At 39.0% G+C, this 60,948-nt stretch overlaps 4 protein-coding genes across 6 annotated transcripts; 2 read left to right on the top strand and 2 right to left on the bottom strand.

Moving 5' to 3' along the window:
* Window positions 1-320: 320 nt before the first annotated feature.
* tcfl5 (transcription factor like 5) lies at window positions 321-6,810 on the top strand. 2 transcript variants are annotated; one of them, XM_020704351.2, is made up of 7 exons: window positions 321-545; window positions 2,221-2,803; window positions 2,886-3,021; window positions 3,106-3,250; window positions 3,337-3,517; window positions 4,295-4,436; window positions 5,490-6,810. In XM_020704351.2, the coding sequence occupies exons 2-7, from the start codon at window positions 2,229-2,231 to the stop codon at window positions 5,613-5,615; spliced, it is 1,305 nt and encodes a 434-aa protein (XP_020560010.1). In that variant the 5' UTR covers window positions 321-545; window positions 2,221-2,228; the 3' UTR covers window positions 5,616-6,810. The 2 variants fall into 2 exon arrangements, with proteins under 2 accessions (XP_020560010.1, XP_004070954.1); XM_004070906.4 differs by having other exon boundaries at window positions 327-491.
* col9a3 (collagen type IX alpha 3 chain) lies at window positions 6,204-20,357 on the bottom strand. Its single transcript, XM_004070801.4, has 32 exons — window positions 20,105-20,357; window positions 19,408-19,476; window positions 18,285-18,320; window positions 16,782-16,853; window positions 16,558-16,611; window positions 15,157-15,192; window positions 14,993-15,016; window positions 14,805-14,858; window positions 13,913-13,966; window positions 13,779-13,820; window positions 13,646-13,702; window positions 13,504-13,557; window positions 13,373-13,426; window positions 13,233-13,286; window positions 13,096-13,149; window positions 12,924-12,977; window positions 12,791-12,844; window positions 12,653-12,706; window positions 11,444-11,497; window positions 10,531-10,575; window positions 10,394-10,447; window positions 10,239-10,292; window positions 10,031-10,084; window positions 9,870-9,941; window positions 9,470-9,505; window positions 9,288-9,332; window positions 8,958-8,990; window positions 8,244-8,390; window positions 8,079-8,133; window positions 7,812-7,994; window positions 7,143-7,220; window positions 6,204-7,063 (listed from the first exon to the last, which is right to left on the bottom strand). Exons 1-32 carry the CDS (start codon window positions 20,168-20,170, stop codon window positions 6,882-6,884), a joined length of 2,034 nt encoding a protein of 677 aa, XP_004070849.1. The 5' UTR covers window positions 20,171-20,357; the 3' UTR covers window positions 6,204-6,881.
* Window positions 20,358-23,458: 3,101 nt separating this feature from the next.
* LOC101160557 (opioid growth factor receptor) lies at window positions 23,459-38,709 on the bottom strand. Of its 2 annotated transcripts, none has more exons than XM_023957140.1 (7): window positions 38,597-38,709; window positions 29,348-29,413; window positions 29,172-29,253; window positions 29,018-29,096; window positions 27,587-27,653; window positions 25,666-25,814; window positions 23,459-25,585 (listed from the first exon to the last, which is right to left on the bottom strand). In XM_023957140.1, the coding sequence occupies exons 2-7, from the start codon at window positions 29,390-29,392 to the stop codon at window positions 24,559-24,561; spliced, it is 1,449 nt and encodes a 482-aa protein (XP_023812908.1). In that variant the 5' UTR covers window positions 29,393-29,413; window positions 38,597-38,709; the 3' UTR covers window positions 23,459-24,558. The 2 variants fall into 2 exon arrangements, with proteins under 2 accessions (XP_023812908.1, XP_011475680.1); XM_011477378.3 differs by lacking the exon at window positions 38,597-38,709 and adding an exon at window positions 31,150-33,164.
* Window positions 38,710-38,880: 171 nt separating this feature from the next.
* LOC101160319 (potassium channel subfamily K member 15) lies at window positions 38,881-41,931 on the top strand. The gene is made up of 2 exons (XM_023957143.1): window positions 38,881-39,178; window positions 39,331-41,931. The coding sequence occupies exons 1-2, from the start codon at window positions 38,881-38,883 to the stop codon at window positions 40,326-40,328; spliced, it is 1,296 nt and encodes a 431-aa protein (XP_023812911.1). The 3' UTR covers window positions 40,329-41,931.
* Window positions 41,932-60,948: the final 19,017 nt, after the last annotated feature.

The following is a 60,948-nucleotide window of genomic DNA, read 5'->3' as shown; positions in this document are numbered from 1 at the left end:
CAAAATGAAACTAAATCCTAATGTATCCATAAGAAGCTCAATTACAGACCCTTATCAACAATTAGAATATCATGGGAACGTGTTCTCATTTCCATAATTCTTTTTAAAAATGTAATATATTCAGGGCACACTTCCTAATTGATTTAAAGTATTGTAGTGTATTTGTCTATCTTTATATATTCTTTTTCTTTTTTTAGCTTTTAGGTTTTAGGTTATGAAACCCACGAAAACATACATTTATATATATGCACTAAAAACGGATTTTTTTTTTTTTTTAGAAAAATGAATCAAATCATTAATTCGGAGAAAATATCAGCCTGTGTAAAATTATTTTTTATTAAGAAATTATAATATTAATTATTATTATTATTTTATGAGTTCGCGTTTTCGATTTCATTCTAGTTTCCTGGAAGGAGGATTTAGTGATCGCACAGAACTGGTGGCGCCGCGGACATTCATTCTTTGACATCGGTCAAAGAACTAGGCTGAAAGTAAGTCTGTCTCCATTAAGGGCACTCGTGGACAGCTCAAAACTGATCATACTGGTAAAATAACAAATTATAATTAAAGTTATTAAAGTTTTTTGCATTGTTATTTATATCCTGCACGTATTACGGCAGAACCGAACGTTAGCTTGTCTTAACTTAGCTTAGCTTAGCTACAGTGTGCTAATAGAAATCCACCAACCGGCAGCTATTTTAGCCAATTTTCAGTCTTCATTTCAGCATAAAAATTACCGAATGATTTTAGTCTGGATAGTAGATGGTAAAAAGAATAACAACGCTCATTTATTAAGGTATTATAGTGTAACAGGTTTTGTTTTTACGGATGTTCGGTCGAAAAGAATCATTATGTGAAAAATAAAAAAATTACAAAACGGGGGTATTTTCATTCATCTGAAATTGTATCTACGATTTTATTTGTATACCCCCCACCCCCTCGTATTTTTTTTTTTTAATTTCTTCATTATAGTTGAAACTATTGAGCACAAGGTGGTGGAAGTTTTAAATTTGCCAGTAAACTGTAAATGTATATATAAAAAAGTACTATAAGTGTTATAATTAAGCATGAAAAGAAATCTGCTAATGACAAAACGAGCTTAGCCAGTGTTTAGTTGGTTTAATTTAAGAAACTCCATTCTTAACTGGATATTTCAAAATAAAAAAAGGGGAAAAAAGACTCAGACACACAAAAACGAATTTTACTGAAAGTTCCTTATCCTTTTGTTGCTTCTTGGTGTCAAACCCTATGCTGTCATAAAGGTGCCACATTTCAAAAGAGCTCGCATTTGTTGTGTTGTGCGACTGACTGAAGACTTTGGCAGCCCCCGCTGCTCCTTATCAGATGCCTGATGGCAGCAGCTGTGAGTATCATTGGTGGTCAGGGGGGGTCTGTGGGGGTCTGCATGGCAAATTAGATCGCAGTGTTGATTGGAGTGAGCCTTAGTGCCATATCCAAACGGATGATCAAGTTCTGCACGACAGAGGATGTCTGAAAAGATAAGAACCCTTTGGTTCTTGAAAATCCCACTCCACTCATTTTCTGATCTATTTTAAAAGCATTCCTAGTGGTCTTTGAATTATTCTGTGTTTTCTGCAGAGCGGCAGTTGTTTATTAGAAATGCGCCTCTGAGCTGTATGCAGACTAGTAAGCCCACCCCTCCTTCTCGACATAATAATAGTAATAATAAAAACAACAAACTAACCTAACTTTACCCGCACAACAAAAATGGCGAGCAATATTGAAACTATCCAGCCGTACAGTTTTGAGCCAGATGAAAAAAAGAAACCGTATGTGGATCTGGTCATCTACATCAGAATGGAGTCGCCAAGCCACAGCAGGGAGCTTGTTACTTGCCCTATTAGCTGCTACGGCACACCAACAAGCTTTTTCCAGTGGGATTTTTGTATCTGCTCTTGATTCACAATGAGTTGAATACTGAGAATCTTTCATCTTAATTTTCTTCATATGTCCTCCATCATGAGAAAATGCCACAAGAAACAAGTTAAAATCACAAATTTCATCTGAGTGGGTCTTTAAGTTGTCTTTCCCTGATTTCACGTTTTGCAGAAAAATATGGCTGACCGCTCTGCCCAGACGCACACATTCTGGTTGTCTATTATCACATCATAAAAAGGGGAAATAAAATAATTCAGTGATCGAAGCTGTTCAGTTGTGCTGTTCAGTCATTGTTTTTGATCTTTATTTCATCATCCTCAGATTCAAAAATGTCGTCTCTATCTTCATCCTGTAAAACCGCCCACCCCTCGCCTTCAGTCAGAGAGCACCCTGGTGACTCGGTTGAGCTGATTCTGACACCGAGTGGGTCCGTGACGCAGGATCAGGGGCAGATGTTGAGCTCAGACCTTGGTCTGATCGACATGACGGAGGCTGAGTTTTCGGACCTTCAGCACTTCATCCGCTGGCGCGCAGAGGCTCAGGCGGGGCCTGTGGAAGGCCCGGACACCCGGCCCCGCTCAGCCGGAGTGGTGGTCAAAGGTGCTGCTAACTCTACGGTGGTTTCTCCCCTCAAATCCACTCAAGCCATCGACCTGTCAGTTTCAAGCGACGACCACTGCCTGCTGACGTCGGTGGAAAAGACTCCGTCCCACGGAGAGGTCCCAGGATCCGTGCTGGCCAGGATCAATAGGGAGGATAGCCCGGCGACGCCTCTTGGCAAGTTCAGGAGAATTTCACCGAAGGAATCCTTGTCCAGTGCCAGAGTTTGTCTCGAGAAGAGATTTAACAGCATGTGTCCCGATACCACGGGACAGCCAGACATTCACCCGACTCTCCTCAGCAGGTACTTTAAAAAAAACAAACGTGCGTTCTGCTTTGTTATTGCTCTCTTATAGTGCAGGTACATTTCGACTGTTTTGTTTTAGTCTGCTGACAGCATTCCAGCAGTCGGCAGTGGCTGAAGAGACGGCCATCAATCCTCAGAGGTCAAAGTGGGCGACAGCTGATGGGGAAAATCCTCCGGTTGGTTCCAGCAGAGACATTAATCCAGTGTGTGGTCAGGTAGGATGAAAGAAAATGATGATGCTTTAAAAAAAGAAGCATTTTGTTCAGAATAAAGCCCAATTATCTGCCTTTGTATTTCAGAGTTTTGCTCAGACGACTGAGACGAACAAACACCCGGGTTTAGTCATCTCCAAGAGCTTTTCATTTCATTTCTACCCTGATCACACTTTTCCAAAAAGTGTTCATACCAGCAACAACCTAGAGGAAGAGCAGATAATTGTCAACAGTAAAGAAAAAAACACCACCTTTTATGTTGTATTTTTAATTTATTTATAGAGCAATCTGCATTTAAATTTTTCTTTCTCCAAATAGAGGATGTGGAGACACCTGCTGTCCACAGAAATAACTGCGGCCCCGAGGCCAACAGAGCGTCTGTTCAGGCTCTTCCAGACTCGGTCAAAGAGGCTCAGCGCGGAGGCCGGAAAAGAGCTCGATCTCTTCTGTCTAACAATCAGCGCAGAGAAAGACACAACATTACTGAGAGGGAGCGCAGGTGAGCCGCAGTCTGCATGCAGAAAGGTTATTTTGAAGAACCTCTAAAGGAGGAGCTGCAGCGTTAAAGTCAGGTTCATAAAACAATGCTAGTCTAAACTTTAACAAGAATCTATATCGTGATTTTCTTGAGCCTTTCAGACTAAACTATATCCATATATATGATGATATATTACCTTTGGCACACTACGGAACAAATCTTTTCATGAAATATCAGTTATTTTTTAGCTCTTTTCTTGCTTGAGAGGGGGTCTTTTGGGGAGGGGGGGTTGTTTTCCTTATTCTGCCTTTTTGGGGGGGGGGGTCTCTGGTCCCTATTGGGGGGGGGATACTGTAGTTGTGTTTGAAATGAAAAAATGAATTTTTTTACTTGAAAGGTAACAAAAATGTTACAAATTCATAAAGATTTAGTTTAACAACATTTCAGCTTTGATTATCATAGAAAGAAATTCATTTTAGATTTTGAAGAAAAACCTGACAGTAAAACAAATAATTGTTAAACAAAAACATGATTTAGAAAATACTATGGCAAATTTGGATTTATTTATTATTTTGATTTATTTACAGATCTTTAAACCTCATTTACATGATCAAGTTTGTGCTGCAAAACACTGCACTTTAACTTTAAACCTTTAAAAGCCTCTATTTTCAGTCTAACTTGATTTTCAGTTCTTTTAAAGGGAGACTGCTCGATCTGTTTAAAGTAAAAAAAAAAAGATGTTTTAAACATGCATTTAACCATTTCAGAAGATATTTAAACATGTTTGATGAATGTCAGGAAGAGGATTCGCCTGTGCTGTGATGAGCTGAACACCATGGTGCCGTTCTGTGACCCCTGCACTGACAAAGTTACCACTCTGACGTGGACCACAACCTTCCTGAGGTACATCACCAAGAAGTATGGAGACACGTTCAAAGAGGTGAGCCTCTTGTGTTTGCTGTGACTGCAGCTGACGTGCATCTTTCAATCTCTGACTGTAAAAGAGAACTGGACTGAGTGAGTGTGACGTTACCCATAGAAAGAGACTTGGTTCCGGCTCCAATGAAATGAAGTCATTCAGTTGCCATTTTTTCTCAATGTGGACGCCGCCATGTTGGAGCCAGACGTCAGTGAGCAGTGATTATTGGTCTGAGTCATTTCAATGGGAATCGCTCTTACCAATCAGGAGTGAGCGAGTTGGAAGTCCACATCCTCACCATCCAATTGATCAGATGTTTGAAACGTTCGATGTGAGGCAGCATATTTTTATCGAGGCATCTGATTGGCCAGTTTATAACTAGAATAGTTTTGAAGAAAAATATTTCAAACAATTAGGACTAGAAAGAACTCGTTAAAAAATAGCAAAATGAGAATAGTCCTTCTGACAAATAGAATGAATGAGTAATAGATGTTTATTTTTCTATAGAAGTCTTCTGGATTTTGGCTTCTTGGAACCAGCAGGGGGAGGGGTCACTCAGTCCAGTTCTCATATACAGTCAATGGTCCACACATCATAAAGATAGATGTAAGGCTAAATACATTTTTTGTGGCACAAAATAGGCTTTAAAATGACAAATTTTCAGTTGTTTTTTGTTCTTGTTCTCTAACGGTTGCTTTTGCTGTGTATTTTTACTTATTTATTTTTGTTCAAATTTAATTTACTTTGTCATAAAAAAGCAGTTGTTACAGATGTTCCTCTGTCTCATCTATAATGTTGTTATGAAGGTCACTTTTTTCTCTGTGAATGCCACTTTTTTTTGCTGTTTTGTATTTCTGAATGTCTTTTTTGCTTCTGAAGATAAGAGTATTTCCCCATTGTGAGATGAATAAAGTGTATCTAATCTAATCTAATCTAATCTAATCTGGACAGAGGTTACAATTTTTGTGGTTGTTTGTACAAGAGACAAATAAATAAAACCAGCCTCAGCAGGCAGGTTTAAACAGAAGTGACTCCATCAGTTCTGACCTTTTATTTTTTCTGTTTTGTCTTTAGGAGTTTGGGAAGCTCTTTGCTCATAAAACAGAAACGTGTCTGAAGAGCGGCTCCTCTTCAGGCCAGCACCCAATCCAGCCGGAGGTGAATGAGGCACTCGACCCCTCCCTCGCCGCTGAACAATAACCGTTTTGTTTTTAATCCCCCAAAAAGTTTACATTTCATTGATTTGTCTGTGTTTGTGTTTTCACGCTTGAAAGTCTGAACCTGTTCACTTTCCAAACTCCGTGTTAAAACCTTTTTTTTTTTTGGCGCCATTAAAAAAACATTCGTTCAAAGAAACTTTTAGAACAGATGAAATGGTTTTGTTGGAGCAAAAACGCTGTTTGACGTTGATCTCTTTATTCTCGACCAAAGTCTTTACCAAAGTAGATTAGTTTTGCATCCTTTTTTTTCAATCCTTTTTACTAAAATATTGAAACTTTTGAATTGAAATAAGTTCTGTTAAATTTCTGCTGCAGTTCCTCTTTATCTGACGTGTGCCGTTTTCTTTAGACGGGTAGAAAAGAGGAATATTTGACTGAAAAGTGGCTTTATTTGGTCTTTCTTACAACAACGTCGCTGTAGCATCTTACTGTACATACAAGTCACCCACAAACAATAAATAGTATTAAAGTAAATGTATATTTAATAGTTACAGCACCGGAGGGATATAGTGGACGTGGTCATTGCAGATAGGAGAAAAAGGAACTTATAAAACTTAAAACCCCCTAAGCCTCTTAAATGATGTTTATTTCGCATTTCTAATTTATGCATCGGCAGTTTTTATCCTGGTTTTGATTCTTAATCTTTACATGTGATTAAAAACATATTGGCAGAAAAACAAGTTACTTAAAAAACGTATCAAAATATTTATGTTTACATTGTCTGAACAAGTTCTGGGCCCCTTTTATTACTGTTTCAGTACACACAGCTTTTTACCTCCTGCATATCCTTCCATATTTTACACTATTAAGCTTGTTAGTTGAGGTAAGACCTGGGATTTACACAATGCACCATGATGAGATCACATCGACATCAGACAGTCACAAATGTTTGCAGCGAGGTTACAGATGTCGATGGGGCGCTGGCTACGACATGTACAAAGTTTTTATACACAAAGGGATTGTTCCAGTTTGTAAATTGTGTGATGATGTTTGGATTGTTGTTCTCGTCCTCTCTTCCATGTCTCTGCCTGCTTTCTTTCTGGGTGTCACGCGGGGTCTTTGCTTCCATCACACTCGCTTTGGTGATCCTCCGTTCTTCTCCAAATATCTGATGTTACTTCCCCCTTCTTGTGACGCTTGTATTTTTTTAATAAAGAGATGTTTTTAAGAACCAGTCTCCTTGTTTTTCATTCCACCTCCTTGTAGCAGAGGATTTTAGGCTGCAGGAAGTCTTTTTTTTTTCTTTTTAGTTTTTGGGGTTGGAAGATTTTCCAGCCACTGATGCTCCCTGGCAGGCTGATGTATCACAGATCCCAGGAGGTCCCTGGTGTCCAGTCCTACCCACTCTGCCCGCCTCTCCAGGCTCACCTGGATCTCCCGGAGATCCATCACGCCCGTCTTTGACAATTCCAGGTACTCCTGGTTGACCTGTGAGAAGCAACGCACACAGTTGTAGAGGCAATCATGAAAGTTAAGCATCTTTCCTTGATTTAGAAACCCTTCCTACCTTGGTGTCCTTGGTCTCCAGGTGGTCCATCAACGGCTTTACCGACTGAACCCTTGTCACCTTGATCTCCCACATCACCTGTATAAAAAAAAACATACTAGTGGCTTTGCAGTAGAGTGTCCAACAATTTGAGACTGGAATATTATGGGTAAATTCCATGATTTAGTCAAACCAAGGGCCAAAAACGAGATCCAAAGCTGAATTAAGCTTAAGTCATTCAAAGGCCACATCTGTGACTTTAGCTCCTCCACTTGGGGATCTAGTACAGGTAGCAGATTTTAAACCAAATGTATTAATTTTTCTTTTAAAGTGAACTTTCTGTTTAGAACTTCAATCATTGGTATTTGTGCTTTAGCAGCTGGTGAAATGTGTTGGAGCTTCTACAATCAGTACTTGTGGATTGGTGTTGCACCTGCACTGTTCATGTTTAGGTGTTAGCCCTGGGGTAATTGGTGACTCTATGGTATACTGCTTTGACCTGATTTAGTCTTTCAAAGTCACATTTGAAAGATTAAAAAAGGGTTTAAGAAGTAAAACCTGGAGGGTGAAAAACACTCATTTTAATTTTTTTTTACATATGTCCTCCATCATCAGTAAAATGCTGGAAGGACATGTTAAAAACACAATTGTTACCATGTAAATTTTATGCATGTAAAGACTTTTTCATACCTCTGGGACCTGGATCTCCAAGTTCCCCTGGCAGGCCTCTGTACCCCGGTGGCCCACGAGGACCTGGATGCCCAATAGAACCAGCAGAACCAGGCTCTCCAGGTGAGCCGGCAGGGCCGGGGCGGCCCACCATTCCAGGTGCCAGGGGTCGCCTCAAGTTAGCAGCCAACTGTGCTATCTGATCTGCAGGATGGAGAAGAATGGAGGATGGAGTGAATCCTCAACTCTGCTTTCCTTAAGATCAGACGCAGAAAAGGAGAAACTCACCGTCAATCATGGAACCACACAGCTCTCTGATGTGCTGCTCACTCGCCAGTTTACCCTGAGACACAAGAAGGCGTGTCAGAAGTGTGAGCTCACTCAACCAGCGGGTATGACAACTTCTTAAGAGCCTTGAACAGTTAAAGGCGGAGAGGCAAATCTCAGACTCACAGGTACACCTCTCTTTCCTGGAAGTCCAGGCACCCCCTGTTCACCTTGGAAACCAATTGGCCCTTGCTTTCCCGGAGGCCCTCGTGCGCCGAGCTCTCCTTGTGGCCCAGTCACGCCCTTCGGCCCCAGTTCACCTCGCTTCCCTGACTGCAACCAGGAACAATCGTTAGCCTAATGCAGAGGTGGGCACTGAGGGCCGCAGTCCTGCATGTTTTCCAGCATACCCTGCTCTGGCATGTTCTGATTGGCTGGACACACCTGAACCAGGTAATCAGCCATGAGTAGGGCAAGAGTATCTGGAAATCATGCAGACACACCGGCCCTCGAGGCCTGGAATTGCCCACCCCTGGCCTAATGTCTGTAAAAAAATGCCAGAATTCTGGAACAAGAAGCATTTAATATTTCAACACTGAGTTGAGAGGAAAGGTGTTCTTCTGAGAAATGGTGGGGATAGATTCATTCATTGATTTTATTTATATAAAGCACAGCAAAGAAGATACGAAATGCTGCTGCAGCTTAGTTTGACCGATCTCAATCACGCGCTGAGGCCCTGTCGATTGGCAAGCAGTTCAAGGTGAACATGTGGAGGACACTCACAAACAAAATGACTATTTCTGAGGAAGAACTCATTGGTAGGGCAGTTTGAATGATCTGAATTAGTAAAAACAAAAACAAAAAACATCTTTTTTCAGATAATTTTTTACAATACCTTACCTCTCCTTTTTGTCCAACTGGTCCAAAAGCTCCCTGAAAAAAACAAGAATATATTTTAGATTAATTTTTATACAGGCCTGACCTCATTGGCGGATCTTCTTTGAACAAAAAGGCTAGAATTCTTTTCTTTTTCTTTAATAGTTCAAGTTGCTTGACATAGAAGACATGATTTCTGTGACTAAACTTATCTTGCTATAGAAAAACAGAAAATAAGACATTTTTTTAAACACGGGACTTTTTACCGTCTTAAGATTCAGTTTTTGCAGTGAATGGATTGATTTGGCTTGAAGGCTAATTGGCTGCTTTAAAAACAAACAAACAAAAACTCACCGGCTCCCCGTTCTCTCCTGGTAATCCGTCACTTCCTGCCACGCCCTAAAGTGACAACAGAATACTACGGTTATTTAAGTAAAAAATGTAGCCTAGATTTTTTTTTTCAAACTGTTGAAACTTGTTTGCTTTTTGCCAGTGAGCATGGAGGTGATCATAAAAGTGTAAAGGCCGTAACGTACCATGTCTCCCTTCGCTCCAGAAGCCCCCACCGGGCCCTGCAGGGTTTGGAAGACAGACAGAGAGGCACAAGAAATGAGAGCCATGAAGAAATGTATGTGCAGTGGGGGGTGGGGGCAGGGGCAGCGAGGTGGGCTGGTTGACAGGGAATGGGACTGGCATGAAGGCCTGCTTTGTTCTTTCCCCAGGTTCTGAACAGGAGGCCACTATGTGTGCAGACTGAGGCCGAGGGCCTGATCAGCCCAAGCTGACGCACGAACACTCAAACCACTGCGGGGCTTCAAAATACCACCGCAGTGTTCTTCTGCTCACGCAGGACTTTTGAAGCTCTTATAGACCAAGAAAGTGAATCGATGATCCTCAAACTGGAGACATGTAGCAGCAAAACACAGAGACACTCACCCTGTCACCAAACTCCCCACGAATCCCTGTTGGTCCTGGAAGTCCTGGGTCACCCAAAGCGCCTTTTATTCCCTACAGAATAGGCACTCTTACTTTAAAATTATTAATAATATTAATGACAAAATATTAGAGCTACAAATGTGTGATGCTAAATCGCTGACCTGGAAGCCTTTTACTCCCAGAGGTCCAGGGTTTCCTGCTGGTCCAATTCCTCCCTAATGGAGAAACAGTTTGGTTTCACAGAAGAACAAGTCAGAAAATGAACATTTTGGTTTTGAGAAGCCTGATTAATTATTCAGGAAAATGTGTGATGATTCAAAATCAGCACTTATAGCAACAAAAAAAAGGGGACTTTTTATTTTTACTCACTGCCACTCCTCTTGGACCTGCAATCCCCCTCTCTCCAGGTATGCCAATCTCCCCCTGAAAGATAGATGCGCAAAAAAAAACAAAACATAAAAAAATCCCACTAGGTGGAAATATTGTGTTAAATGACACTACAAAGAACCCCCTTAAACACATACAGGAAGACCTGGCTCTCCAGAGGGTCCTGTTTCTCCAGATTTCCCTGGATCACCCTGGAATGAAAGAAATAGAATTTAAAGAGGTTCTCTCCATTTTCCAAGCTTCACGAGATGCTGGTGTGGTTATTTTTACTCACAACTTCTCCTTTAGACCCTTTTGCCCCAACCTTTCCCGCCAAACCCTAGAAAAGAAGGAATTTGATGCTAAATGCTTCACTTCCAGATTAGTGGTTTGAAAATATGAACCGGATATTGATAAATCATGTTATAAAATGGTTATAGTATAACGGGCTGGGGTTATATAAGTTCGCTCCCTTCCACTCCCTTTCAAGCAATATTTATTAATATGCCTAATTATCCTAAGTTTGATTAGTTACTGTATGAATGTATAACTGATGATTGTATTGCTTTTGTGTATAATTTCTATTTGATTGCTTGAAATAAACCATTTCAAGTCAAAAATCAAAAATAGACTTTTTTGAAGTCCCCTACGATCATCTTTTGATTTGTTTTTAAAGCGTTCCCGGTGGTCTTTTAATCATTATCATGCTGATTTTAGCCAAAATGAAAAACCTGTGTTGTTTTCTACAACATAATTTCTGCAGAGCATCAGAAATTTGCCTCCGAGTTGTGGTTATAACTGCTGGTGTGGAGTAAGCCTGCATCAATATCGCATAATCCCTTTGTTTGTCGTCTGTCTTGCCAGCTTATTATGCAAACTAACATTAGTGGTTAAAATGTCGAGCAATATCAGAACTATTCAACTATTCAGAGGAAAACCATCTTTTTCCTCTTTTTCCTTTTTCTTTCATCAGAATGGAGGGGAGCAGGAAGCTGGTGGCCCCCTGGTTGTAGTTGTTAACAGCTACAAGCTTTTTTTAAACGCCATTTTTTTCCACTGCTCCTGATTCACGAGTTGAATAAAAAAAATACTCAGAAACACAACTTTTAGCTCAATCTTCTTTATACATGTCCTTCATGAGTAAAATGTCACAAGAACATGTTAAAAACACCAAAAACACTATTTTCATTAGTCTTTAAAATACTCACAGGAAGTCCATTTGGTCCTTTTTCTCCAACGGTTCCGTGGCGTCCAGCATCCCCCTATCAGGAAATAGACAATACAGTTTGTTTTTATTTAATCCCACAGAGACTAAAAACCTATTTTTCAAGGTGGTCCTGGTCAAGAGGCAGCAGCACCGGCAGATGTAGGTGATCAGAAGTCCGAGTGTTGCCTTAAAATTTTACATGTACCAATAATTCATCCTTTGAATGACCAGGGTGGGCCATCCCACCCGAGTGTGCAGTGCTGTAACATCGCTTAGTGATGAACCTCTGAAAGGCCTTTCAAAGACACTGAGCTGAATCATTCATGTAAAACAGAGTTCCATAATTCAACAACAGCTTATATTTAAAAATAAAAGGTCAATTGAAGTCTTAGTTTGTGAACAAAACTCTCATGTGGTTTGATAGTTATCAGTCAGTACACAAATGTATTTAGACACATGCGCCACCTGCCTGCACCACACTCAGAGGGTGGAGATTGCTTAACCCTTGTGCTATCCTAGGCACTTTAACATTGGGAGTTGGGTCATCTAGACCCACTAGACAGTGCTCTGAACCTTTTTTCCTTCAATGATTTGTGATCTTCACTGGTGTCCACGGATGACATGAAATCTTTCCACCTTTATCCACCTTTGTCATGGTAGGGAGAACACGTCAGTGGTCATCTTGACCCCATAGGATGGCACAAGGGTTAAGGCATCTAATCACAATTAGTAATCATCATAAACTTGGTTTTAGAATGGAGGACTAATTTTCGATCAATACCAGAATGCTGTTCAGCAATACATGCTATTTGCAAGGATCCAGTTTCCAGTGAATGACAGTGTCATCGACATATTCATGTACGTTTGTGTTAACCCTTGTGCTATCTTAGATGACCCCACCCTTACTTTGACGTGTTCTCCCTACCATGACAAAGGTGGATAAAGGTGGAAAGATTTCATGTAATCCATGGACACCAGTGAAGATCACAAATCATTGAAGAAAAAAGGTTCAGCACACTGTCTAGTGGGTCTAGATGACCCAACTCCCAATGTTGAAGTGCCTAGGATAGCACAAGGGTTAAAGAGTGTTGTTCCCAGATGATAATTATACATAGTGAATATCCAATCCAGAACCCAGTGGTGAGCACCTCAAAGCTTTTCTCCCTCTGATCTTGGGTTCAAATACTCAGGAAGCATCAGAACCGCTTACCTTCTCGCCATCCAACCCCTGAGTTCCATCTTTTCCATCTCTGCCCGGCATTCCCTGCCGAAGACACAAATGACCGATATGGTTTGCAAAGCTGCCATTTATACAGATTACAGAGTGTTTTAGCACATAAGAACTCACAGGGTCCCCTTTGGGTCCCGCTCCTCCAGGAGCGCCTTTGGGGCCAATTTTCCCCTATAAAAGAAAACATGCATGTGTCACTTTTGCATTTTTGCCAATTCCAAGTCATTACAAATCAATAGTTTTGACTTACTACTTCTCCTTTGGGTCCTTTAAATCCCTGTGGCCCTCTTTCCCCAGGATCACCCTGGGGACATCAGATGAAACACAAACAGCTTTTCATTGATGGGACCAATCACATGTTCCAGCTGTGAACGTCTACTAAAAGTGTTTGTCATAAATCAAACAAACAAGCAGTGACTCACTGTCTTCCCGATGATACCAGCAATGCCAGGCTTGCCCCTGAAACCCGGGAAACCCTAAAGAGTATGATAGAGTTTCAATCATAAAGATAATCCTTTTATAATAGATGTTGATGGGGTAACACGGAGAGGCTGCTTACTCTGTCACCTCCAGGTCCGATCGGGCCTTGTAAACCTCTCAGACCGCGTGGGCCCTGCAAATGCATCATTAAACCATCATGAAAGGACTTCAGTTTTTAAGGGGAAGGTCATTCCCCATGGTTTTCTTCTTGTGTCTTACCTGTAGACCCACAGTGCCGGGAATACCTGGTGGTCCCGTGGGACCTTGGTCTCCCTATTGACCAAACAAAACAATTAAGCCACAGTGAAGACAGAAAGCAGGCCGTTATTCTTCTCACTGGCTCGGCTGACCTTTTCTCCATCTTTCCCCTGCTCTCCCTTGTCTCCTTTGTGTCCGGTGTGTCCCTGAGGGCATGATCGCACAAAAACATGATGGTCTGAGGACACACATTGTTAGTATGGAACCCATAACTTTTAGTGAGAGGATTTTTACCTTGAAGCCTGGCATCCCAGGAGGACCAGGCGGTCCTGGGGGGCAAATTGCAGGACACTGTTGGGGACAAAGATGCAAAAACTCTGCAAATGATACCTCCTTTTGCTCTTCATTTGCACTGCCAACACCTTACCAGAAGATCACCATTAAGATCCTGAAGAGTGCCAGGAAGCCCCTAACAGACAGAGACAGATCACGACACTTTTTTGTATCACTGATGAATAAATCTGGGGAAAATAAGAAAAGAAAAAGAAGAAAAAAACTTACTGGAGGGCCATCAGGACCGGGAGGTCCAGGAAGTCCTGGAAGACCCTCTGGACCCTAAATAAAAGCAAAAAAGGAAGAACATTGGAAGAATCCTCAACCTCTCTGTCTTTTTGTATCTACCTTGTGGCAATAAGGTCAGAATGTCACAATTATAACGACCCTGTCCCCCTCCACAGAAAAGATTTAGTATACCCCGATGACTGGCATATTGTGACATCATAAGTAGTTTAGGCTGTAGCAGTGTCCACTTCTAGTTTGACACTAAAAGTCAGATTCACATGCTTAGCAAAGATGTTAGATTTATGACATCACACAGATCTTTCAGGAAAAAGAGGCAGAAGAAAAAAACTTCTAGACTAGTAGAAAGAAGTTTTACTACAAAGAATAACCCCCTAATTGTTTTGCACCTGCATTATATGTCCTGCTTGGAACCAATAAAGTTATTTAGGGTTACTTGGTGCACAGCTTTAGTTACTTTATCATTTGATTCAGATGCTCCTACCAATGGATCAAAGAGCAGTCCAAAGTATGAACGCAAAAAGGGGAAAGTTAAAAAAAGGTTGATAAATCTGGTGTAAAGCGTGGTTTGGTTTGAACGAAAAGGAAGTTATTACTTTCACCATTGACAATGAAAGACTAGTACTGACTTGTATGTATGGAACAAGCCATTTTTTTGTCTTTTTATTTCCTGAATAGTTGTTATTTTGGGTAACACCATCCTCAGATAAGTTGCAGTTCAGCTCATTTAGACTCAGTCTGCCTCTATCCACTCAACTACAAAGAAATGTGAAAGAAAATAATGAGCTGAATAAATCAGAGTGAATCATCCACAAAGTGTCAGGAGCTTTATGTGACCTGATTAAGCAGAGAAATATATCAGACAGATACCTACCACTGGACCCTGGGGCCCGACTGCACCCGGGAACCCATTGGTCCCTGGCAGTCCCTGAAAACAACACAAAAAAAGGCACCAGGTGTAAACAACACTTCCAAGTACTTAGTGACTTAGTGTCATAGTACTACTGGCACATGGATCCAGGCTGCAGTTTGGTGTCAGAAGGATTCAAGTGTTGTACTCACTGGAGCTCCTGGTCTCCCTCTGCCCTACGGAAGACACAGGAAGGCAAATTAAGTCCCCACGATCAAGAGGAAAACTACCTCTCACACACAAGGAAGCAGGTGAGTCTAACACAGGCAGATCTGTATTTGGCTCATTGGTACCAGATATATGTGGGGTTACTTACAGGAGGTCCAGGTGGACCAGGAGGCCCCGGTTCACCCTGTTGATAAAGAGGCAGAAATACATTCTTATTTATTACTATTTTTTCTGCTTTCGAAAATACATTTTAACACTCTTATTAATTGTATACCCTAGTTTTTTTTTTAATAAAGAAGCAGCTAATAGACAGTCTTAGTAGGAAATGTTTGTTGGATTTTTTTGTTAAAGCAGAAGTTTAAACATTTTGGTTAAAATAAATAAAAATTATTTTTGCTTTTTTCATGTTTTCTGTGAGTGTAGAAACTCTAGACCAGCCTCAGACCTCTTTAATGAATGTAGTCTTCTAGCCTTTAAATGAAACAGATAAAATCTGGATAAATCATTCAAACAAACAATGTGGAGGCATTGTCACCTCCCAGCTTTATTTGTGTTGTCCAAATTCCAGGTAAACAACACTTGAGCGCCACATTCCTGTTTGTGTGGAGAGCCTGTCTCACTGCAGACCAGAGTCCCAATGCACAGTCTCTGCTTTTGGTGAAGTCGCCACAAAATTACTGATGAACAGCTACTTTGACCTTTAACCCAGTTTTCGATTATTACTGTTATTCATTATTATTGGCTTGTCTGTAATTTCTATTGTATTTTTTAAAATGACTTTTCTTTTTATTGATGTGTTTAGTTTTTTCTTATACATAATACATTTGTAGCTTAACCATATGACGCCTATTGATGCAAATATGCAACAAACCATTCGGCTCCAAAATTACCTTAATTTGGCATCTACTTGAAAGCAAAACATGAGTGTTTTTGTTTCCATTATTGGAAATTAATTCAGGCGCCAAGAAGTTCAAAAAGGCTAAGCTGATGGTTATTAGACCTCCATGGCCAGAACACAGCTCTTCATCTCAGACTTGAATTTCTTTGCAGGGCAGCAATAACAGCAGTTATCATCATACATTCAGACATAAGCTGATGCAGTCAGTAGCTCAGCTAATTAGAGGAACTGTCAGGAAGGTTTAAGGGGTTTTTAACCCTACAAGTTCCTTAGTCTATTGTTTCATGCAGAGGATTTTCCAGTGGCTTAATGTCACATCTGCGTTCATGCCTTCATTTCTTTGAGACTTCTCTGCATCAGATTAAAAAAAAGGAAACAATCATATCTACAATCGTGTGGATTGGGGAGAAACAGGGCACATTCTGGAGCGGATTAAGAGGCTGGATAAGCAGAGCTCATTCTGATCCCTCATTAAAAATATTCCTGAGCCTACTTGACAAATTCAGGCAGACATGGAAAACATGGATGTGAAGCTTAAAGCATGAGCTGCAACATTGGCAAAGGTGATCTGAATGTTTGTGAGAGTTGAGCTATTTGAGGTATCTTCAATTGTGTCATGTTGCATCTCTCAGAAGACCAGGAGACCCTCACCTGTTCCCCTGCAGGTCCATCTTTTCCAGGAGGACCGTCGGGTCCGGTTAAACCCTGGAGAGAAAGAGTCACATCAACTCTCCTCTGCTGTTACTGAACTAACTTCATCTAAACGTGGCCTCACCAGTTCAAATGGGTCACATACGTTTAATGTTTAAGAAACAATAGTCAAAATTGAATGAAGACAAAGTTGTTCAAACAGAACAGCATGTGTGGGCACTCACATCGATCCCTGGAAGCCCTGGCAGTCCTGCTTTTCCTGGTAATCCTGGTGTCCCTGCTTTTCCTTTGGGGCCCTAGAGAGAAACAAGTGAGACTGTTTGACCAAGTGGACACTGGACTTGTATTTTTTTAATTTTGCAATATTACTTGCCCATAACAATCAAAACACATTCAAATCCAGTTGGTATTAGTTTAACCGAGAGAGAAACTGAAGATTTGATTCAGTTTTTACCAAAAAGAAAAAAACGTCTTTTACAAATGTCATCTTTGGAGAGGTGATTTGTTTTTAAAAATATTTTATTATGTATTTTGTCTTCAATAACTACCATTTGTTTCGAAGACATGATGCCAGCTTTACATCAGTGTTTAGTTTATTTTCACGTAATGAAAAAAATCTTAATTCCCCGATTTGGTCTATTTAAAATACACTTAATTCATTGTTGTAAATGTGTAAATGTAGTAAAATGTTGTTTCTCACCTTAAATAGATTAAATAAATGGCTTTCAATGCAGATTGGTAGAAAAATCAAAATCGGACTCAAAGGATTCCAGTCAACCAGATTTGGGACGTTCAAAATGTGACCCAGACTGCTCCCTAACAGTTGCTGAGATGTGAAACTGCAAGTCCAACCAACAACTTGAAGTAGCACCACTGAAAACTACAGAGTTCCATGTCTGTTCACAGCGAATGTGAGCGTGCTCAATAGAACATCAGAGGAAGGAATCCCTGTATGTTTGCAGAGATGACTGATGTGATTGTTGAAATAGCCCTTCTTTGTGTTGAGCTTCAATGTCAACCCCCAAGGCAAAACACGAATGTTTGTGCACCCACAGATCAGAGCCAACCGAAGCTTTCACACAAACTTTGGAAACTGGAACTTCTGACAGGTCAAATGTGAGCAGTAAGAGGACAACAATGCTGCTTTTGGTTGATCACAGAAGAAGAAAGCTCATATTCTTCGAATACATAACACAAAATAAAGATTTTTTGTAAAAGTAATGCAGCTCTGGTCTCAAACAAACATTTGATCTAAAAATTGAGTGTTGACTTAAAATCCTTGAGAGAGGCACTTTCACACCAAAGAGAGCGTTAGGAAACAACTTTATTAGTAAGTGTTGTCTGAATTAAAGAAGACTAAACTACTTAGTGTTCATTTTATTTGTTAGATTTAAATTTTTTGGAGAAATATACTTTTAGACATGGCCATTTGTGTGATAAAAGTTGATCAAATCTGGATGTACAGCTTTAGGAAGTTACTGACAAGGACTCCATGTAGCAGAACATCAACACATGTTTTTGATTTAAGGTATACAGAACAGTAACACTAACAGTAGACCAGAATTAAATGCTTAACAGAACAATTACTTAAATATTTACCAGTCACAAAACTAAAGATGAGTCTTTTTATTTTTTATTTTACTGTTATGCGAATAGAAATCTCAGTACAGTTTCTCCACTGGTACTGACTGAGGTGCTGGTTTTTGTTGATCGGTTGAAATACTTACAGGTTTCCCTGAAAATCCTGGAGGTCCAGGTTTCCCCTAAAAAAGGAAAGAAAAGTGACACTGAGCATTTTAAATATATAAGTTCAATTTCTGTACATTCAGAAAACCCAGTTTCATCTAGTCAAACTGGTAATTCATCCTGTTATGCCTTTAAGGAAACAACAAAAGGGAAAAAAATGCCTTTCTTGTTTATTAGAGGTCCTTTTCCTCTGCAGTGATTGGGGAAGAGCAAATGGCTGAAAATAGTGCAGATTGGTCCCATGATACAAGCCGGAGTTTGGTTTGGATAGGAGGGTGAAGGTGCAGGCAGGAGGTGCGAGCTGAAACTCTAGATGCTCTCACAGGCTTGGGGAATGCATGAATGAGCCCTCTGTGTCTCCAAACTTTAAAGGAATCTGAAAATATCCAAAACTAAGACAAACCGGACCTTTATAAGAAAATTAAAAAAACGTGTAACATTCAATGGTCTGTTTGTCAAAGATTTGAATGCAATAACATATATCCAATCGAGTTATCACAGATTTACAATCCTGTTCATAATTAACGTCTACTTTAAAAATGTCATTATGTTGTCTCACTACCAGATTAACCACCTTGTAACTGAAAATAGCACACAATCAAATTGTGTTTTCCATAAACTCTCAGTATATAATGATAGTAATGCAGAAGCTGCTGGTGCAACCAGTGTCACAGTCTGTTTTGTAAGGAGGAGCAAACAAGGAAGTGTCTCTAGATCCTTCATTCAAAGTAAGTCACACACCTTGATCCTGCCTATTTGCTAAAAGCAATTGATCATATCCAGGAGTAGCTGTGGGAGGAGTCAATCAGTCAGGTGGAACCTATTGGATCGTCCTGATGAACTTAAGACTAAATGAAATTTACACAAATAATGCTACGTCTGAGTTGCTCTGAGTACAACCGGAACACCCGTTATCCATTACTACAAATAAAAATACCAGTTTTTGCAAAAGAACAAGAATTAAGATCAAAATAGTGATCACATTTCTTTACTTTAACTTATGTTCCCCAGTCACACGTCTATTTAGAAGTTAAAATAGTGCAATAATAGTCCAGCTTACAGTTGTGTTAAGATGCAAATATTAAAGGAGTGTCCCTAACTTACATCTGTGCCATCTCTTCCTGGTAACCCTGGGGGTCCTGGGAGCCCCTTGGGTCCTCTGGGGCCTGGCCTCTGCAAGGGAAAATCAACTAAAATCAGGTATTTGATGTAAAGTTGTTGAATTATGTATATAATTTGTTTTGGGGGGGGGGGGGGGGGGGGGGGGCAACTAAAATTTGAAATTGGATAATAACATTAATGAATTAAGAACAATTGGAAGTGCCCTAAAAATGTAACTATTTCTTTTTCAATGGAAAATCACACGAAAACATAACGTCAAACAAGGGAGGAGCTTTTGAAATTATGATGAGTGTTAATATTTCTATTTGGCTTTGCTTCATTAGATGAACGGTAACTTTCTCCAGAGTTAAGCTCAGCTAGGCATGCTGGAGAACAGAGGCGGCTTTGTGCGCGCTAACCTCAAATCTGCACATTCCACAGGTTCAGAGAAAAACAAACGATGCAACAACCTGCACTCAGCAGCAGATCCGAGGGGAATTATTAGGAAATGTCAGCTCAGAAAACACCTTTAAAATTCATTTCCACCCCAAAACGCGCCCGGTATTGAGATTTAAAAGCTTTATCTCTGGGGCATAACTTGCAGCATCTTCTTTTTTTTAAAAGCAGTGCTGCATCAACAGATGCGCCTATAGAAATCCAGGAAAGCAGCGCGCAAAGGCGCACCAGCTCATTCACCCACCTGGGCTGAGGAGGATGCCAACAGCTGGCACAGCAAGAGCGCCCCAACAGCAGAGAACACCGTCATAATCTCCAACCCGAGCGCTCACAGAAGGTCAAATGTCCGGTTCCTGCTCTGGCGTCGCTGCAGCCCCCCTTCTGCTTTTGCGCGTCCGCCGCGGAGCTTTCCTTCACCCGAGGCGCACGGAACCCGACTGTTTTTCTCTGCGCTCCCAAATAAACCCGAGCCTCCAGTCGAAGGGGCCGAACTCAGTCTCACACTGGGCATGCAGGGGTGAGGGGGTATGAGGGGGCAAGATGGGAGGAGGGTCCACCAAGAAAGAGGACTAACTTGAAAGTTAATCCTCTGACCAGAAAGTACAACCAAAAACTGCAAGAATAGCGACTCAAAGTCGTCAAAAATAGTTGAATCACTTGAATTAACAGTGTCTGATTTCAAAATAAATCCCAAAAACAAAAAAAAAACCAAGAACAACTTTTTAGGCAATCTTTCTTGTGGGATGCCGTCTATAGTGTAAAGCTGCACAGTCAAATTACCACTCCATATTATATGGCCTGTTTTAGGGGAAAAAACATTTCATTTTTCAAATGCATATTTTCCCCTTTTAATTTATGTATTTATAAATCTTAATTTAAAGTGAATTAAAAAATAAAAATCATGTATTTAGTTTACAGACTAAATATTTAGTTTAGTCTATAGTTTAGTTATTTAGATGTCACCTTAATATTTTATTTTCTAAACTAAACATTTAAGCTTTGTGACTAAATGTTTATTTGTAAAATCACTGCTTAAGTCCAAATTAAATATTTAGCTTTTTAACTAAATGTTTGGTTAGGAGCTAAAACAGGCTAAATAATCAAACATATTGCTAGTAATATTTGACTCTGCAGCTTTACAAACGACACCACATAATTTCTGACAACAATAATGCCATCACTTATGATTAGATGAAAAATAACCCCTAAGAAAAAAATAATGAGACAAATGAAGTCATTGTAGAGGCATAGCTGGTCATCACACATTTTCAATTGGAACACACAATGGAACAATAAAACTAAAACAAGACCGGACAAAAGAACATACCACATTTCCCACAATTCAGTTCACATTTTTTGTTGTTGCTGTTTTTGTCTCTGGTATATAGGAGTCAATACAGAACTACTTGGGAGACGATGTTCCAACAGTACCAGTCCGTGTTGGAGCAGAACCACTCTCTCTCTTTACACCCAACACCTCACCAAGAAGCCTGGCAGCAGTTGGTAGTGGGAGGTTATTTGTTTTTAGCTTTAGACACGTAGGGATCATTGGTCATTGCGGTGAGGGAGTCCACAACATCTCAGCTGGGTGGACCATGGCCCCCAAGGAGCGGGTAGGGCCCCTGTTCTGGGCACAGAAGGGCACCCATATTTTTCCATCGTTGCTCACAGCAACTAAAGCCTGGTCCTCAGGCTCACCGTCCCCTAGCCTTGTCTAGGGCCTCTGCTGGTTGCTGGTGTCCACCTTCCCAGTCGGACGGTCAGTTCTGCCGCCTCCCCCCAGTTTGTCCTCAGTGGGGCTGGCAGGCAGTATGCTCGGGTGTGCAGTGCGGGCTGGCCAGGGGTGGTCCAGGCCTGACCCTGGGAGCGAGGAGAGGATCAGGACTACCGGGCGGTGGCGAGGCTCTTATCTGGGCCTTGTGTGGTCGGGGCATTGTCTGGGCCTGGAGCGCCTTGGGGTGGGGCGGGTCACTGCCCTGGCATGGACTCTGGCCCTGCACGCTCTCTGTTCCTTCTTCTCCTCGGCCAGGGAACTGCCAGGTCCATTCCTCCGTCTCCGTTGTGGGGGTCTGATGCGCGTGGGGAGGATTTTTCCCAGGTCTTTGTCTGACGGGTGGGTAGGGGGGCTCTTGGATGCCTGGATAGGCCGAGCTGCTGCGCTGGCTCTGGGGTGTGGGGTGCCAGGCCTCCTGCCCTTGCTGGAGCAGTCACTGTGATCAAGATACACTGTAACCCTTGTGCTATCCTAGGCACTTTAACGTTGGGATTTGGGTCATCTAGACCCACTAGACAGTGCTCTGAACCTTTTTTCTTCAATGATTTGTGATCTTCACTGGTGTCCATTAGATGAAATCTTTCCACCTTTGTCATGGTAGGGATAACACGTCAAAGTAAGGGTGGGGTCATCTAAGATAGCACAAGGGCTAAGAAGCACACATTCATTCAACCCACCTACTCATTCACTTTTGCATACATTTTGCATGGTTACTGTTTTCATACCCCTCTCCAATAATTTTGGTTATGCAAATCTTGTGTGTACCTGTCTGTTTGCATAACTTTTTTTCAGTTGATGCATCCTGTGAGATAAGACTGTATGAATAAACTTAAACCTTTAAATAGATATTTGCATACTTGTTGGTGTGTATATGAGAACTAAGTCATGCAATATTAGGTTAGGACTCTGTATTATGTTAACAATCTACAGCAAATCCTAGCTGCTTGTTTCTGATCCATTTCAGCAGTGGGTTCCTCCTTGGTCGTCTCTGTTTAATGTTTTTAGAAATGGTTCTGGGATCCATGGTTACCATAATTGTTTTCTCCTGTGACCACGTTACCTGTAAACTTTAAATTTATTACGAACATCATGCTGCTTGGAGATAATCTTATAGTCTTTAAAATATTTATAAAGGATTTTCTTATAGTCTGTTGGTGTACATATCTCTTGCTCTATCTATAGACCATGTTCAGTGTGGTCTACACACTTAAAACCAACCACCATAGTGTTTGTTGTCACAAACTAAGTTTGAAAACATTTGAAATGGTCATTAGAAGACACGTTACTTACATATGTTATTTTGGTCCAACTATCCTCGAATTTTTCTATAAACATCATTTAGCTTAACCAGCCCCGTTTCATTTGTTTGTTTTTTATTCTTTCTCGCTGGATGTCACAAATTCACGACTTATCATTTACTTATAGGACTCTATTGAATTTGACCCCACCTTAAATAGAAAAAAAGAACATTTTTTAGATAATTGGAAGTAAAGTCAGGCATGAAGGAGTTATTATGATTCTCTTAAACAACAATTAAAAACTAACATCTAATATGTTAGTACATTTTATATTATGACTACTTCTGTCCCTTTTGAGTGATTTTTCTATCACTTACAGAAAGGCACATACAATTTTGTCTTTGTCTATAAACAATGATAAAGCTTCATAATATAAATGTATTAATCCATAGAGCTACAGATGCTGGCATGATAACTAATGGAACAAACTATGACAAATGAGTTGTGTCACAGCATTATTGTCATTTTCAGCAACTGCAGCACTTTTACTATAAAAGCCCAGCCTTTTATGAAAAAAAGAAAGAAATCAGAAAATATGATGACTTTATTTTGCTCCGTAACAGCCAGGTAGGTAGCAGGAAAAACATTACAACTTGTATAAAGTAAGTAGCATCTTATCAGGTAAATACAGTAACTTTAACAGTAAACAGAGGAAATCAAGTGCAAATACAAAAACAAAAAAGAAACAACCCAAAAGAGATCAATCATCTTTACAGTTTGAACACTTTCACAGACTGTAAATGAAGATTTTTTGGGAAAAACAAACACATTTTACAATCACCAGTTTTTTCACATTTTTGGCGAGGCTTCCAGTTTTTCCCCCCACTTGTCCGTTTCCTGAATCTGCCTGGCAACATGCAGACTGTGCAATACACGTCGAATTTCAACCGAATCCCGCCTTGGTTCTAGTGGAACAGCAGGATTGAAGGAGGAACAGAAACCAGCATGAAGCTCTGCTCACATGGAAACGAGGACGAGATCAGTGCTAAAACATCTTAAATGCCAGTGACTTTCAAAGGCTGAAACCTTCAACTGATATGCATTCTTCAAAATGCTTCATGTGTTCTGTGGAAATAGTAAACATGTCTTTTTAATCTTTGTCACTCCTATTTCAAAAAATAAGTTAATTTACCTTTTTTTAAAACATAAAAAACACAAAAGCAGCAATGACTGAAGTCAGTTTGTGAGCCCTCTGATCCACAGCGGCAGCTTATTAGAGTCAACTCCACACGTAACCTCACAAAACCAACCAGACTCAAGGTAATAACGGAAATATGTCATTTTAACTAAACAATGACCTCCTTGACTATAAGATCAAGTCTTTTAGTTAAATATTGTTCAGCAAGTATACAACGGCTCAAATGGCAGGAAAGAAAAAAGTCTCAGATTTTAAAGTCTATTTTTGGTCTGTTTTTAGAATTGTTTCATGTAAAAAAAAAATCTAATTTCAAGCAACTAAAAGATGAACATCAAGTACCTTTCATATTTGGCAAACAAATAACTTCTGTCTTTCCCTTCTTTAAAGTGAAAATGATCCATTTCTTAGCATAAAGAACAGTAGAAATAAGGCCTTGAATTGACTTTGTCCCCGTGTAACCTTTATCCACCAGTGCTTGCCCTGTGTGGTCATGAACTCTCCACTTTTTGATCTGAGCTTGAATGGTTGGACTCCATCTCCACATCCTCTGACTCACTGATGCTTTTCTCTTCCACGCTTTGCTTGCCTTTCATCCGGTTAGTCTCTGACGGACTTCCTGGTGATGGCTCCTCCTCTTCCGTCTTAACCGGCGCCTGGCTGAAATCAGTTCGCGGGATTTTCCCCTCCCTTTCGGAGGAGAGGGAAGGGGAGTGTTTGGAACTTTTAGATTGAGTCTGTAAAGATGGACTCGTTTGACCTGTGACACAAACTGCCTTTTCCTCCATCTGGGGACTGTCCTCTGCAGTGCTGATGCTGTTGGCCTGGACCGTGTCTTCTTTTTTCTTTTTCGGGGTTTTTTCCGTTTCCATGTCGGCGTCTGTTTGCATACTGTCGGCCTGTTGTGTGGCGCGTCTCTGCGCGCCGGGGTCCACCTGGGCTGTCCCGACGTCAGGACTGGCTGACTGATCCATTTCATGAACATCATCAGAAGAGTCGTTTCCGTTTCTTAATTCACTTTCGGATTCAATCGAAACGTTCCCGTTTCCGACTGGCTCGGTCTCTGCTGAGGCCTCAGACTGTTTGCTCCTGTCTTTACTTTTATCGCTTCCTTTTGGAGGCTTGTTATCCCCTCCCTCCTCTTTCTGCTGTACACCTGTGTCTCCATCTTTGTTTTTACCCCGTGAAAGGACCTCCTCCTTTCCGTCTCCGTTTCCAACGGCCTCCAGCCTTTTCTCCGCTTTCCTAAGTTGTTTTTGGATTTTTCTGGGACACCACACAAACTTGTCCTTTGGTTCAAAGTGGAGGTAAGCGTAGCGCACGAGCTCCTGGCGCTTCTGTTTGTCAAGCACGGCGAACAAAAAGTAGTCGAGGACGCTGCGCTTCACGCTGCTGAGGGTCTTCTTGACCAGAGTTTCCTCCAGGAAGAAGCGCACCAGCGGGGCCTGGTAGTGCTCGAAGCCCAGCTCCCCCAGGCTTTTCAGGATGCGAGTGATCCGTAGGTTGTTGTGCATGTTCCTGCAGAATAGGAGGCATTTCGAGACGTAAGGACAAATAAAAACTAAACATTAATCAAGATAGAGATATTTTATCAGTACCTCTCCAAGTTCCCAAAGCGCTCCTTCCAGTTTTCGGCACGTTTCACCTCCCCAGTCTCCTTGTTAACTAAACGGATGCCGTAGAAGCCCAGCATGAGCTCATAAGACTCCACTAGTCTCCTTTTGGCGACCTCATTCTTCCTAAACTCCTGATGACAAAGGACAGCAACATGAAATAAACACCTTATTCTATGCCATTGTCTTTCAGAATAAAGGCATCATGGGAAAAATCAGGAGAATTTCTTTTTTCCAATGTAATGAAACAAAAACTTTTAACTCGTAAGAACCCAGACCCATTTTTTCTCAAAAATAAAAGTATGTGTATTTTAACACAAACCAAGTGGACCACAGAATCCATTTTGCATATTTTTTTGTTACACTGATGTGTTCTTACGGGTTAATTGGGTAAATTTCCATTTACCAAACCCCCAAAAGAGTTTACAATGTTTTTATTTAATGATTAAAACACCCAGAAAGTCATTTTAAAAGAACTTAGGACAATTCTTAAAAAGCTAATACTTTATTAAGTTCAGTAAAAAGTTACACTTTTAAACTGGTTCTTACTAGAAGCCTCTCTTTTTATATCTGACATTATTCTTGTGTACAAAACTATAATAACTAAATTTATTAGAATCCTCTGTTAATAGCAAGATTGGACGGTCAAAAAGATTTTTTAAAAATGTGCTGAAAAGATTGTTTTTACCAAGCTGAGAAACTCATATCAAAAGGGGAAAACCCCTGTGGAGGTTTTTAAGCACGGTCACCTTTTGGGTTTTCATTTTCAGCCAAATCAACATTAAAACATTCCAAACGTTTCATAACGTGCATTATTTTGTCGTTTTATGTAATCTAACTTTGATCAAGTGTTTGCTGTAGGACAAACGGCCTCATATTCAAAAAACCTGAGAAAATCTTGATTGACTGTTCTCTTGAGAATGCAAAACACATGACACAATTAAAGAAAAAAAGAAGCCATAACCTATTTACATTTTTTCTCTTCCTTTTCTTTTTGTTTTTAACAAGTGTCAATGATCAGAATTGACAGTTAGATGACAAAGACTGAAGGCTGTCCTCTAAAACCTTTTAGTGGAGATTGAAGGGATGCCTGGCAATGACTAGCAAAATGCAAAACTATAAAAATGCCTGAACCTCCAACACAAAGGTTGGTTAAAAATGTAAGTCTGCTGCATTTCATGCACACTTTTACCTTTCTTTAAAACTTTAAATGACATTTGATGGTAAAAAGAAAACAACACAAATTGGATCATTTGAAAGATCATGACTGACATGAACAAAGATCTGTTTTATTTAAAACATTTATCTCTTTCCCATCATCGCTATTTATTGAGATTGATGTGGTTTATTAGTAGTGTTGATGCATGAAGGACAATATATTTCTATTTTAATCTAACTTGGCTTTGCTCTTTGCTGACACCTCCATATGTTTTTCAGATTGCTGGTTGGAATCTAACAAAGTTACACATTTGCTCTTATTAACATGAGGCTTTTATAGATGAGTGAAATAGGAGGAGAAAAACAAACGTGCATTTATACACATCAGCATTGATAAATCAAATCAGCTGCACAGACTGTGTGATCAGAGTGTTGATGCACTAAAAGGAGCAGAAAGTATTTTCCACAGAAGCATTCAGGTTACTGTTACTCAGTAGATGCTTTGAGCCAAAAACTAGCAGAAGTAAGGCTGCATGTACTTTCCAAAGTCTTTTACGTGGAAGCACTGGGTATATAAGGGGGTCACGTTTGCACTTTGGCTCAGATCTACTGTCACTGTTCTGGATAAAACAATCGATTGAGAAATGCTTCAGATAGACCTGACAGGAGGAGTTTGGTGTTTTATTTGACATCATGCTCTGACATCACGGAGAGACGCAATTTCCAAACGCGTTCATGGTGCAGGTACCTCAATCTCCTTTTTGGTGAGTTCTGAAGCCATGTAATTCACACCTGGTTCTCGGAGTGGAAACAACCTTATGATGAGACAGAGAAAACACTGCATGGAGATGAAATACACTCAAACTAACGTTAAAAACAACTTTAATAATAGGAATCTATCAAAAGAAAAGTCGGAATCTGAGCATTACGAAGACAGAACGTTTTCTCATCAATTTATAGGGTTAGGTCAGAAGTCTGCAACCGTCAACACTAACTGAGCCATTGGAGTAGATTTCTTATGACCACAGCCATGTAAAAGCAACAAAGTCTTACTTCCCCCTTTAGAAAACACTGATTTGTATCTATGTTGTTGTAACTATATGTTTTATTTTTTGCATACATTTTTTGCATAAATTAAACATAAAGACACATTTTTTGAAATATGAAATAGTTTACAACTTTTAACAGAGGTTCACATGACTTCCTTTCAAAATAAAAGACCACCTGATGGGATTAGATCAATGCAGCAAACATAGTAGTGGGTAGTGTGATGTCAGCAGTGATTGGTAAAAAAGAAATACTACACATGGTTTATTTTATTATTGTTGGAGTATTTCGATCAGAAATTCATAAATGTTAAATCACAAAAGTTAAATCACAGTAAATAATATGGCTTTTTAACGATGAGGTATGAGCCCCGCTGAGAAGACTGTGTTGTAATATTGGGCTGTAAAAATAAAATTGTATCCAATTCAATTGAACAATATGAAACCTGCCCTGTATTCCGGTGCTACTTAACCCTTGTGCTATCCTAGGCACTTTAACGTTGGGAGTTGGGTCATCTAGACCCACTAGACAGTGCTCTGAACCTTTTTTCTTCAATGATTTGTGATCTTCACTGGTGTCCATGGATCACATGACATCTTTCCACCTTTATCCACCTTTGTCATGGTAGGAATAACACGTCAATGTAAGGGTGGGGTCATCTAAGATAGCACAAGCGTTAAGTATCATCTCCAGAGTTCTAAATGCACATCATCTCCCAGCAACCCCAGCGTCCAGTCTCTGGATGCCACACACCTGACTTTCATTTGCATCCACTCACAGTATACTTCAGCTCTGCACTGAGCCTCACTCAGGTTGTGTTAAAATTCCCACCCTACTCCCTAACTACTAAAAAGCTATATAGTGTGGGTCTATCTAGAGCCCTGGATTTTAAAAGCAATTCGGACACCATCTCTCCACCTTTTTTATGATAAAATGATGTCATTCACTTCATGAATGTTTTTTTTTAACATATAAGTATTTGCTCCAAACACTCTATCACCGAAAAAATAAAGTTGTAGAAATAACTGGAAAGTCAAGACAATCATGACATTGTGTTATTTACAAGTGTATGTAAACTGTAGAATGAGTTTACTTGCTTTTAATCAGACAAAAAGCCTCACCTATAACTTACCACTGAATGTAGGAGTGAACCCTCTCCAGTCGCTTGTAGTCATTCCTCCATTCTTTGAGGAATGAGTCAATGTAGATGTCTGCAATGAACCAGAAAAATGCTGAGTCCCATCACTCTTTCCACTAAAACCTGAATCAACATCTCAGCGTTTTACCATCAGGAGCAGAGGGAAACTTATTGAGATAAAACTGCAAGTTATTCATTTTGTCCTCCGAGCACTCATCATCCGTCAGATTCTGTCAAAACAAATCAGCAAATGAAAACATGAAAAATATTTATTATTTTATTTTGACAGCTGATCAAGTGTTTCCTTTGGTGTTTTGTACTTACAGGGTAGCCTCTCCTGTAGTTCTGCATGTCCCTTGCTGCCCTCATATTTCTGGGGGTGTGATGCCACTGCAAGATCAAATTGGCCGCCGTGCGTCAAACATTATTCAGCAAGAATAAAACAAAACAAGCAAAACACTAAGCGAGTCATCAGAAATGATGATTATGCAGATTGTATAAGTATTCATGTTAACGGGACACTTGAAGTCAAAAGCTAAGGCAAAATCATTCCATGATCTTCTCAAACTGTCCTAAAAATCCTCACCGTACGACAAAAAGGTACGCAGGTTATTTTATACAACTGTTGCAAAATGCTTGAAAACGGAACAGTTTTTAGGACAAAAACGAAAATCCTATAGACAGATTAGAGGTTTAAAAAGTCTTTTTCCCCCAAAGATTTTTAAGAAACGGCAAACATGTTTTCATAGGAACTGATTTATTTATTTCTCTTTATTAAGTTTTTAATTTTTGAATCTCTTCATGGTTAAAAAACAGCTTTAATAAGTGTTGAATCATCAAAGTTTCTAACAGGTCACTTTTCTCTTTGATTTCCAGATTTTAATTTTTTGTAAAGCAAATATTTTAGGAAAGGAAACAAAAATTCTTAAAACCAACCAGTATTCCCTTTCTTGACACTTTATAAGTGAGTTCAAGTCAAAAGAAATCTTAATTTCACACTGAAATATATCCACATTATCTGTTCTAACATCATTTTTCTCATCAAGTCAACAAATAGCATGAATTTGTTTTACCTGGTTGAAAGTTTTTCCGAGTTAAGGTTATCGGATCTTCTTCTCTACAACCGATTTTCTTTAAAAATAAAACATTTTGTGAAGTGGAATTAAATGTAGGTTAAAACATTATTTTTATTTACAAGAAAAGTCATTGCCTTTAACCATTCTTTATTTGATAAAGTATCAAAAAATGCTGCTTCTTTTCTTAAATATAGACATTTACGTTTAATTATTACTTGTTTACTTGCGTCAAATTAATAAAACCGATGAAGATTTTACATTTCCAAATAAACATCAATTTTTTGGGTTATGTTAAACGATTTTAACATAAAATGTGATAGATATATAATAAATTTAGGCATTTAATATTTATAATGTAATTTTTTACTCAAAATATATTTAAAAAATGTGCTCAAGCGTTTATTAAACAGGAAATTGGTCCATGACTTTGATAAAACAATATAGCACATAACAACGAAGATAGCTTGTTAGTTTTTTTTAATTGCCCAGCATTATTTTACCTGTTTTTCAAAATAAAGAAATCAAAATAAATTGCATTTGAAGTGTACACAATACTTTTCATTTTTTCTAATGATTTAGTGACTTGTTAAAAATAGAAATAAATCCAGCATTAAAAAAAAGGAAAAAAAGTGGAGCATCCTTAAGAAATAGCCGAGAGCGTGACACATCTGTTCAAGATTTTCTCTAAATTTATGCAAAAATAAAGCAAGAATAATGAGAGATCCTGAGGAGGACTGCTGGTGGTACTGGGAGTTGTAGAAAATCAAAACATTGTAATAAAACACACACGCCGAACCAGCTGTTTGTATGGATCTGTGCTCCCCAGAAAAGGACAGATTGTCTCCCTAATTACTATCTCGACACCCCCTTTCTTTGCTAGGCTAGTTAGCAGGGCTGTGGAACTGTGGGCACACGGCTAACGGCCGCTTTCCACCCTCAATACCAACACTAAGCAGCCGCTCCAGGCGCAAACCCCACAGAGTCCACGGCGACACGACAAGATGATTCGGCTGCAAAACGGCGTGTCGGACGGTCGATAAAAGCACGTACTATAGCCCACGCAGATTTGTTTTTGTCTTGGTTTGACCGTCGGGTCTGGCTCTCTCCGGCCGGGTCGTCTCCATCACTCTCTGTGTCCCAGGTCGAGTCGTATTCACAAACACAGTCGTCGTCCATCATTTAGGAGGACAAAAAAAAACTAAAAAAAAAAAAAAAAAAAAAGGTGCGCAGCCTGGCTCTGCAGCAGGACCAGGGGGGAACGCGGTGTTACACTTGCATGTTGAGGACACACGGGGACGGCCCTGACCATCCGTCTCCGCAGCCGACCATCGTCAGGCTGCAGCTTCTCCTCTGGCGGCTGCAGCGCTGCCTTCACGGACCCTCCGCTCAGTCGTAAATGTCTCAATATTAATACAATCCGACACACAGCTTAACCCTGGACAGTAAAACGCCCCATAAATAAAATAACATATTACCCCAATTATCTTCTACCTATAAGGGTCAACCTAGAATCTTAACGAATGTAGCATTAAATCATTTTATTTGAGGGGATTGGTCTATGGTGGACGCAGATAGCAGTCAGATTTATTCTTATAGCAATTCAGTACACATCAAATGCATCATTGCTTCATGTTTAAGAAAACGCTCAAATACAAAGTTTCCTGTTGTCTTTGAATGCGTCACAGTAGTTGGTACTTTTGAGAGAGGCTGCACACCAGCTGAGCTGAGTCAGACAGTCTATGAAGAACAGAAAGAAAAAAGAACTCCTACACCTTACTGTTATGTAAAGACAAGATAGAAGAATTAAGGACAGGTGAGCAAAAGTTGTAAAACAACAATTAAATATTAAATCAATGTAGTGTTGCAGGACATATTTCAGAGAACTGAATTAAATAAAAACAGTAATGGTCAGGAACTGATGGTGTAGAACACAAAATGCAGGAGTATACTTACTGGCAGAGATTTAGAAACTCTAATAAACTTGACAAAACCATTAACACTCACTGAGACGCTGAATTTAAAAAAAAAAAACCCTCTTAGGTTGTGTCCAAATTCCTTCATTACTCTCGACATAGTGCTCTATATAGGGCGTTCGCTATTTTGCAGTGCCATCCGAATCTCCCGCTGTGTCCAAATTGAAGCCTTGCAGCCTTTGCAACCTTTGAAATTTGGACATAGCCACTAATTCCAAAATCGAGTGCCCAAGAAATTTCTCAGAAGTCTCTGCAAAATTTTTGCATTGATGCTCTCCAGACTGACAGATATAACCCACCATGCATTACAGTTTAACAATTGTTGTAAAAACAAAATCTCAATTAAACCATCCATGTTTTCATCATTAGGACGCAGAGGATTCATAACTAGTCTTTGTAAAATGTTTGTATTTATTTGGTTTTTATGTTGGGAAATCAGTGACATCATATTTGCCGTTAAAAAAAACTAGTAGTGAACATGGTGTCCGAATTGCTTTTAAAACCCAGAGCACTAAATAGCCCTGCATCATGTAGTTTTTTTTTTGTAGTTATGGATTAGGGAGAGAATTTGGACATAGCCTCAAATACATTAAGGATCCTTAACCAAAATGATGACAGCTGCAGATAGGCTAATGAGCACATGGCATGACTGTAACAGGGCAAAAACACAAAAAACCTGAAAACAGCACAGGAGAAAAATGAAGAAAGCACGACTGAAAACAAACCAGAATCCTCTCAGTAACTTACACCCATTGAAATATAATCACATTTTTTTATTACTTTATTTGAGATTTTTGTCTTTTTTCGTGGTAATAACCTTGAATCTAATCTTTTGTAACATTGCTGTAAACCCAGCTGGGAGTACTTCCAGGATGCAACAACACATCCCTCAGCTTTTGAGACTTTCTTGGGTCTTTGTCTCTCTTTAAGGATTAATAATTCGTTTGGCTCACAACTCGTGTTGCAGTGAATATGCAAACTTGCCAGTTTCTGTGTTATTCTAAACTGAATGCTTTGATGTAAACCACAAGCATACCTTTATGCTATATTGCAGGTAAATGGTAAATGGCGTATACTTATATAGCGCCTTTCTTCCTACAAGGACAAAGCGCTTTACAGTCACAGACCCATTTACACACACATTCAGACACTGGTGGCGGCTCCGCTGCCAAACACAGGCGCCTGCCTACCACCAGAGGCAAGGTGGGGTTCAGTGTCTTGCCCAAGGACACTTCGATTCATGGGCGGGCAAGGCGGGAATTGAACCTGCAATCTTATGATCATGGGTCGACCGCCCTGCCGCTGCACCACGGCTGCCCCCAAGTATGTATGTTTACATAGAGTACCTTATTTTAAATTATTTTTTTCACATTTGTTAACTTTCTTTTAAGACAGAAAAATAAGTCTCCTTTTTTTTCCCCTTTTCGTTTCCCAGGTGTAAGATCCTTAGTTTTTTTGTTTTATTGGAAGGAAAAAAATAATCATAAAACCTGTTGGACCAAAGGTGTAAGTAAGCAGTGAATTAACTGACAGGGTAAGAAGTCGCAGCAGCTTATAGGAAAGCATTTGAACGTATTGAAATTATTCCAAGTCTAGCCAGATAAGTTAATGTGCTTGCCCTTTTCTTCAGCCTTTCAGGACATCCAAACTCTCTTAAACGTCTTAATTCACCTGAACAAAGCAACAAATAAGTTCTTTGTAATTAAAAAAAAAAACGAACACAGAGATTTCAGCGTTAGTCCATTTATCATTGTTTGTCTTCACGTTCAGATTTGATCATATCGGATTCTCTCAAAATGAGAGAATCTAAAAAAAAATTGAAGTTGATTAAAAATCACAGAAATAGTTAGATTTAATTGTGTTTATATCAAAAGATTTCATTGCTATTTACACATTAATATGTGTGATGGGGAGACAAATACTTCCTTTTAAAGTGGAGAACAAGTTTCAGTGAGAAAGGCAGTAAATCTTTGAGGGGCTGCAGATAATTAGGTGTAGATTCAGACATTACTCAAACATAAATAGAATTCAAACTTGATTTGAGAAATAAAACCAATGAGTAATCTGGTTATAAGATCTACTGAAAACACCCTCTACCTTTGCTCATACAGTACCGCACTATCACTGCATGAGGTGTTTTCAGGTTTTTAACTATGAAGTCCAGCACATACATGACAGCATACACGTATGAATGCGTTGTTATTTTGACAAGGGGTTATTTCACCAAAATAGCTTAGTGCGCTTTCACATGAGATTCGGTGTTGAATAGCCGCTGGTGTAGGTTACTATATTTGTTCTTAGTTACTGTGGAAACCAGAGAGCTCTGCAGGCATCCAGCATTCTCTGCTGTTTCCCTCCTCTGCTTGATGACATAGAATCACTTTTTTTTCTGTGCCAGCTCCAGACAGATGGAAAGATCTGCTCTGCTATCACGCGCAGAAATTACGAAAAGTCGCGAAAGCCACATCAGAAGTCTCTGTCTTAGCTTTGGCATGCTGCTAAGAGTCATTTGCAGCTTCCTATTTCCATTCTATCAACTACCTTCCATGGTCTCCCTGCAGAGTTTCTGGTTTCTTTCCAAATGTCGTCAACATTAAGGGGAGCAGCTCTATTTTGAAAACGTGTGTCATCTGGAGAGTTTTTAATCTGTTAAACCTGCTTTTTCATAATTGATTCTGACTGCAGACATTTCTATTTTTGGTTGTTTCAGTTTTTTAAGGACTGTTCAGTCGATAAATACAGATAATTGTTGGTCATTTAAGACTGTTTGGAGCTGATCACACTCACAGCTCACTAAAGGTTTACATACCTTTCATCAAATATACAGAGAAAAATATTTGTGTCCCATTGAGGTTTTTTTCGTGCAAGTTTAAGCACTACTGAACACTTCAAGATAATCATCTTCAATTGTAACTGGGATATTGCTTTGTCCCAGGTTGTATCACGGGTTAAATTGGTCCAGAGGTATTATTTGGTCCACAGAGAACTATATACGTTGCTGTTTCACATAGTACATTCATTGGAAATGTTTGAAAGATATATTTAAAAAGCACCACAGACTGCCCCATGAATCTCAGTAAAGTCAGCAGAGCTTCTAACAACAATATCTCATGGTAACATTTTTCCTGGATCTCAGTGGATAGTAATTCATAGTTAATATTTTTATCAGTTCTGAATTGTATGTGGTAAAGTTTTAGTTTACTTTTTAACACTACCTGTGTTCAGTGCTTTTTCTGTTCTTCTCTGAGAATGACAATGTCATTCATTCTATAAAATTTAGCTTTGAACATAAAAATGATTGCATGTTACATGGAATTCATCCATTTTTAAATCAAATGATAAATATGTATTTATACATTCAATTGTTGAATTGAATGTCACATATATAGTCCACAGTCACACTACATAATAACTTCCCATAGTTATCGATTGACTTTGACTCAAATACCGGGACTTAACAATGCGTGGACACCACATTTTGGGCTATACTACCACAGTGGTTAATTCAGCCTCGTGACCGCGAGTGTAGAGGGTTAGCTCAAATATTTGCTAGGGTCTCGAGAGGTTTAAATGCAGACCATTCAGTTCAATTAATCTCCAGAGATTACAAAAGTGTTTTTGAGTTAGAAATGTGCGGTTTAAGACTCAACTTGGAATTATTTTCAGACTTAACTCAGTATTTACAAAAAACTTTACTGAAACATTTGTGATAATATCTGGTCTTTTGCTGCTGTTTTTGTTTTTAAGCTACCATTCTGTGTCCAAGTGACTCTGAAGAGTGATCAGGCTGCCTCTGGATTGGGATCAATCTTTGTTTCTATTTTCTGGTAAACAGTGGGAACAAAAGCTATCAGCTTAGCTGTCTGTAAGGGTTGTGTGGTTTGGTTTGGTTTTTGGTCTTGTTGTGAGTTGCCCTCAAGTCACACTGTTTCCTGGTCCATCATGATCCACAGCTGTTATCATTTTAGTTAATTGCCCTCAGCCTATAAGTGTCTGGTTTTGAGGTAATCTGCCTTGTTGTGTCACCTTTTTGTTGTTCCATGTGTTTTGTCATGTTTCATTTTGTTTATTAAATATTTTATTTTCTGTCACCAAGCCTGGTCTCCTGCATTTTGGGTCCTCCACCACCAGTTCCTGACACTGTCACATAACTGCCTGAAATATTGTTTTTGTTCACAAAAGCGGCTTTCAGTAATGACATTTATTGCCATAAAGTTTAGGAATGAAGCTATCAAAGACGGTAAGCATAACAACTCTTCATTACAAGTCTATTTATTTACGCTTAAATTCTGTGACAAGCTAAAGTTTATATCTGTGCTTAGATTATTAATCTGTTTACTTCTGAAATATAATATGGCCTACCCTGCAATCAGCTTGATACAATTAAATTAATCAATTTTATCAGTCTAGTTTTGGGAGACATGACCATTTGACTGGATAATTTTGGCTGCATAATTAAGCATTGTAATCATGACAGAACAGAAACAGAACACCAAGGGGGGACCTTTCTGTGTTGAGTTTGCATGGTCTCCTCTCATTTTCTCCAGGGACTCAGACTTCCTCCCACCATCCAAAAACATGTTTCAGAGGTTAACTGGTTACTCTAAATTGTCCCTAGGTGTGAATGTGAGTGGCCAGGTTGGGCTCCGGGGACCCCGAAAGGGACAAAGGGGGTTTAAAAGATGAATGAATCATGACAGAAGCATTGTTTTGGTAAACGGACAGTACTGAGTCATGCCTTGCATTAGGTAAAACTGCGCTGCAGAATTTTATCTACAAAAAAACATTTGTTTCATAAAAAATAATTTCAAAAAGTCTGTGTGCTCAATAATGAAAACAACAAAGAAGCAACAAGAAGCTGAAGAAATGCAAAAAAGGCCCGTAAAAAAGGCTAGTTATTTTAAAGAAAAATCTGAATAATCACCAAGGGTCTTTGCTAAACAAGTTAACAATTTAAATTTATTCAAATTTTTTTAATTTGTTTTTATAAATCCATATTTCCTTGATCTGATTCTAAAAGGTCTTGTAGGTGAGTGAGTTTTCATGTCTTGCTTCCATGTTTTGATCTAAATAAACCTGACAATGTTTACTTTTTGGGATACATAGTTTGTGTAACCTTTCTTTCATAATCTTGTTTTTTTTAAATCAGGATTTTGTCTCAACTGCAAAATGAGTAGAGGGAAAAAAGGTCATCTTCAGCCTCTTTTTTTCGCTTTAGTTATGTTTCTAAATATATTTTGTGCTCATTTGTTCTCATTATTCATCCCAGTGCACACAGCAGGGGTCCCCATGTTTTGCTTTGTTTTTTTCCTATCAAAAGATTGCATGCAAAGTGTAAAGATGTGTTGAATCAGTGATTTACAAGTATACATGTGCTTAGAAAAGCCTAATAAGTGAAATGCATTTTATCCTCAAAAGCGTCTGTATTGCATCCATGTTTATGCCTTTCCACATTAGATAGTGTTTTGCGGTTTTTGATTCCTCGATAAAATGAACCTCAAGAGGCCAGTGACAGCAGAACTCATTTAACTCAGCGTGTTTCCTTTAAAGTCTGGATTGTTTATCCCTGTGGGGATCATTCCCCCTCTTTTTGGGGCCGTTGGCCTTTTAAATGGATTTAAACTGAAGCAGTCTGTTGAAGGATGGCTGTTGTTTCACGATCCCCTCATATCAGCTGATTGTCATGCTTTTCATGTTCATCAAAATAAAGCTTTAGGAGTGCAGATTCAGCCACCAAAACAGAAGCATGGGGTTTATGTGATCGACTGGAACAAAAAAAAGGTGCATAATTCACCTACAGAGTTGCTCTTGGCACAGTAAAGGCTGCTTTTGTTAGATCTGGGATATTAATATCTTTACTTCAAACATTTTTACATTTATGTAATCTGAGCATCATTTGCCAAATGCAAACCAGGATCATTAAGCTTCTATTGGCTTCAGCCTGTGACTGATTAGCAAAACTCTGCCTTTGGTACAAGTGCAGTTACCATGGCAACCAGATTCACCTACAGTAAATTTCCAGAACCATCTAGTGTAGCTGTCTTATTTATTTAGCCACTGTACATACCGTGCATGCATCAGTATTTCAAAATGCAGTTGATCCAAACTGTTTGTCACAAATTAGATCAGAATTTAAAAATGGTCAGTTTCATAACAATGCGTTACAAGTATTAGTTGCATTTGTGTTGAATCAATTTAAATATATTTTACCATTTAAAAAAAAAAAACCCTCATTCTTTCTATCTTAACAGATTCTTTAAAATGAGGATTTGTCACCTAACTAAAATATGTCCATGATTTTTTTTTATATCATTAGGATTAAAAGATGGTGGGCACATTTCATACTTTTTATAACTAAACATTCAGAATGTTTCAAAAAAATATGAACATGTCATTTAAAACTATTAAAGCTCTAAAAAGGATATGAAAGTGACTGATTAAATGGCAGATGCAGGTCTGGTCGTCATTTGATGTCCACTGGTTGCTGTCCATGGTGCTGGAGTTCTCTAATGTAAGGCACACACCTACATCACACGCTGGCTTTCATTGGTGACTGCTTTGCGCATGCGATGAAGTAATCCCAGAGTAATTTAAACAGATGTCCATATCAAGACCAGCAAGAACATCAAAATGCATTTTTTTTAAACATGCATGAAGAAAACTAATCCTGTTTTAGAGATTTCCAGGTGTGACTTCTCTGTATGCGCCTCCTGCCTGAGTTTAACGCAACAGGCTGCCGCACCAATCTGGTGTCTCCGCTGAGGAGCATCGCTGCCACCTGTAACTGTGCCTCCGCGCTTCGTCTTCCATGCCGTCATCGAGGATGAAGAAGCAAAACGTCCGGACGTTGTCGCTCATCCTCTGCATGTTCTCCTACCTGCTGGTCGGCGCCGCGGTGTTTGATGCGCTGGAGTCCGAGACGGAAAGCGCCCGCAGGCGCATCCTGGAGCAGAAGCGCAACGAGATGAGGAAGAAGTACCGCTTCTCCGAGGATGACTACCGCGAAATCGAGCGAGTTGTGCTGCAGGCTGAGCCCCATCGCGCCGGGAGACAGTGGAAATTCGCTGGCTCTTTCTACTTTGCCATAACAGTCATCACCACTATTGGTAAGTGATTTTTTGTATTGGAAAGCTGGCAGGTGCCAGGAGAATTTAAAAGAAATCCTTTTTCTGCGACCTTCAGCTCTTTTTATCATATTTTTCACATTTTATTTTCATCTTAAATTGTTATAGTACATGTCCACCATGTTCTCTGTTAGGTTATGGACATGCAGCTCCAGGAACAGATGCAGGAAAAGTCTTCTGCATGTTCTACGCCGTCCTCGGCATTCCACTCACCTTGGTCATGTTCCAGAGCCTGGGAGAGAGGATGAACACATTTGTGCACTTTCTCCTGCATAAGGTGAAACAGTGCCTGGGCTGTCGACGCACCGAAGTGTCCATGGAAAACATGGTCCTGGTGGGGCTCCTTTCCTGTGTTGGGACCCTCTGCGTGGGAGCTGCAGCCTTTTCCCACTTTGAGGGTTGGAGCTTTTTCCACGCTTACTACTACTGCTTCATCACACTAACCACTATAGGTTTTGGGGATTTTGTGGCCCTGCAGAAGAAAGAGGACCTGCAGGAGAAGACGCCCTATGTTGCTTTCAGCTTCATGTACATCCTGGTGGGGCTGACTGTCATCGGGGCATTTCTTAATTTAGTCGTTCTTCGGTTTCTCACAATGAACACGGAGGATGAGAGGCGAGATGCTCAGGAGCGGGCGTCTCTGAAGAGAGACCGAGGCCTCCTGGAAGGTGCGCTTGGCCTTCATGCCATAAGGGATCAGAGCAGAGAGAGGGGAAGAGACAGGGGCACCAGGATGCACAACCACAACAACAGAACACTCTTCATGCCGATAGAGGAAGGAACAAGCCGCACTAACCTTATCCCTTCCCCAGCAGAGAACCAGGAGAAGCATGGAAGTCCATGCAGGCAGATGCGTCATTTTCAGATCAACGCAGGTGCACGGAGGCAGGATTCCAGCCTCAGTTCCCTCTGCTCTTCCTGCGACTGCTACGGCTTAGAGGTTTGTGATAGTCCTCTGATTCTCCACGGCAATCGGCACGACTGTCATGTAAATTCCATTTGTTACAACTCAGTCTCCTATAAAATCGACAGCTGCTGTTCCAAATCTGGGGAAAACACAGGACTCTCCTCCCCGAAGAGCACGCTCTCACCCGGGTACAGTTTCAGGAGTTTGAGGAGGAAATCAGTGTAGAGAGCATTATTGTGAGGAAACGTGTTTTGCACAGACTAATCAGCATCAAAGTGGCATTTCCTTTTGTGCATGTCCGAAGCTACAAATCTCTTTGAAGAGTAAACTCCCTGTTGTGGGTAGTAAAAATTCTTTTTAAAGCAAACTTTTTTTTTTTTCACGTTATGTTGTTGGTGTTTTGCTTGCATGTCAGCCTAAGTGCCCTGCATGCTAAAAGAGAATGTATTTCAACAGGAACAAGAGCTAATTGGAGATGATGTCCAAAAGTTCTGTCCCTGTACTTTTCCACAAGAAGGATTTTAGCTAGATTGCTTTTTGTTGTACAGCATACCAAGGAAGGATTGTGGAGAATGAAGGTAAAAAACTACAGTGACCCTGAAGAACAAATCGCATTAAAAAAATCACTCAGTGGAAAAACATTTAAAAGATCACAACGGCCTTTAAAAAAAGCAAAACAAATGATCAAAAAAGCATTATATTTTAGAAATCAAAACAAAATTCCCCATAAAAAAAAAATTAACTTTCCGGAAAACCAAAATTTCAGAAATCAAGATGTTAAAAAACAAAAATGGAAGACGTTGGTACAATGGGCATCACTGATTGGATGATGATGTTTTATTTTTGATGTTTGTGTTTTTTAAATGTCTTCAATTTCCTCATAGTATTAAAAGTTTTATGATTAGTTTGGAGCATATTAATTTTTGCTTCATGCCAAACAACTTTTTACTGAAATAATAGACAAGCTTCATCATCCAATCAGCGATGACCGATAGTACCTACCTTTTCCAAATTTAATTTTTTGTTCTTTAGCATTTCATTTTAATTTCCGGAAATTACCTTTTTTTCTTTTCCGAAACATTTCATTTTAATTTCATTTCATGTTTTTGGACTTGTGTTTTGGTTTCTGGAATTTTGTTTTGATTTTTAAAATGTAAATTTTTTTTTGAGTTTTAAGCTTTTTTAAAGATTATTGTTGTGATCCTTTATATGTTTTTGCGTGAATTAATTTGATGGTGTGATTTGGACTTCAGGGCCACCGTAAACCCCCCCACACACTTTCCATGCCATTGCAAGAAGATGTCACTACACTTTTCTATGAGAATGCCTTAAGGAACTTTGACTAACTTTTTCAAAGACATGGCATTTTAAATAATGTTTTACTATTGAGCACTGGAATAGAGTGATTGGTGCACCAATGCAATATATTATAAAGAGATTTCTAACATAGATGTATGTAGCACAGAAAAGACATGTAGCAAGTCCCATATTGATGTCCTATTGTTCTGGAAAACTTGTCATTTTCCAGCGGGGAAGTTGATATTTTAACAAACCATGTGACTTTCTTCCAGTATTTTGCTTTCTTGTCTAACCAAAAACAGGACTGTTACATGCACATTATTTGACTTCATACATTATGATTAACTTTGACTTATTTGAATGAAGTTTTGAAACTTAAATCTTCATTTGTCTTCCTTTGTTTGTTCCTGAAAAAATAACACCCAGCAAAATAATCGTATTCTTTCCATTGTAAAAAGTTGTTTGGGTTAAAATGGTATAAACTTGCTAAAAAAAAAACCTGTTGAAGTCGTACATTTTGTCTCAATCTCACATATTGACATGAGGTGCCTATTTACAAAAATGTACAAATGTAAACATTTTTTTTAAGTGTTTTGAATACTAAACTATCCATGGTGTAGCCCACCTTTGGCCTGCAGCAGTTGAGCATGCTCCATTATTCCTGTGATCCTAAACAGGAATAAGTGGGTTCAGAATGAATGGACGAGTTAAATGCAGGGGTGAAGCTATGGGGGCCAGCCCCCCCTCCTTGAACCCCCCCCTTCCCCCTAATTTTTTGAGTCGGCATTGGTATCATTTTTTACAAAGATGAAGAAATGATCAATAGGAGTTTCTCTAAGCATTGCAACTACTTAAAGAAGCATTAAATAAAAAAACCTGAAATGTGTATTTGTAATGGTCTTCCGCTCTGCTTGTTCTAATTTTGCCAACCTTCCAAAGTCTTCTACACCCCTCCCAACCCCACATGAAGTACTTGCTCCACCACTGGTTTAACACGTGATGTAATGAATTCATTTTCAACTCCAACTCCTGATACATTGAAGTGTATTTTCAGCAGGAAGTAGCATCAAGACTATTTTTTTAGGTCTATTTAAAAGTAAATCTTTTCTGGATAAAAAGACACATGCTGACTCAGCAAGTTCACATAAACAGGAAAATCCCTGTAATGTTGTAGATGGAAGGTTGACCTAAACTGTCCATCTAACTGTCAGGGTTGGCAGTGGTTCATAATAATTGGGGCCTGTTTTGCAGCTACAGCTCTTCAGTTGTTCCAGGTTATTCCATCCTGGAGTGTGAAGATTCAACTTTTCGGAAACTTGATAGTGGGTAAAGATTTACAGCACAGCTGCATATCCGCTGTCCAACATAAACAAGTCAGACAAAGTCCAGTCTTTCTTATTTGCAAAGGGGGACAACTGTACATAAAGAACTGGTCTTGATGGGTCCAACTCCTTCCAGATACCGTTGCTAAACAAACTATTGATTCATTGGGTGTGCTCCATTTATCACACAGCACATCTGATTCTAAACTCCTTTGTGGGTCATAAGACCACCACTTGTTGCTCCTATTTATAAGCTTTGTTTATCTGAGATTAAAAAATTCTTTGATAACAGCTTTTTATTTGAAGTAGTTTCATTCAATTTAACATAATTACACACATTTTAAGTGAAATTTGTTCACTTTATTTATTTGCAGTTAAACCCATGCTGTTAGCATTTGTTACATAAGGACAACCCTTTGCTTAAAGGGCCTGTGTCATGCAAAATCAACCTTTTGTGCTTTTAAGTGTAATATGTTTATATAGTTTCTGCAGAGCGGCAGCCCTAAGTTGTGGGAGGGACCGTTGGTGTGGGAAACCCCCCTTCTTCCTCTCCCTGTTGCTAAAAGGTTTCTATTTAAAAGTAACAGGGAGCTTGTGACCCGCCTAGTGTATTTTCTACATCACCAGTAACTCTTTTCAAATGTAATTTTTTTCATCTGCTCCTCATTCATAACAATTTGAATAAAGAAATACTCAGAAAAACAAGATTTAAGATTTAGGCATCTGAGTTCATACTTACTAATCTACTCTGATCCAGAGGCAATTACTCCACTGATAGAAGGTAAGCTATTAACAGAAGTGAATTACATTTACTCGGTTACATTTACTTTGGCTACTTTTTAAAAACTGGACTCTAATAGTAGTTTTCTCCACCATATTTTATTATTTCATTTGAGTAGATTTATGTTGTTCTTGCTCAGTTACAATGAGTTTTCATTTCTTCACCACTTTTATTTGCAACATTTGAAGCATTTATTCTATGATTAAATGATAATATTAACACAATGTCAGTATTGGCAGATCATAGCATAAAACTATAAATGTCTTAGGAAAATTTTTACTGTTCCTTTGCAGCAGGGCTGCTGGTCCTCAATATCTGACCCCCTGCCTGTTTTCCCAGCTCTTCCTGCACTGCTTGCTGCTGATTACTTGGACCAGGTGTGTTTATCCAATCAGAATGTGGAGACATCTGATTGAGCTAATTAGCAGCTAGCTGGGCCTGGAGATCACAGTCCATCACAGGGGCACAAAGATAGACAGCTGCACACAATCACATGCACCTTGTAAGGGACAATTTACCTATGAAGACATTAAAAGTCTATTCTATGTTTTGGGACTGTAGGAAAAAACTCACACATGCATGAAGAGAACATGCAAACTCTACACTGGAAGGACCCAACCATCTCTGTGCAGCCCCCAAAGAATGACAAATATTATTAAATTATTTTTTTGCTTATCAATTTTCTTTCCTATATTCAACAAAGTGAGCAGATATTCCACACAGCAGCTAAGTTACACAAAATAAACTGAAAAATAATCAAAGACAAACATTTTTAGAATTCAATGTATTTCAATCTGATATTTGTGTGAGTGTAGCAAAGTGTTAGTCAGCACAAAACAGCCTTTGAAAAGTGGCTGGAAGAAAAATGGGCAAAAATACACAAAAATGAAAAAAATTATATAAAACATTAAAATTAATTAGAGCCCAGCAAAGATAGCAGGCAATGTTAATAAAACTGTCATTTTTTTTTTTTTTTAGAAATTTGATGTTAAAGATAATAAAGAACAGTTAAATTGACATATCAACAAAAATGATTCTTTTAGTGCCAAAATGTCTCTTTTCTTTTTATACTACCTTTTGCTACCATGAGACAAAAATCACAATGCGTTGAAACTTCAATACTTTCCTCCATTTTCTGTCTTCACGCTTTGTTTTGATTTAAAACGAGGCAGAAAAATCACGAGGTTACCGCAGAAGTATCCCCAGGCATCCATTCTGAGCCATCTGTCGCTCTCCTGGAGAAATCCACTACTTTACATATAAATGTTCAGCTAACTGGGCAATTGCTTCAGGAATGGTAATTGGTTATGAAACGCCATCTGCACCGGCTGCTTGTGGGTGCACACTGACATGCTTTCTTTCTCTTCTTTTGTCGTCACTTTCCTCTTCTCTCAGACGTTTTTATGCCGAGCAGAGTCTGTATCCTATCTTTTTGAAATTTGCACAAGTGTGCTGATCCTGTAATCTCAGAAATTACAGAAAGGAGAAGATCAACTGCAGTAGCTTTGACAAGGAGGCCCTCTACAGGTGATAATGCCCCTCTAGTGATGTCAGGAGAAAAAGGTGCGTCTCAAATAGCAAATCTCTGCCACTAGAGGGCAGTATCTGTCTTTGGAAAGAAGCTGAGACTACAGAGAAATTTGACTTCAGCACTGAGCTAGAAATTAAAGAGAAAAAATCTAAACAAAACCCAATAAAAGTCACCTGCGCACCTACTTGATGTACATATATGAAAATCCGGGTTTGGTATAAAGTTTAAGATTTATAGCTTTTGGAGCTTTTAAACTTTAATGGCAGGGCAAACAAAGCCTGCAAAAGAGTCTTATATGCGAATATCACCTTGGTGTCAGTGCCCAATGCATTTAATCCAGAACCTTGAGGGATTTAGTATTCCCCACAGTGTAAACCGCTCTGCATGCTTAGACCTGCAGTGAAACCGAAAATAAATATATAAGTAAATAAAAATACACAATAAAGCTGCTTAACTGGGAAAATATTGGAAAATAAACTTCAGCTAGAGTGATGTGATACTTCCTCCAGGAAAAACAACAGCACAGCAGATGCTGGGAACACATTGCAAATCAGGATCCCTGCCCAATCATGGCCAGCCCCCAATGTTCCAATGACTCAATGAAATCAAGGTGGGAATTATAGATTGATGAGGCAAATTTATGGTGAATATTATCCCAAGGAAACATGAAATCACATCCAGATTCAGCTTCCAAAAGTTAACGGAAAGTCACCCTGGCACAGCACGATAAGTGAAATAAAACAAAGCATAATTGTTTATTTGCTTTTGCACATGATTAAAGATCCATTCTGATGAAAATTGTGTTTTTTTATGTTCTTCTTACCTTTTTCTGATGATGGAGGACATACATAAAACTAAGTTTCCTGTATCGCGTTGTGAATCAGGAGATTAAAAACTGCTGTTGGAAAAATATCGTATTTGTTACGTAGAAAAATGATCCAAGTAAGTCCAAGTAAGTTCTCCTCATCTGAGCTGGTATCTAATTTCATAGCTGTACTCCTGGATAGCTCCTATTTTGCTGGCCGGTAATGTTACTTTGGTGTAAGTGGCTGTAAGTTAGCAGGAGAGCATGTAAACAGAGGGGTGATGGGAAGTTGGGGCGGGCTTATTAGGCGCCAACTGTCTCGCCCACAACTCTGTGGCAAAACTCTAATGAATTGCTGCAAGACTGCAGAAACTATGTCCTAGAAAACTACACAGGTTTTTTGACTTAAAAAACTCCCCAGCATAATCATAATTAAAAGACCACTGGAAACACTTTTAAAACAGATCAAAAGATGATCAGAGTAGGACTTTAATGTAGAAAAGATGCAAAAGAAAATAACAAAATAACTGGAGCCTGGTCAGTTCAGATGGGAACCACTATTGACTTGATAAGAAGTAATATTTGTGCGACTATAAGAAGGCCAAAAGGCACTGAATTAAAATAAAATCTTAAACTGCACACAAAATGTACAGTTTTAACATATACATTTCTAAGAGTCTATAGAAAAAACTACCATCTGTGATGATTGGCTTGTTTTGTGGCACTTTTGTAACACTAAGGTCAGAGTTGAGAATGCACAAAATGAGGTTGAGAGGGAAAAGGTTGAGAGCTTCTGAAAGCAGTTGTGTGAAATAGCAGGCTATTAATCAGGTTTAACTCTTGTGATATCTTAGATGACCCCACCCTTACATTGACGTGTTCTCCCTACCATGACAAAGGTGGATAAAGGTGGAAAGATTTCATGTAATCCATGGACACCAGTGAGGTTCACAAATCATTGCAGAAAAAAGGTTCAGAGCACTGTCTAGTGGGTCTAGATGACCCAACTCCCAACGTTAAAGTGCCTAGGATAGCACTACAGTTACGAAGTTGACAGATGCAAAAGGGTATTTTATAACAAAAAAAAAGTAATTCTGAAAGTGGAATGACAAAATCTAAACATGGACATTCTTGGAACTTCAATAAACCTCGTTATTTTATTTTATATTTTAGCCCTGCAATGGACTGGCAAATTGTCCAGGGTTTACCTGGCCTTCACCCTTTAGAAACTGAGCGGCCCCAGCAACCCTGTGACCCCGAACAGGAACCACGCAGATTCCGAAAATAAATGGATGGAAGTACTTTAAACAGGTGGGGTTTCCTCTGATTGACATGTGACTATTGAATCCTCAAATTAACAATTAGTGTCTAGCGTTTTTGTCTTGTTTTTAAATGGTTGCTTATGACAAAACCTGTGGTGCAGCTGTAGAGTGGTCGACCTCTGAATTGAAGATTTCATGTTCGGCTCCCGCCCTTTCCATATGAAGGGACCTTAGGCAAGATATTGCTCCTGGCTGGGGGTTATAGTTTGGTGCCAGGGTTAGTATGTGTGTGAAGGTGTGTCTGTGAAGTGCTTTGTTCTTTCTGAGAAGATAGTAAAGCACTATGTAAGTATTCAACATTTACCATCCAGTCATGATAAAAAGATGGTTTTAAATCAGCCCAAGGCAAATCAAATGATACAGGCTTTTCCAATAATATGTGTCAAAGTGTCAAAGTCACTGAACCCCACATAAATAAACGCCATTTGCCGTAATACCATTAAAAATGTTTACTTTGCATTTATTGTGTAACCTTTTTTAACCTTTGTTCCCATTGTTGCAGGTGTTTAGTCAATTTTCTGTACCCCAAATTACTGCAATGGCACTTTATTAATACAGATGGAGCTCTATGTAAAAATCCAGTTTCCAGACTTCTTTAGAGGCCATGAATTTTAAAATATTAGTCAAAAACCAGTTTTTCTATTTACCGCCAGACCGTTCACATTTAACAATCAGAGTCTTCCCACATGAAATTTGCCATGATTTATCAGCAAATACAATATTTATTCAGTGAGACATGACTGGAGTGGAAAATATTGACTTGACCCTGAAGGAATATTCCTTTTGGATTTTAGAATCTTAGTATCCTAGCTGCTGACGCAGATGACACATGATTCGAATGTTAATAAGTCTTTAAACCACAAACTTATTCCTGATGATCTTATCTCTGGCCTGCAATTTAAAAAAAAAATTTTTTTAGAGTATCCACAGATTAAAATAAATTAGGAAATATAGGACGATATATCATTTGTACTACATAAGTATAATGTCACCTCAGAAAAATCCCCTGAGGTGACCCAAAATTCCCTTCATCTTATGCAGCTATTTTATCCTCCGCCCAAACAATCTCAGGTTGTGTGAGGCTTTTTGTGCTCTGGGACATGGATCAAAGTGAGGTGCTTCAGGACTTCTCCTGCTAAAATGAATGATCTTGAAAGGGATAATCAAATTGAGACTCATCATAATGCATGATGGCGCCACTAGGAAGTGGAGATAATTATGCTCGTCTCGGGGATACTGCACATTGGTTAAAATTTTAAAATTGCACTCTGTTATAATGTGACATTAGACCTCTATTTATTCACTTGAAGTCTTTTTTTTTCTTTTCCGGGGAGTGTAAATGTTCATAGCATTCACTTAATCCGGAGAGTTTTCTCTTCACTTCATACTTATGTAAAATAGGTCTGAAGATGAGGTGCGCCCACTTGCCAAACATCATCTGGTGTGACACAGATAATGGATCCATTTTAAAATGTCGGTTCCTGTTAGCAGCCGACGACTGCGAGAAAGCATGATGAAGGAAAAGTTTCAACCAAATCTTTGCTGCTGTCACTCAGCATACTCCTGTCTGATCTCTGCACCTTGGAGATGTGACGCTGGTCCTTGGGAACATGTGCTGCATGCGAGTCAGGGCCTCTGTGTCTCACACAGGACATGGCAGCTACAGATAAGAGGACAAAGGAAAAAGGAGCTCTCATTGGTAGCCGAGTATTGATCGCTCATTAGACTCTTTTTTTGTGTTTTTTTGTCAATTATTTTGACTTCAAGAACACCGAACTTATATTTAGGTTAGAATTTCATTTTTTTGTCATTCTAGTAATTTTTTACTTGACTTATAAATTCATCCTATTACATTTAAATTTAAATATAAATTTAATAACACACGCACCGTGCTTAAGTCATCAGCGATCTTAGTGTCCTTCAGATTAAATGCACAATTAGACTTTTGTGGCAAGTCTGATGAACTCCTTTACATAATAAACCAGCAACTTAAATTAATAAATTGACAGGTATTTTAAATCTTTTATTGTTTTTGGATCATGACAATTAATAATCTTTGGTATTTATTTAATTGAACAAAATTTCATTGTTTTAATTTTTTAAGGTTTTCCAATTTGTTTTGCACTATGTGCTTTAACCTTTTGACTGTTTGTACACTTTTTAGTTAAGTATTAAGTTTAACTATTGTAAGTGTTTAAAAGTCTGAGCTGACAAACTGAGATGTTTTGTCGTTTCAGCTTCATCACAATTAAAAGAAGTGCACAGAGTCAATGCAACCAAACAATGAATGCACTCAGGTTAGGTCTTAATGGGTTGCATCTTTTAACATTCATGTCTTCTCAAATGTAACCTGGGTGTGTTGTGTCAGAGCTCCAACAACTATGTAATTTAGCACTTTGTCAAACTGATTAGCCAGGCAAATTGGCACAAATGTGCAAAAACACATGAGAGAATGACAAAAAGATCACATCCATTTTTCCAAAGTCTCAGCACAGAATAACAAAAAAATTAACTATTTTAAATGAAGACAGGTTTGGCACCGAGTGAAATGATGGGCGCGTGAGACGGAATTAAGTAGAGGAGGAAGACGAGAGGAATATTTTACACGCAGTATTCATTGCTCTTTGTGTCAGCATGAATGCTTTCTTTGTGTGCTGCCGTGTGATTAACAAATAACACAGATTGCTACAAATCACGGCTATATTATTAATCCTCCTCTTTAAAGCTTTGGACACATGATCTTATGACCTGCTTGTTGGAAAACCAGAACTGGGTACAGGAATATTTGCAGATTTACTCAGCCTCACAATACTTTGCAAGTTTGCTGCGACTAAGAAGGTCCTCCATTAATCACAGCATTTGAGCCCTTAAGGAAACTATCCCTTCTGTCAAACTGTCCTTGAGCAAGTCACTGAACTTGAAGATGCTCCTCTTGACGGTGGGGGTGGGGGGGGGTAGCACTTAACTGTGTGGGACTGTGGCCTATAGGGAAAATGAGAGGGGAGAAATTAAAAACAAACAAACTTTTTTTTCCTTTTTGCAAAATTTTTTTTTGCAGTTGTTAAAAATTACAACAACAACAAAAACTGATGGATTTCCCCATCATGCTTTATAAACACAACCAGATTTTTGAGTTTTCGTGCCAGTTTTAACTGAATTTATCTGTGATGAACCTTGGAGTCAATTCAAACAAACTGCGTTTTCACATTTTGAGTGTGTGAACCATAATCCCCCGAATCCAGATGATTGGAAGGTTATGGCTATATCTGTAAACACCTGAAAGGGTTAATCATGCAGTTGAGGGTAATCTTCGCTCAACTGAGGATGAGGGAGTCCCATTACGACTCAATGACAACCTTTAGCATGGCTTTTAATGCACTCCCAGGTCTGAGACCTGAAACTAGTTAGAGTGTTTGCTCACTTATCATCATCAAGTCCAACTCCTCCCTCCGAGGAGCCTATGAAAACCAGTTCTTAGCAGTTTTTTTTAATGAATTCAGAAGGCGTATTGGGTGAGAGGCAAAATGTCGTCGGAGAACCAAAAAAATGCCCAGATGACATTTCCAAACAGTTTTTCTGCTATGTTTTATGCTTTAAATGTATCATCTTTCTTGCAGTTCAATGTATGTCAAAAGGAAAAAAGGAAATCGTATTTTGTTTTTATCAAAAGTATTCAAAAATGTAAACTACAGACCTGAGAGTAAAAAAAAATTTGTTAATAGCAACTCTCATGCTTTGACAATATGCTATAATAACTTAAAACAGCTTGGACTAATTTTCTTGGAGATTTTTTCATGTTGCTTTCACTTATCATCTGCACACATTTCACGAGAGCTTTAATCGACCTGACCTCCTGACGCTCCTCACCCTCTCATCTCAGCATCTCCTGTTGGTCCCAGAGCAATTAGCCTGTTTGCAACCCAGTCATATGGCTAATCTCTCTCTTTTTTTCATGATCCTCCTTTTTCTTCTTTATCGATTCCATTATGTCACGTTAAGACTTTTTTTTTCAGTCTGACTGTGTGGGATGGATGTAACTGGAGGTGAGGCCAGTTTCACAGCTTTTACACTAATAACCTTCATTTGCTTGTAAAGGGTAGTTATTGGGAAGGCAGTAATGAATGTGTTCATCTGATGCTGTCAAACTTTTGGCTGTGTGTTTTTGCTTGTGTGCATCTGACAAGGACGTTACTCTGTCAGAGCTGTTGTAAAAAACTGACATTTTTGTGCTTGAGAGCAAAGTCCTTTGTGTTTCACAGGGAAAAAGTTATTTGGACTCTTTAAATTAAATTTTTTCATTTCAGGACATTTACAGTTCCCTGTTTTCTATCAAAGGTATAAATTGAATTGAATTCTCTATTAGCTTGTAGAGAAAAAATAAAGTTTAATGTTTTCTTTGTGCCAAAAATCTGGTGTAAAAAACATTTTTAATGAAAATTGTTAAATTGGTACCTGATATCCCATTATAAATGTAAATTAGAACATAACCAATAGATAAAAAGCTAAAACAAATTTGACAATCGTATGAGTATTAACAAACTGACCAACTATTATTTGCTTGTTGTTTCTAAACATCAGGACTTGTAGCTAAAGATTTCATCTTGTCATGTTTTTTTTTAATTTTGCTTTAGGTATTATTCTTCTATAATCAAACATCCCATTTTGCTTAATTCAAGCTGAGTATAAAATAACTACATTATAACCTATTAACCAAAATCTTGATTGACAAATTAAATATCATTAATTGTCCAAAGTATGAATCAACTCCTTTTGTCCAGATTGCATTTGGCAGTCAACATCTGTTACACTTGACAACCTTAAAAAAATGTATCAAAAACAAATGATCCTAACTAAAGTAGATTGTATGGAAGGCAACAAACCAAGGGTACGCAGTTGGTAACTAACCACAGTTATTCAAGTTATAAACTGACCAATCAAATGCCTCAATAAAAGCGTGTGGTCTCATGTCAAACACTTACTTGACAGATTCTCCCGAGCCTGCTTACAAACGGCAGGTGCGTGACCTTCCAACAAGCTCACCACTGATTGGCGAGAGTGGTTGCCATAGAAATGGTGATTCAGACTGATTGGGACCAATCTGTACTTATGATATGACGGTTTCTATATTGCAAAAAAAATTGACTTCATTTGGTTGGAGCTGGAAGGAAGCAATTTTCTACGGGTGATGTCACACTCACAGTGCAGTTCTTATGCATTCAATGGACACAACCCATCCCTGCCAGTTTCAGCTGTGACTGGTTTGAAATGAACATGGGGAAAAAGCAATTACATTTTATACAGTCATATAAGAATGTCTGCAATTGAAAAACATAGTTGTCCTGGTTTGGAGTGTTGATGGTCTCCAGGATGGATCAGGAAGCAAGCAAGTAAAAAAAGTAGAACATCCATGCTACAGGTCATGTAGAAGCCAGGGAGGTCAACCCTTGTGTTGACTCAGGTTCAATTTGCAGTTAACAGTTGGTCAAATTCAGTGGTTGTGATGTAATTATTTACATATGTATGCATGGCCAAGAGTTATGTGGTTCTACTTTACTGTTTCCAGAATTTGAGTGAACTCTGTGGAATGGACGTTTTGCAAAGATTTTAAAGGACTGAAATAATGCAACATTGATAACTGTCTGTGTATATTTACAACTACAAAAATCAAAAAATCAAAAAATCAATGGAATTATTTGGGGTCCCTGGATCATTTGCATGCATTTGGCAGAAATGTATAGGAATTAAACAACAATAGAAAAACACAGTTTGCTCAATTTAATAGCACAGAAACACATTTTTATTGAACATGTTATTATTCACAATGCAGAGTGGAAAAAAATAAATACTTCAATGCTTCCTTAATTTTCTGCTCAAAAGATCCTTTGTGCCAAGTCGGAAGTCTTTGCATTTAACTTCAACTCAAGCCTGTTGTAAAAATAAACATTTTGTTCTCATAAATTTAAATTAAATTACTTTTGAACAACTTGTGGAGTCACAAAAACAGGCTGTTGGTGTTTCTAGATTCTCAATGCAAAAGCTTTGTAAAGAAAACTTTTACTTTTAGACCTGACATTTACCTGAGTAAATAAATAATAAACAAAAGAGCATGATTCATAAATCCCAAACCTCAAGTCAAGTGTAGAGTGTTTAAGGTTAGTCTCAAGTCACTTCTCTGCATGTGAGACTTAAGCGTAACTTATGTCCAAGTCTCCATCTTTGGTGTTAGCTGATGGTTTTAAACAAACAAACAAGTGTTTGTCATTTTGTTTAAGGGTTACTTAGACTTATTTCTTTATTTTTAGATAAAAAAGATTTGGTCATTTAAAGATAAGATGAATAAATCAGTTTTCTTGGGAAATCAAATTTGATCTTACCAAAACAACAAAGTAACGCAGTCATCTCCAGATAACAGCAGAAGAAAACAACCTTTATTTGAACTGCAATGGTTTACTTGACATCAGCTGTAATTATATACATTTTTTGCCATGTTACACAACATATACCCAACTTTTTGGTGTATGAGTTGTGTTTTTTGCATAGTTTGGTCGGGGGTGCGACTTGAATGTGATTTTTTTTTTAAAGAACAACCACTAGAGGGCATTAAAGGTGTGTGTATTAGAATTTGCTACTGACAAAACCGCAGAAGAAGAAGCACAGCAAAGCAACACAATTAATGAAGAATTGAACAGTTTTAATGATTTGGAGTAATATAAAGAGTTTAGTCTACTTGTTAGCAAGTTTTATACTATGGTTATTGTAATAGTTATTTATGTACTAATACACTAGAATCTTCCTATGTTTAATGATGCCAATTAACCCTTGTGCTATCTTAGATGACCCCACCCTTACATTGACGTGTTCTCCCTACCATGACAAAGGTGGATAAAGGTGGAAAGATTTCATGTAATCCATGGACACCAGTGAAGATCACAAATCATTGAAAAAAAAAAGGTTCAGAGTACTGTCTAGTGGGTCTAGATGACCCAACTCCCAACGAAAGTACCTAGGATAGCACAAGGGATAAGCATCAATGTGTTATGGTAGTGAAGTGTGCAGAAATTCAGTCTAATATTGTTTTCTATTCTATTATGATTTGCCTTTCAAGATGAAATGTCCGTCCTTGGCCCCGTTATTTGTTAATTAAATCAATGTTCTCCAAAAAGTTTGGCTTATTTTCCAGTGTGATTTATAAATGATTTTGTTCTTCTTTATTATACTCTTTTTGGCACTTCCAAAAAGTTCTACTTGGACTTCTACTACAGTAATAATGCGGTGTACATTGATCTTTAACAGGCCAAACATTCTACTTTTGTTTTTTATTTTTTGTTTTTTCTTCTTAAGAGAAAAAAAAAATCAATGCATAACTTTGCAGACTTAGGAAAAAGTAATTAGTGTTTCTTGTTTTATTCTCCTAAACTTTCAGCCAAAAGGCTAATAGCACAGTTGCCATCCAGCAGTAGAGTAAACACGGCTGAGGCTCCCCGCCGGCTGCTGCATGCGGTGACCTGGGAAAGAAAGAGCACAGTCGTGCTGACTCTGTGAATCTGAACGCACACACAGGCTGGCTTGTCACAGCGCCAACGCCATTCGATTTGTTTAGAGACACAATATGGCCATCTTGGCTGTAGGCTGGAAAAGACACCAAGGGAGACGACGCTTGCCAGCCAACTTTTTCTTGTCACTCTTCCTCTCATATTTTTCCCAGTGAGACAGCACTCTGCAGGGAGTATTTGAAGATGGAGAAGCACTTTTTTTGTAGGATTCAAAGAGATGATCAAACATGCAGCTCTTTTTGAAATAACATGAAGTTTTCATTGTCTTCTTGTTGATTTAAAACCTTCCGTCTTCTAATATAATCATGTTGCATTCTTTGGTGCATTTTTATGAAATTTGGAGTTGCACACATCATTTTAGTCCTTTCCTTTTAAACAAACTCAGTTAAAATGAAGTTCCATTTATTGATAACTGGAGTCCATTGGAGTCCAAATCTGTTAAAATCTGAGAAACAACCAAAAGAGACAAGAGATTCCACCAAAGCTTCTTGCTTCTTTTCCTAATGGTCTTGGTCCAGCTCACTTCACTGCCATTAGCAACTCTTTAGTAAAGAAAAGTGGGATGAAGAGAGTTGGCTGCCCCAATAGTTGCAAGACAAACTTAGGAAGGTTCTAAAAGTCAGAAAAAACGTTTAGTAAAAAACATTTTTACAACACAAATGCATCAGTGGTGTCTTTTCTTGCATGCAGATTCCTCACAGATGTGAGGAACTGATAAAGGACTCTAAATGCAGGAGATGAGGCCTGATGGCACGACCCCCAGACTTAAAAAATAAATTGACTTAAAGTTTAACAAAAACATGAAAGAAATGAAGCAAAACAAGGGTGACAATGCAGATGACCTCACAAAGATGAACAAAAACCAGACACTTGAATATGCTGATGATTGCCTTATGTGAAAGCAGCTGTGGATGGTTACAGACCTGAACCCGACTGACAGAGGGAGACAAAGGGGCATTTGAATTTCCAAGTGGAATTGTTTCCTATGCTGCAGGATTAAACAACCTTTTTATAAAATGAAATACTTGTTTTTACTCAGGAGCATCAATTCCAAATTTGTTTCCCCCGTTGCATCCTCCATTGCAATCAGGCTCATCATCTTCACCTGTATCCCTCTGGAAATATTGCCTTCACTCTAATCAAGTGGTGACAGTTCATAGTGGTTTTTCCCATTGGTCAAGTGTTGCTTACTAGTCCAAGTCACTGATCCTGCTTCAGACCTTGTCACAGACTCTGTTTCTGTCCGTCGACCGTGCTCATGCCAAAACCTTCATCACTGACTTTCCTCCTGTCTTTGGCTCCCCAGTGCCTTTTTGTTTTGGGACAGCTATGGATATTTCTCATTGGTGGATTCTCATAAAAAAAACCATCAGGAACACCATATTGCATAAAAGCTTCTCATTCCATTCCTGAACCTCGCTGTCAGCTCCGAGATTTCCTTTTACTATCCTCTTCTGGAGAAACCAGGAGGCACACGTCTGTTTCCTTTCAACCCTCAGGTAAAAATTCCTCATTCCTCTTTTTCTATCTAAAACTCCTGCTGCTTTTGAATTTGATTCTAGGTTTTCCTGCTTGGTTTGAAAACTTTTGCATTTGGGTCTTTCTAATTAAATTTGCCTGTCAAAATTCAGCAACCAATAGGATCCCACACTTTAGTTGACCAATTTTGATCACAATGTGAATGAGTGGTTTCTGTCAGTATATCCCTTAAACAGGGCACTAACTTGGGTGTTTACTAGTTTGTATGAGCATCCAAATGTTTAGTGAATGAAAAGGAGTGCACTTAACCCAATGAAACACAAAATGTACTGCAGTGAGTGGACGATGTTCCATAAATTGGTCAAATGGTTCATTATGATTTGCATGCAAGAAAACACACCATGGTAAGTAAGAGATGGAAAGAGGTGAAGAGTGGAAATATGGCTTTTTACCAATCACTAGTGATGGTTCTGCCAGCAGTTAGCTAAAATTTGGTCTAAATTAGCTATGAATCTTTTTCCCCCCAACTAAATCAGAGCTGCTTTAGAGACCCACTCTAAAAACAGTTTTTGGTGTTTTTAACATGTTCTTGTGGCATTTTCTACTGATGGAGGACATGTATAAAGAGAACTAAACTCAAAATTGCATTTCTAATTATTTCTTTATTCAAATCACTGCACTGTGATGCAACCACTTCTAGACAAGTCCATCCTTGTACGTCTTTGTTTCCTCGTCCGAGCTGGAATCTGGATCAAAACGGTACGGCTAGATAGCTTAGATATTGCTCGCCATTTTTGTTGCACCAGTACTGTTAGTTGAAAAAGTGTGAGGGGCTGTAAGCTAGTAGGAGAGGGTGTAAACAGAGAGCTCTCAACAACGAAGAGGGGAAGGAGGGGGGTACTCTTCACCAACACTCCCGTCCACAACTCTGAGGCGGATTTCTAATGAGCAACTGCCGCTATGCAGAACCTGTTCCAGAAAATGACACAGGTTTGTTGATTTTTGGTTAATAATGGCATCATCATCATAAAGGACCCCTAGGAACATTTTTAGATCAAAAGATGATTAGAGTGGGTCTTTAAAGAATAAAATGGCACTGAAAGTATTTAACATCGAGCTAAATCAAAGACTGATTTTACACTTGGTGGGTGTTGACAGTGTGGCCAGCTGATAAGGCCACAGGTGGAGAATGATTATTGCTTGTGTTGTTTATGATGGACATTAGTAACATCTCTTTCCTGTCTGATATTTGCAACGTGATTCTTAACAAAGTAAAATGCAGTTTGATTGGTCATGATTTCCCTTTTCTCAATTAAGTTCTGGAAAGATTTGAATCACGTTCATATTACTGTCATGCCATGTAAAAATGTGGAGACAAAGATGGTGCTCGGAGGCTGGATTACTCCTGTTAGAGCTGGTAACAGGAAAACCTTTGGGGTTTAGAAGGTGTGAACTGACTGATTTTCTTTCAGGATCAAATCTTTTTGAAAGTCTGTTAATTAATTCTAACAAATCTGTTCAGACAAAATGCCTCAATACATTCAGCGAAAAGTTCCCAAACCCAGATTTCTGAAGTGCAGCAAGCGCAGACTTCAGTTCACCTTTTCAAATGTTTTTTTAAGGCATCAAATGACGATATTAAAATTGTATTTATTTAATATAATCTTAATTTATGTTTATTTTGTATTTAATATCTATTTATTTCATTTTTATTTATTTCACATTTCTTATTTATTTATCATGGAAACATCCTCAAAGGTTATAAACTACAAGTCGATAAAGCCGTTAATAAATCTAGTCTGTTTTGCAAGTATTTTATTAATAATTTTAAGGTCTACATTGATTAAAGAGATGTAAAGGGGGCTAGAAGAAAGTGGGATATTGCTTTTGTTAGTGGAGGAAAATCGTGTTTTCTAAGTTTTTGGTAATGTTTGGCTTTCCTTTACCCTTTGGGACATACTTGATTCCAACAGTTAAATGCTGTGATCCGTGGTAGCCCAAAACCACTGTCTTCTTGATCCTGCACTACATATTTTGCCTCAAACTCAAGACCTCTTCAGTCACTCGGGTCAGCTGTTGGAACATCTGTTTTTAGCCGTTTTCTGCTTGGTCAGTCTTCCAGATCGCCTGCCTTTCTCTTGCAACTCTTTCCACTTTTAATCAGCCTATGAAATCGAGGGGATTCTACTGTGAAGTGGAAAAAAAAGGAATAAGCTGTATAATAAATTGCACACTTAAAAGAAATTAAATAGCAGTGTTGTTCTGTAGCTTAAAAAATACAGTATGTGCCAGTTAGAAAGCGTTGGCGCTGATCATGAACGTATAAAGGATCTTTGTGAGATTAATGGGCAGTAATGGCAACAGGACACAGTTAATCAATAATTAGAAGTCAGCGTTTTTGTTAGTTAAAGTGATGTGGGAACTTGCTCCCACACTGCACCTCTATTCCGTTTCTCTCAGTTCATTAGGATCTCCTACAGTTTATTTGTTTGCTCTCATCTCTTGCTCATCTTTAATAGTATCATTAAAATGTCATACTTGTCCTTCTGTTGTCTTGGCAGTAAAGTTGGAACTTTTTGCCTGTAATGGGCTCACTATTGAACGTTCACTGGTAATTGAACAGTAATGAACTGTTCTGTGACCTGTGGTGTGTGAGTAATTGATTCTGAAAGCGGCGTTTGTGGGCGCGGTTAGTGTCTGCAGGGCAGGCAAGCACTGTAAAAAAGGCAGCTGTTGTTTTAATGGCAGGATGGTGTTATTGCCACTCTGGCCTATAGATGGTGATGCTGCTCTTCCTGGTGCCGAGCAAGCTCTTTACCAGTGATGCTAAAGTGCTTTAAGCAATCAGCCTGCACTGAAAAGAAAGACAAATGGAGGAGGAGGAGGGGGGGGGGGGCTGCCAGTGTCCACCTTGTTAGGATTAAGAATTGTTTTGTGATGTTTGAGGATTTTCATCTTACCTTTCTGCATGTTTTTGTTAGTCCACACTCTTCTGCTACCTCTCCCTTTTTGGTCAGTGCTCATGCACACATTAACCTGAATATAATGAGGTTTTACTCTACTTAAAATATGTTTTGTTGTTTTTCTTCATTTCTTTTTTTTAATCTGCCTGGTAGACCTTCAAAGATTTTCACTAGTAAGCTGCACTGTGTTAAGATGTATATTTTGTTACTGAAACAATAGAAATAAAACACAAATGATTACAGTTTGCTTAATGAAAAAATAAATCCACGGGGGAGGGGGGGGGGTCTAAAAATAGATTTAATGAAACATAATTTAGATGAACAAATGCCAATGGAAAAATGGTTAAACAGTGAAAATTGCTGTCTTCCAACGCAAAAGTTGCAAACACTATTGTAGCAAATTGAACAATGCTCTATGAGGATGAGAGCATTCAGAGGAACATAAGCAAAGGGGGCTCTGAGTGTTATACTGACTGATGTATAGGTGAAGCATCTGCAGTAAAGCTCCTAAATTAGAAATGAATCTGCGTCTCTACCCTTACCCATGAGCTTTGGGTAGTGAACAAATAAATAAGCGCACTGAAACAGGAAGTGGGAATCTGATCACCTTGTAGGGCCAGTGGGAACTCTCTGAGGATAAAGGGTAGAGCTTAGCCATCCAGAAGAAGCTCAGAAGAGTCCCTCCTCCTCCACATTCCATAAAGCCAACTTGTGGTATGGACATCTGGTATAAATACCAGCTGGATGGCTTCTTGGTAAATTCTAGTGGGCATAACTAAACATAAAGATGATTTGTGTTAGAACTCAAACGTGTTGGAGAAATCATATCTTTCAGTTGGTTTGGGGAAAGTTCTCTCAGAGAACCTGGTAGGGAAATGGCTGAAGAGGATGGAAGCTCTGAGCCCTGAAGCTGACACATGATGAACTGGTGGAACCTTCTGCTGCTTAGAACCTTTATCTCTGCTGATCAGAAAGAACATGTTTGTGAAATTTGGTCTTGCAGACATTTCTCAAATCATCTGCTAATGCTACATCACGTTTTGAAATATTAGCAAAACTGTGTACGATCTGCGTCCATCCATTTTCGGCTGGGTTTGGACAATATTCCCGCAGCCTCAAACAAAAAAACCCCTGCTGGAAATGAACAATATTCTTCATTGCATACACAAGTTGCACTGGAGTATAAGTTGCACTTTTGGGAGAAAAGTGCAATGCTTCTAAACAAACCCGGACTAATGCTGTGTTCAAACAGACTGCGATTCACACTTCAAATTCACATCCATCACCTCTTTCTTTTGACAATCGTCAAAGTTTACTGCTTGACTCTCGACTAAAAATGTCTTCATAAACTTGACACTCCCATTGCGTGTAGGAGAAGCTATTAAGAGCTCCACAAAAGCATTGGTAATCATATCTGGGTTCATGAGATGATTCACAGACTCTCCCAGTACAGTAAGGCTCACCATCTCTGCGGAAGTTGTCTGAATGACGGCCGCTTTCAGCGATACTTCCGTGGTTTGATAACTTGCTGTCCTGCATTAGTCAGTAAAGGAAAAAAATAAAGCAAAACACAACATTAAAGGACCTTCTTATTGTCTTGTTGCAAATAAAAAATCTATAGCAAAATTCAGGAAGTGGGCGATCAGATTCCCCGCTATGTTGATTTTGGAGTCCAGCTGCTGATCAGATTGAGTGGCACTTCTTCTTCTGTGTTGCCAGAGAACATGTGAACCCCCCCCAAACCGTACTATGAAAAAGAAAAACATGACTTGCACTCAGAAATATTACGG

The sequence above is a fragment of the Oryzias latipes genome, chromosome 7 (genome assembly GCF_002234675.1).
Source record: "Oryzias latipes chromosome 7, ASM223467v1".
Taxonomy (NCBI): domain Eukaryota; kingdom Metazoa; phylum Chordata; class Actinopteri; order Beloniformes; family Adrianichthyidae; genus Oryzias; species Oryzias latipes.
The sequence above is the reverse complement of the archived record's forward strand: the minus strand, read 5'-3'. Positions and strand labels throughout refer to the sequence as shown.

What these genes read in the sequence shown, in the direction of transcription:
- tcfl5 (XM_020704351.2), top strand. Translation starts at nt 2,229, where the DNA reads ATGTCGTCTCTATCTTCATCCTGTAAAACCGCCCACCCCTCGCCTTCA. An exon ending in ATTACTGAGAGGGAGCGCAG is followed by an intron (nt 3,518 to 4,294) that starts GTGAGCCGCAGT and finishes GATGAATGTCAG; the next exon opens with GAAGAGGATTCGCCTGTGCT. An exon ending in ATGGAGACACGTTCAAAGAG is followed by an intron (nt 4,437 to 5,489) that starts GTGAGCCTCTTG and finishes TTTTGTCTTTAG; the next exon opens with GAGTTTGGGAAGCTCTTTGC.
- LOC101160557 (XM_011477378.3), bottom strand. Translation starts at nt 31,278, where the DNA reads ATGATGGACGACGACTGTGTTTGTGAATACGACTCGACCTGGGACACA. An exon ending in GTTTCCCTCTGCTCCTGATG is followed by an intron (nt 29,097 to 29,171) that starts GTAAAACGCTGA and finishes GGTTCATTGCAG; the next exon opens with ACATCTACATTGACTCATTC. An exon ending in TCACCAAAAAGGAGATTGAG is followed by an intron (nt 25,815 to 27,586) that starts GTACCTGCACCA and finishes CTTTGTCATCAG; the next exon opens with GAGTTTAGGAAGAATGAGGT.
- LOC101160319 (XM_023957143.1), top strand. Translation starts at nt 38,881, where the DNA reads ATGCCGTCATCGAGGATGAAGAAGCAAAACGTCCGGACGTTGTCGCTC. An exon ending in AACAGTCATCACCACTATTG is followed by an intron (nt 39,179 to 39,330) that starts GTAAGTGATTTT and finishes GTTCTCTGTTAG; the next exon opens with GTTATGGACATGCAGCTCCA.
- col9a3 (XM_004070801.4), bottom strand. Translation starts at nt 20,170, where the DNA reads ATGACGGTGTTCTCTGCTGTTGGGGCGCTCTTGCTGTGCCAGCTGTTG. An exon ending in ATCTTAATGGTGATCTTCTG is followed by an intron (nt 13,703 to 13,778) that starts GTAAGGTGTTGG and finishes TGTCCCCAACAG; the next exon opens with TGTCCTGCAATTTGCCCCCC. An exon ending in AGGGGAAAGATGGAGAAAAG is followed by an intron (nt 13,427 to 13,503) that starts GTCAGCCGAGCC and finishes TTTGGTCAATAG; the next exon opens with GGAGACCAAGGTCCCACGGG.